The sequence below is a fragment of the Emys orbicularis genome, chromosome 1, assembly GCF_028017835.1.
Source record: "Emys orbicularis isolate rEmyOrb1 chromosome 1, rEmyOrb1.hap1, whole genome shotgun sequence".
NCBI classification, from domain to species: Eukaryota; Metazoa; Chordata; order Testudines; family Emydidae; genus Emys; species Emys orbicularis.
The window spans coordinates 179,332,639-179,404,727 of NC_088683.1; the positions used below are offsets into that span (position 1 = coordinate 179,332,639).

The 72,089-nt window shown below is 45.6% G+C and overlaps 1 protein-coding gene across 1 annotated transcript; it reads left to right on the forward strand.

Moving 5' to 3' along the window:
• Window positions 1-8,432: 8,432 nt before the first annotated feature.
• ILDR2 (immunoglobulin like domain containing receptor 2) lies at window positions 8,433-42,531 on the forward strand. The gene is made up of 10 exons (XM_065420495.1): window positions 8,433-8,565; window positions 9,588-9,920; window positions 11,268-11,387; window positions 22,949-23,005; window positions 25,708-25,854; window positions 26,642-26,818; window positions 37,621-37,734; window positions 39,784-39,991; window positions 40,760-41,432; window positions 42,496-42,531. The coding sequence occupies exons 1-10, from the start codon at window positions 8,433-8,435 to the stop codon at window positions 42,529-42,531; spliced, it is 1,998 nt and encodes a 665-aa protein (XP_065276567.1).
• Window positions 42,532-72,089: the final 29,558 nt, after the last annotated feature.

The following is a 72,089-nucleotide window of genomic DNA, read 5'->3' on the forward strand; positions in this document are numbered from 1 at the left end:
TTCAGTCTCTATGGCCTATTCAAACTTTGGTCTCTTGCTAACTAACAAGGTTGACAACACCAGTCCACTGGGGAGTGGACTGAGGCCACAGTTCATTTCCCATAAGTCACTGTTGTGGAAAAATTACCACGCGTTGTGTTTGGATCAGAACGGCCTGAGGCTCCTTTCAGTGGCGTAGCCAGCTTTTAAGAGGAAGGGGAGCAAACCTAAAAAAGGCGCCCCCCCATGGCTCCTCCTCCGGCCACGCCCCCCCCGCCCCCTTGGCTCCTTCTCCGGCTGCACCACTGACCGCCCCTCCCCCCCCGCTCCTCCGGCCACCATGCTGTGCCCCCCCCCCCCCGCTCCTCCGGCCGCGCGCCCCCCCATGGCTGCCGGCCGCGCTGTGGGCGGCCAGCCTGCGCCCCCCCTCGCTCCTCCGTTCGCGGCTGCGGGGCCGGGCCGCATGCTGCGCCCCCCCTGCTCCTTTGGCCGTGCTGCGGGCGGCCAGCCTGTGCCCCCTCTCGCTCCTCCGGCCGTGCTGCGGGCGGCCAGCCTGCGCCCCCCCTTGCTCCTCCGGCCGGCGGCCGCCTTTGGAAAGGCGCCGCTTTTGGGAAAAGGGGTGAGGGGAAGCGGCTGCTTCCCCTGCACCCCGCTAGCTACGCTACTGGCTCCTTTACAATCTAGCTGCTCTGCCCTAATACAGGAACACAGAAGCTTATATAGATTAAAACCACATTTAGTCAAGCACACTTTCTCATTAATACTTTTTCTTTATTAGGAATACAGCAAAAACAAGCTTTTCCTGTTATTCACAGGTTTTTTTGAAGCTTTTATTTCTTAAAATTTGCTGTTGCAATTGTGTCACTTGTAATTTTTTTTCCTTTCTCCTGCTGCCCTTTGACCACGGACACACAGCCTGACCAGACTTTAGCACATACACAGTTTTCTTGACCAGAGTTTAGGCCTACTCAATTTTCCTTTCCAGTCACTTACCAGCCATCAATCAGATAGTAATGACTTTTGGAAGGTACTTAATTGGACTGGATTCAAACCAGCAATCAAGAGATGAAAGTCTCTATATAACATTCCAAATCCCTTTAGTTATGTATTCACTGTCTCTCATCTTCTTTACTCATAGAATTTTAAGGCCAGAAGGGACCATTGTGCTCATCTAGTCTGACCTCCTGCACATTGCAGGCCACAGAAACTCACCCACTCACTCCTGTAACACACACCTAGCCTCTGGCTGAGTTACTGAAGCCTCAAATCATGATTTAAAGACGTCAAGTTACAGAGAGTTCACCATTTACACTAGTACAAACCAGTAGGTGACCCATGCCCCAGGCTGCAGAGGAAGGTGAAAAAAAACCCAGGGTCTTTGTCAATCTGACTTGGGGAAAAATTCTTCCTAACCCCAAATATGGCCGCAGTTTGACCCTGAACATGTGGGTGAGACCCACCAGCCAGATACCTGGAAAAAAATTCTCTGTGGTAACTCAGAGCCCTTCCCATCTAGTGTCTCATCTTCGGCCATTGAAGATATTTGCTAATAGCAGTTGCAGGCCATATGCCATTGTAAGTAATCTCATTATAATATCCCCTCCATTAACCTATCAAGCTCAGTCTTGAAACCAGTTAAGTTTTTTATCCCCACTGCTCTCCTTGCAAGGCTGTTCTAGAACTTCACTCCTCTGATGATTAGAAACTTTTATCTAATTTCAGATATAAACTTATTGATGGCCAGTTTATAGCTATTTGTTCTTGTGCCAACATTGGCCCTTAACTTAAATAATTCCTCTTCCTCCCTGGTGTTTATCCCTCTGATGTATTTCTAGAGAGCAATTATATCCCCCCTCAGCCTTCGTTCTGTTAGGCTAAATAAGCCAAACTCCTTAAGTCTCCCCTCATAAGGTAGGTTTTCCATTCCTCTGAACATCCTAGTACAGGGGTCGGCAACGTTCGGCACGCGGCTCGCCAGGGTAAGCACCCTGGCGGGCCGGGCCAGTTTTATTTACCTGCTGACGCGGCAGGTTCGGCCGATCGCGGCCCCCACTGGCCGCGATTCGCCGTCCCGGGCCAATGGGGGCGACGAGAAGCCACGGCCAGCACATCGCTCGCCCGCGCCGCTTCTCGCCGCCCCCATTGGCCCGGGACCGCGAACCGCGGCCAGTGGGGGCCGCGATCGGCCGAACCTGCTGCGTCAGCAGATAAATAAAACTGGCCCGGCCCGCCAGGGTGCTTACCCTGGCGAGCCGCGTGCCGAACGTTGCCGACCCCTGTCCTAGTAGCTCTTCTCTGTACCAGTTCCAGTTTGAATTCATCTTCCTTAAACATTATTCCAGAAGAGGTCTTATCAGTGCCTTGTATAATGGTAATAATGCTCCTCTATTTCTACTGGAAATACACCCTAATGCATTTTAGGCTTACATTAGCCTTTTTCACAGCTCAGAGTTATTCTGTGATCAACCAATACACCAAGGTCTTTCTCATCATCTGTCGCTTCAAAATGAATCGTCCCCTACTTATAGCAAAAATTCTTGTGGTTGGTCCCTAAGTGCACCATCTTGCACTTTGCACTATTAAATTTCATCCCATTTCTATTACTCGAGTTTTCAAGGTTGTTCAAATCTTCTTGTATGATATTCTGGTCCTTCTCTTTGTTGGCAATACCTCCCAACTTTATGCCATCTGCAAATTTTATTTGCACACTCCCACTTTTTGTGCCAAGGTCAGTAATGACAATGTTAAATAAAATTGGTCCCAAGACCAATGTTTGAGGAACTCCACTAGTAACCTCCCGTCAGCCTGACAGTTCAGCTTTCAGCATGACCCATTGTAGTCTCCCCTTCAACCAGTTCCTTAACCACCTTTTGATTCTCATATTCATCTGCATCTTCTCCAATGTAACTAATATTGCCCGTGTGGAGCTGTATCAAATGCTTTATTAAAATTCAGGTTATCTTCTCAAAGAAAGAGCTCAGGTTGTCTGGCACTATTTGCCTTTTGTAACACCATGTTGTATATGATCCCAATTAATGTTTACCTCTATGTCCTTAACCACTCTCTCTTTCAAAATTTGTTCTAAAACCTTGCACATCAAAGTAACTGGCCTATAATTTCCCAGTTCACTTTTTTCCCCTTTCTTAAATATAGGAATTATATTTGCAAACCTCCAGTCATAGGGTATGACAGATTCCTTAAAAATCCTTGCTATTGAGCTTGCAATTTCATGTGCCAATTCCTTTAATATTGTTGGATGGAGATTATCCAGGCCCCCAGTTTGGTCTCATTAAGCAGTCTGAGTTTGGCTTCCACCTTAGATGTGGTAATTTATACTTCCATATCCTTTTTCCCGTTAACCACCCTGCCACTGTCCACAAGCTCATTACCATTATTAAAAACGGAGGAAAAGTATTTGTTTAGGTGTTAGGACATACCTAGATTGTCTTTAATGTCCACGCCATCTTCAGTGCTTAGCGTCCTGCTTCCTCTTTCCTTGTTTTCTTTTTATTTATATGTCTAAAGAACCATTTACTATTGGTTTGCATTTCCTTTGCAAGGTCTCACTCTGCTTGGCTTTTGGCAATTCTCACATTTTCCCTATACTTTCTGACCTCCAAGAGGTAGCTTTCCTTGCTGATCCATCCCTTCTTCCATTCCTTGTAGGCTTTCTCATAACTTCTTTGAGATGCTTGTTTTATCCAGTTTGATCTGCATTCCTTCCCTACGAATTGTCTCCCTTTGCTTGGGAATGCAGGCTCCAGATAGTTTCTGCAATTTTGACTTAAAATAATTCCAAGCCTCTGCCTCCTTTGCATTCTGATCCTTAAATCCTTCAGTCCAGTCCACTTCCCTAATTCATTCCCTTAATTTTGTAAAGTTTGCCTTTTGAAATCAAGGACCATAGTTGCAGACTTACTTTTGTTTATCCTTCCATTTAGTTTAAACTGAATTAACTCATGATCACTCAAACCAAGGCTGTCCTCTACAACCAGTTCTTCTATGAGGTCCTCGCTACTTATCAACACCAAATCTAAAATGACATCACCTTTTGTTGGTTTGGTGACTATTTGGTGAAGAAATCTAACGGTTTTAACATACAGGAATACCGGGGCCTTACCATTATTAGTAGCAGTTGTCCTCTAATCTGTACTGGGAAATTAAAGTCTCCCATGCTCACACAATCCCCAGTAGTATTTATTTCATTAAAAATATTAAAGAGGTCTCTATATCCAAATCAGATCCTTGGGATTTGTAGCAGACCCCAAGGACTATCCTAGTGGAGCCTCTGTTTCCTTTCTTCCACAAAGTGATTTTGACCCAAACAGATTCCATCACTTCTAATTTCTTTATGATCTATCTTGTCATTAATATACAAGGCTACTTCACCACTGTTAGCTTTATTTCTGTCTTTCCTAAACAGCACATACCCTTCAATACCTGTATTGCAGTTATGCCTACTGTTCCACCATGTTTCTATTATCCCTATGATTTCCAGTTCCTCCATTTTGTTACCCAGGCTTCTTGCATTGGTGTACAGTCATCCTAGCTGTTTCTGCTTGGCTTCACTCAGATTCCTCGCCCAGGTACAGTCATTTTACTGCCAGTCAGAGCGGGTGCAAGGATGTTTCGCGCCCTAGGCGAAACTTCCACCTTGTGCCCCCCCGCCCAGCCCTGTGGCAGCTCCTCCCCCCCACCCCGCCCTAAGGCAGCTTCCCACCTCTGCCCTGAGGTGCCCCCCCCCCCCGTGGCAGCTTCCCCCCCTCCGCGGCAACTCCCCCCCCTCCGCCCTGAGGCGCCCCCCCTCCGTGGCAGCTCCCCCCAGCCCGGGGAGCCGTGCGGCAGCTCCCCAGCCCAGCTCACCTCTGCTCTGCCTCCTCCCCGAACACGCCGTCGCCACTCCACTTCTCCTGCCTCCCAGGCTTGTGGCGCCAATCAGCTGTTTGGCGCTGCAAGCTTGGGAGGGAGAGAAGCAGAGCGGGGCAGCGTGCTCGGGGGAGGAGGCGGAGCAGAGGTGAGCTGGGGCGGGGAGCGGTTCCCCTGCGTGCCGCCCCCCCCTTACTTGCTGCAGGCAGCCCTCCCCGCGCCCCCCTGCCCCAGCTCCCTCCGCCGAAATGACGACGACGACCGGGGCGGCCGAAGATCCGGCCGCTGCGGTCGCCGCCGAAGGACCCGAAATGCCGCCCCCCAAATGCTAGCGCCCTAGGCGACCGCCTAGGTCGCCTAATGGGTTGCACCGGCCCTGCTGCCAGTGTCACCTACCTGACAATTGCTGTCAGTGGTATTGTCACTATCTTTCCTCTTGATGTCCATTCCCCTAACCTCTGTTGTTCTTTTCTCCATTGTTGTATCCCCTCTTAATTGATTTTTCTCCTGTTCAATATTAGAATCAGGCATGGAGATTACTTGAGGGTCTCCCCCAAATTACTAGTTTAAAGCTCTTTTAATCAGTTGTGCTAACCTCCCAAAAGTCTGTTTCCCCCCCTACTCAGGCAGAGTCCATCCCATGAGAAACAGTCCTCTGTCCGTGAATGCCTCCCAGTGGTCGAACATCCCATAGCCCTCCTTATAGCACCGTTGCCTGAGCCATCTGTTGATCATAAACTTTCATCTACTCCACTTTCCTTCTCTCAAAATTCAGGTTCCTGGGCCTCCTGATTTAAATTTTTACAGAGATTTTCCTAAGCCATGTAGTTCAGAGTCCAAGGACTCCTGATTTCATACATACATAATCATCTTTCTCTCATCTACACAGAGTTATGTAAAACCAAGGAATGCTGGTTCTATGGTTTCATAGCATTAGCCATACTAGATCAGACAATTGGTGGTGTGGGCTCTATAAGTACCTAAACAGACCTCTGTGCATGATCACCTGGTGACCTTAAGAATAAAGTTCATTTTATTCTTTCATCAGTTTGGACTAATCTCCTCTCTTACAATAAATGACTGCTAAACGGACGCAGCCAGGACCCTCTTAAATTCTACTGATGTATTTGATTCAATCATTGCTTGCAAATGTAAGTGCCTCAGATTACCTTTACATTATGTAATCATCTCCTGTAAATTTTCTTTAATCACTCCTAAATTTACTGGTCATTACTTGTGTCTAATGCAGATTGCATAGTACAGGAGTGAGTAAATGCAATACATAATTTAGAACTCTAGAGGGAGCTTAGAAAGGAATCAGCAGGAAAAGAGGAATTTTATTAAGATGATGTTTAAAAAAAATAGTGAACAGAGTTTGAGCATAGAAGTTTCTGGTTATCAGGGAATAACATACAGATTATCGAGGGTGCAAAGTTTGGTTTAAGATAAGGTGGCATGAGGAATAAATTGCAAACCCCAAACATAGAAAAATTCAGTCCCTCTCTAGTCTCAGTTGTATTAAACTAGGTGAAGAGGACACAATCAGTTGCTCATGACTAAACCTTTCATCATTTTTAAAACCTCCGTCATGTTTCTTGTTGCTCTTCTCTCTAAACATCCCAGGTTTCTGTGCTTCACCCTCATATACACATAACGTCCTTTCTGTCCTCATGATTCTTTCAAGTTCAGCCACATTTCTTGGAGGTGAGGAAACTTAAACTGGTAGCTGCATCTGGATTATTGCTGCACCATTGATTTATATGAAGTCACCATCATATTTTCACTGTGTTTTAATGGAACCTAGCAATCGGATATCTTTTTTTGGTGGCTACTGCTGAAGCAGAAGCAGCATAATGAGTTAACAGATTCAGATTTTTTAGCAGAAGAAATAACAGGTTTATAATTCCCAGTTCCACACTGTGTGTGTGTGTGTGTGTGTGTGTGTGTGTGTGTGTGTATTAGGGCTTAACTAGAACTAGGGTTTCTATTGCTCCAGCTTCTCAACCTAATGCTACATTGCTCTTGCTGAACGTCATCCCTGGACACTGAATATTAAAGAATATCAAAAAGCAAGTGGATAAGAGAAGAGTTGGGATGTTGCATGGAAGATGCCAAGTTGCTCATCATATGCTTCCTATACACTGTCTGATGGAAACAGAACCCCTATACTGTATTGTCCCACACATTCCCACTCTTTTCCCCTATGTGGACCTCCAGAAGGGCATGCGGGTGGTTGGTCAGATGAGAGTTTGCTAAAGCTCTGCTAATCATTTATTAAAGCAGTCCCTGGCTTGCCCAAGCCCTTAATCTCATTAACAGGAAAGTGGGCTATGCAGGGAAGGGACTTTATCCTGTAGAATTCACTGAAAGTAACTGTGTTTGCTAAGCAAATACTTAGTTCACAAGGGAAAGATTTAAATACCCACCATGTCTGCAGAGTCACTGTTTTATCAGCTGAGCTGCAGCAACATGATGGGTCATCTGGTCAGCTAATTTCACACACTGTGCTGGGTGCAGATAGTTTTGAGTCATGCATATTACTTCCTACAGCAGTTTTGTTACAGAGCACTGGGATGGGGGAAGGTATTGAGAATGGGAAATGGTGCCTTTAATCAATAGTTGACCAGTTCAAATCCAGCCCAAAGCAGAAGTAGTTGGTATTTGTTACCAGATCTCATGGGTTTTGGTATCCAAGTGAAATAAATTGAGGGTCTCAGTCCCAGCTCCTAGTGGACAAGTATCTCTATCCCTCAAAACTGGCATTAATAGGCTTCTTTGTTGCAATCTCTTCACAATCCAGTGATTGAATTGGTTCTGTACACTGTGCCTTGCTAACTTCTTCAAAAAGAAAAGTCACAACATTAGTCCAAGACTTTCCATTCCCCAATCCCTCTGCTTCTGCTCCAAATTCTGAGATCTCTGCTTATTTTCTGCTTCTAACCTTTCAAACCGCCTCCTGTGGCCGCATCCCTTCACACCTACTATGTCCTGGCTGACTCTCCTTTATCTTTAATTGGTCTTTCCTCTGCTTCATTGTCCTCTCCCTTCAAGCACACTCTTGTTTCTCCATTTTAAAGAAACCTTCCTTCATTCTAATTTCATTCTATAACTACTACCTTAGCTCCCACCTCCAAGATCTTTAAGTACCCTTGCTGACTTCATTCTTCTCCTCCATATCTCTCCTTGATTTCTTACAGTCTGGTTTCTACCCTCTTCACACTGCTAAACATACCTTAATTGGGGTCACTAGAGACTATCTTCCAGCTACATTTAACCATTCTGTACCTTAGATCTCATTTCCTCCTACTCACCCTTACACTTCCTGTGTTCATCCCAATGTTTCTCCTCCCTTTGCCTCCTTTCCCCCCCCAATAATGGGCGGCAGGTGAACCAGCCATTGCGGGAGGCTAGCCCCCAGCCCCTCCCCTTCTGCCCTTCTCACTTTAAACCAGGGGTCCCTAACACGGTGCCCGTGGGCGCCAGGGCGCCCGCTGGGGCGTCTAAGTGCGCCGGCGTACTGGCCGGCGGACGAGCATCCGCCGAAATGCCACCGACAAGCAGCGTCATCCAGAAGCATTGCCGCCAAAATGCCGCCGATTTTTGGCGGCATTTCGGCGGCAACACCTCTGAATGACGCGGCATTTCGGTGGCGACGCCTATTGACGTTGCCGCTTGTCGGCGGCATTTTGGCGGCATTTTGGCACCTGCCAGACAAAAAAGGTTGGGGACCACTGCTTTAAACTACCAAGAAAGAAGGGTGCATCAGCAGTCACACATGTAATTCACTCCCATGTGTCTGCTGTGAGGTCCAATATGTCAGGCGGGGTCGCAGCTCTCCTGTCAGCTGGCAGATAAATCGAATGAAATGAAAAGCAAATTTCCATGAAATGCAAAAGCCTAAGAATTCTGGCCACTATCCTTTGCTCCTCTCACATGGAGAGAATTTGCTTAGTGCCGAGACTGCACTCCAGTTGCAGCAAGAGTTGTGTGATCTGGATTCATACCTATTGTGTCTCAGTATGGGTGTGGGACTGTGTTAATGCACATTACAAGGAGCCAGATTCTGCTGTGAGTTATGCTGGAGTTAAATTTGGGTAATTCCATTGAAATCAATGGAGTTACTCTGGATTTGCACTGATATGAGTGAGATCAGAATCTGGCCCACTTACTGAATATCTTTAGTGCATGGAGTATCCTTATCCATAAAGTGCCTAGTCCTTTACAAGTGCCTAATATGCCCTCCCCTCTCATCCACTTTCTTTTTTAATATCAAAACTAAACTCACATAATCCTATTGTTCTCTCGTACTTGGATCTTCCTCAATGGGTGGACAGAAACTGCTTGTAAGTTCACCTACAATAATAAAGGCAGTTGTCCAGTTCTGTTCTCATCCCAGTGCGGCCGTTGTTATTATTTGTATAAGCTGTAGTGCGTAGGGACCCCAGTCGTGGGCGAGGACCCCATTGTACTAGGCACTGTACAAATACAGAACAAAAATGTGGTTCCTGCCCCAAAGACGTTACATTTGACCCTTGAGCCAAACTTGGGGGGGTCTTATTCCTACTCCCCAAACATCCTTGTTAACATACCTTGAGGGAAATTCCACGCCAGCACCTAAAATCTGATGGTCATTATAAGTCTATGTGAGAATGACACAATTATAAAACATCTAATCCCATCTGTGCCCAGAGCATGTTGTCCGTACCACGCTGGGGGATAACACCAATGTTTTTGTTTTGTAGCACTTGCTGAGGGACTGCAGGTCACGGTGCCTGAAAAGAAGAAGGTTGCTATGCTGTTTCAGCCTGCCCTGCTTCGCTGCCACTTTTCTACTTCCTCCACCCAGCCGGCTGTGGTGCAATGGAGGTTTAAATCCTACTGCCAAGACCGCACGGGAGAAGCTTTGGGTCTGGCCACCTCAGGGATACAAGCGGTGAGCAAAAGGAACCTGGAGTGGGATCCCTACCTGGACTGCGTGGACAGCAGAAGGACGGTCCGTGTCGTAGCTTCCAAGCAGGGATCCGCGGTCACAATAGGGGACTTCTATAAGGAAAGAGATGTCACCATTGTCCATGGTAATGCCCCCCTAGCTGCTTTAGTATTGTTTAGAATCATTCTTGGCAATTATGAATACTGAAGGCTGTTGGAAATTGTTTAGTTAACTCCAACTGGGGCAGGGGTATTAATTATTATTTTTTGCATAATCCTAGTGCCTAGGGACCCCCAGTCATGTACCAGGACCCAATGGTACAAGTTCATTCTTAGACAATGGACTCTACAAACTAAATCTGACCAGAGAGGGGAGATTAAACTCATTCCTCCTGGACTTTCAACCTGCTCCACAAAGGTGCTCCAATCCTGACCGAGGGGTTACTCTCTCCTGGGTCAACAGGGGTGTTCTGTTTTCATGTTCATTTAGTTCTGGGATTCTCCACACTGATCCCACCGATGGGCCCAAACGCTGACTTGGAGGTGCCAGCTTCTCCTGTGGTAGAGAATGGGGAGTGCAGTCTCCATGGCTGGGCTTTCCCCCTCACAACTCTTCCTATCCTTTTGAACAGACCTCCTCTCCTCCTGCCCTGCCAACATGAAGGAGTAATTCTGCATCTCATGTTTATTCAACTCTGGGCTTCATCACCTACTCCAATAGGGACCTAAACCCATTCCCACTTCAGGAGGGAAAAAAGGAAGAGATTTAAGCTGTGTGAAGTCAACTGGAGGGAGCTGAGACTTCCCTCAATCTTTTGCGGGAAGAGGCCATGTGAGACTAGGACTCCTTAATACATGTCATCCTCTCTAATTCAACAAGCCAGCTAGCTGGTAGGGGTTACTAGCCCCTTGCTCCCTGGTGTGGCAAAACACACTCACCTCTTGGAGGGGAGGGAATATTTTACTTTGTTTTCTAGTGATGCCTTTGGGAGATGGTTGATGTGTTCCAGAGGAAGTAGCATCTAAACCCCGTTTGCCCAGCAGGAGTACTGTCAAGACACTGGGCCATTGCCAGTAGGGAGGGCAAAAGGAAGGGGAGTTAGTGGTTTGTCCAAGGGCTCCATCCTCTGCCTTGCACTCTCTTTGTGGGCCTCGCCTGTGTTTCTCCAACTCCCCATTCAACACCACAGCTTACCAAGCTACATCCGTTTTCAGAGTAATGGGCTTGTGTTACTCTCTTAGGGTCGAATCCCACCTCCCTCTGGAATTAATGGGGAGTTGGATCGGTCCCTTAATCTACAACTAGAGGCTTGACCTGTCACACAGCACTAGCTAGGGATGTAATCCCCGCAAACCACCAGGGAACAAAAATCTACTCCCATCAGTGACAGCTCCCAGGGGGTTGCACTTGTAGTTGGAGCCAGTGTTTTCAACCCTTCACTTCTTGAGGGGGCTGGGGGATGGCCCCACCCTCTGCATTTTTTGTTTTTCAGATGCAGACCTCCATATTGGGAAGCTGATGTGGGGAGACAGTGGGCTCTATTACTGTCTCATCATCACCCCTGACGACTTGGAGGGCAAGAATGAGGAGTCAGTGGAGCTGCTGGTTCTGGGTGAGCAATGTTTCACAATTTGCTTCTTCCTCAGTGGAAAGCTCTCATGCTCTGTCTCCCTCTGAGTATGTTTATGCAGTATATTGTGAGAGTAGCACATATATATATATATTACATTTCCTGGGTCTGATTCTCCCCTGCCCCCCAGCTTGGGCGGTCATTTGTGTCTGGGGAAAGTGGGTGTCAAACACTGCCAAACCAGAACAGGAATGTTTCACATCCACATAGCCTCACTTGGCACATGGGCAGGTGGCTACCTAAGGGGCAGGGCAGTGGAGAATCTGGCCCCCTATTTAAGATTTAAAGTGATAAAGTGCCAGCAAATAAAAAATCTGAAATTGTGTCTTTTAAAAATATACACTAAATAGATCCCAAATGCACTATTTTTTGCTGCATTGAGATCTGTAATGGGGGCGGGCAGCCCCTAACGTTCTCCCAGATCGTCTGGAGGCTCATCCCTGAAGAAGAATTGAGAGGGCACCAGTTTTTGCTATAAGGGCTTGTCTATATGGGAGATTTTTCCAGTTATACCGATATAATTATATCACTATAGTTCAACTTCTATAGTTACACTTGGTACACTTCCTCATGTGGACACACTTATTCTGGAATAAGAATGGCCTTTTCTGTTTTAACTGAAACTGCTTCCAAAGCAACATAAACTAAACTGGGAAAAGGCCCCTGTAGCTTGTCAGTCTGATAGCCAGCCAGCCTAGTGATCAGGCAGTGGCTCCGTGGTTCTTTCTGGCCTGATCGTTCTACAGCAGGCCCCAGCTAGGAAGGCCACTCGTCTGGTTTTATACTGGACAGTCCTTTTTTTGGCTGGTTTGTCCCCTGTTCAGTACTGGGACAATACCGGAGTTGTTTTTGTCTGGTATTGGACAGGGGACTCTATTTTGAAGAGCGTGCCACTCCACCCGCAGCAGCATAGGGCGCTCTTGAAAATGGTATCTCCTGTGCAGTGTGACCTCTCACGCGCCATGTGTACAAGGTCACGCAAGCAAGGGTGGACCCACACCATTCCCAGAAGCGCCAGAATGTCCGGTATTCCAGGAACATGTGAGTGCATAGGCACCGACTTCCCGTCTGCCTGGTGGGTGCTTGACCCCACCTTGCCCCTGGCCCCGACCCTGCCCCGCTTCTTCCCACCCCTGCACCGCCCTCACTCCATCCCCATTCCACCCCCTCCCCAAAGTCCCCGCCCCCCCTGCCTTTTCCCACCCTAGCCCTGCCCCCTTCCTGCCCCCATTCCACCCCCTTCCCCCAAGTCCCCGCCCCTGCCTCTTCTCTGCCTCCTCCCCTGAGCGCGCGGCGTCCCCGCTCCTCCCCCTCTCTCCCGGAAAGTCCTAAGTGCCGCCAAACAGCTGTTAGGCGGCGGGGGGGCAGGAAGCGCTGGGAGGGAGGGGGAGGAGCGGGGACGCGGCACGCTGGGGAGAAGTAGGCGAGGAAGGGGAGCTTGGCTGCTGGTGGGTACGGAGCACCCGCTAATTTTTCCCCATGGGTGCTCCAGCCCCGGAGCACCCACAGAGTCGGCACCTATGTGTGAGTGGCCACGTTAGCCCCAATTGGGTCATATGTGGCAGGTCTCAATCTCTCTCCAGAATGTCCCTTCCACTCCCCTTAGGGTTTTGTCATCTGAGAGGTGCAAAGGAGCCAGGTAAGGAGACCCGGCCCATCCACTCCACCAGGTCCTGACTCAAGAGGGGCATTACAGTGTCCAGACCACTGTTTGGTCCATGTCCAGATATACTCCCCACAGGTCACTTCTGCTTAGTCTGCCAGTGGAACATTGCCCAGTTCTTCACAGTCTCTTGTGAGTTTTCAACTCCCAAAGAGAAGGGGGATCTGGATCACTGCTTCCAGAGTGGCCTTAACAGTGCCGGAGCCATTCTTCTCATAGCTCCAGGCATCAGCCTCACTTCCTGATATCGCCTGTATCTCCTTTCTCTGGCCCACCCATGTCCTTTTAAACTATCCATCCACCTGGAGCATGCCCTACAGCTGCTGAGGAGTGGGGCCTCTCTAGCCCAGTACTGTCCTATCCCTTCCCCTGGTTTAGTAAACTCCAGCATAGCCACTCTTGTACCTTAATAAGAATGTCCACATGGGGGTTTATACCAGTATAATCAAGGAAAACAATATTTTAAACATCAGCCAAAACCAACTTTTTTCTCTTAAAGTGTGAGCCATAGTTTGCCTTAAATTAATCCCCTAGAAATCAGAAGTTAAAACCTGAAATCAGAGAAGTGGCAGGTGATGAGGGCATAGTCCCTTTGGAGAAATATTACCTTCCTTAATGTTGTATGTTGTATATTGATATATTGCTACTGTGGTGAAGGTCATGTTAAAACACATGGATAGATAACTTGTGTAGAGGCTGTACATGCACACACTGGAACATATATGTTGGCCTGCTAGGTCAGAGGAGTACTTAGATGACATCTAAACAGAGGAGTACAGTGCAGCAAGTGATAGTGCTGGAGGAAAACCACTCAACCAATATGGAAGATAAGCACAGTGATGTATTTTAATGCACTGCCAAAGCCCATCTACAGACATGAGGTGGACAGTGGGCCCTTGGACAAGGGAAATCAGCATTAACTACTGGCACATCCACGTCCAGTTCCATGGCACTATCATGCACCATGTACTTGACACAAGCCTGAACCCCTCTGAACTTTGGTTTGCTCTAAATCCAGGTCTGGATCCAGACTTTTCAGTTTAGGCCCATCTCTGCCAGATACTAGCCACGGGTCTTATTATGTGATGCCAACACGGATATTGCTACGGGGTAATGGGCTATTTAACTGTGCCTCATCCTCACACCCCAAAGGCACCTAGCTGACCACCAAATCTCAGTATTATAATAAATAATAATAATATAATTAAGAATATCTAGCTCTGATATAGCACTTTTCATCAGTAGCTCTCAAAGCACTTTGCCAAGGAGGTCAGTATCATTAGTCCCATTTTACAAATGAGGAAACTGAGGCACAGAGAGGGGAAGTGACTTGCCAAGGTCACACAGCAGGACTGTGGCAGAGTCTAGAATAAAACCCAGTTTCCTGAGTCCAAGTCCAGTGGTCTATCCACCTGGTTGCACTGCTTCTCAGAGACCATGGTGAAGCAATGTGCTACCATGGAGACAGGAGAAGCCTAAATAAATGGATGTTGTTTCAAATCTTGGGACCTGTGTATAAAAGATTATATGGGGAAGAGAGCCTTGTCCTGCTGTACTTGCTGTCGGGGGGTGCCTGTGTGCCCCAGGCTGGCAGTAGTGTCCCACAGTGAGAGTCAAGAGCTCCTCTGCCTAGTGGCTATAGTTCCCAAGGGCAAGTAGCGGAACCGTGGCCCACCCTACTCCACTGGGATCTGACCCAGTGTCTTTCAAAGCCATAGGCCATATATATGGCCTAGGGTCTGGTATTATTATGTGCTCCCTGGGTCATTTCCTACCACTGTTTCCTGAACCTCCGTCAGTGGCTTTCTCCCAGGTTCATCTCTGGGGCTCCTTCCCCTGTTGGCAACAAGTCATTGTCCTCAGTTCCTGCGGTCAATGGGCTTCCGTGGCTTGGCTAGGAGGCCCAGTCCTGGCAGTTTCTTGGCAGAATGCTGCTGCACCCAACTGCTCTCCTCCTTGGTCAGCCCAGACTGGGCTGAGCTGCTCCCTTTTGAATGCTCCTGTCAGTGGGAGCATGCCCAGAAAAGGCCAGGGGGCCTGACTTCCTGCGTCCAGACTAGCTGCTTAACCCTCAGCTCACCAGTGCGGAGTTGATACATCCCATCACACTGCCCTAGTCCTTTGTGCTTTTACTGGGAGGGAACCTGCAGCTCGTTTTCTGTCGTTGCACTTTGACTGTTTGCGGCACTTGCACATCAGGAGAGTGCACTTCAATGGGTTCTCCAATAGCATGAGAGCAGTCTTGTTCTGGGTGTACTTTGCTCTGCTTCATAGGCTGGTTGGAGCAGCTTGCATTCGCTTCCTCTCCTGGGTGTTGGTCATCAGACAGAATGATCAAGCCCATTAGTTATGTGCATCAGTGACATCCCAATTACCTTCCCTTCTCCCTGTCTCCTTGTCCTTCCTACACTTCTTATTCTTTTTCCTGCCCCCCCCCCTCTCTCTCTCTCTCTCTCTCTCTCTCTCAATGTGATGATGACTGAAAGCAAGACAATGCCCTTTGATGCAGGAGATAGCCAGCAATAAAGAAATAGCATTTTTTAATATTCTGGAACTTCCTGGGATATTCTGATTCCATCCCACTTCTCTTCTGGATATTAGTGAATTGCAAGGACAGACTGAATATAAATGTAGGTTTGAGAACTTCTGCAATCCTAGGGGATGTTCAATGAGACATTTTTGTTTGCTGTTTGCTGATCAGATGAAAGGCTGACTCCCTATTGGGAGCAGCTGAAACAGTAAAGGGATGATGTCTGAGAGAGTTTGAGTTTCCCATCATGCACAGTATCAACTCCCTATTGACATGTCCTTTTAAAATACACTGTACATTGCTTATTTTGGGGGTCACTGCATCTTTTAAAACGTTGTTTGGAGGTTGTGAGGGGAGCAGGAGTTCTACCTCTTTATCATATCAATCGATGAAAATGGAAATTGGGGAGGGCAGAATAAGAGAGGAGACCAATGACTGCTTAAGAGGAAATAGGAAACATTTTTCAGATTTGAACCTCAGAAGCATAGGAAGTTTGCAGGTTAAAGGGAGGATGCTGCTTGGCAAGATAATTTGACATCAATAACAACATGTGGAAGATTTGGGAGGTGGCAAAAATATAGTGTTATTTACATAGTTAAGGGCAGAGGGTCCCAAACTTTGCCCAACCAAGGGCTTTGTTAGGAACCTCAGGAGCTCAGGAGCTACTTCTACTATCATTTGAATAAAATGGAGTAGATTGCAGCTGCGCATGTCTTTATATGGACATACAGCCCATGGAGACTGCAGGTTGCATCAGCAATCTTCCATCTTGATCTGAGCAGCCCGGCTTTTAGTGTCCCTGGATCACACTTCCATATCAAAGATAAGGGTAGTTTCTGGTTGCACTGTAGAATTCCACTAGCTGTTCTCACTTTGATCCCAATTCAGCAAAGCATTTAAGCATGTGCTTAAATCCATCCCCTGTTCAGCAAAGCCAGTGGGATTTAAGTATGTGCCTAAAGTTCAGCAAAGCACTTATGGGCATGGACTGCTGAATCAGGGCCTTTATCTACCCCTGTCTTAGGGGATCAGTGGGGAAAAAGTGTTTTGCTATAGGGGCAAGAATGAGATTGGGAGCAAGTGAACCCACTCTAGAATAAGGACAGGATGCTATTCAAAGAGTATTAATACAAATTATTATTAAATATTTGTATTATGATAGCACCTAGAATCCCCAATCAGAGATCAGAGTCCCAATGTTCTAGGCACTGTACATACTGCAGTGTCAGGGCTAATATAGTGCCTCGCAATGACATCTTGGGGTTTTGGTGATGCTAGCTTAATTGATGTTCTTTCCTTGGAGATCAGGACCCTTTAGCTAGGCTAAGTGACTTCTGTAGCTCAAGCTCACTGTCTCTATTAAACATACAGAATGTACTACACTTGTAATAAAATTATTATTATTTATAGCCCTTTTCATCTGAGGACCTCAAAGCTCTTTATCCAGGTTATTAAATATGATCCCCATTTTACAGCTGGGGAAATTTAGGCACAGATTAAGTTAAGTTGACTAGCTCTCAGACATACAGTGAGTTTCTGGAAGAAACAGGAGTAGAGCCCAGGAATCCTAACTAACAGTCTGGTGCACTAGCTAATGGACCACACTGCTTTGCTAGACAACTGTTGACATATTTTATTCTCTGTTCCATTTGGCAGGTCAATTAACACAACATGAATTACACAATTATCAGATAGTATTTTATTAATGAATCTCCTAGAAGCCTAGACTTCTCCAGTCATTACTTTTTAAATTAAACAATTAGCATCTGAGGTTTTCTTAATCCCATGTTAGTAAGCAAACATTTAAAGTTGATAAATGAAAATTTGGTAATTTACGTTACCTGTCAAAATTCATAAAGCATAAAAATCAAATTCTTCCTAGCCTAATACACACAGAGAGGCATAGTTGTAGATATATATACTTACTTGTATACTTACACACATTGTTATAATAGCTACCTACCTGTCTAATGTATTTGTTGTGTAAATCAGTGCATGCTGCTGTGTGTGTGTGGTTGGACCTTTGTGCTATGTTCTCAGTCAATAAGGTGACTTATTTTACTTGATATAAGCAGTGCCAGCTTTAGTCTCTTCTGCCCCAAGAGAGATAGAGCCCACATCAGCTTCTATAATCCAGAGATAGGAGAGTTCATGGCGGGAAATTGCCCTGACAGGATGACAGCTGTAGCATTTCATTTTATTCCATTGAAGAGCTGCCAATAACATCCCAGCCTACTTGTCCACAGTAGTTGGCAGATGTATTAGTGTCACTGGCATACACAGGAGGCTAGAAGCCCAGAATTCAGCCCAGGAAGGCCCACAAACAGCTTTATAACCAAGACTTTCTTACCCATAGCTCTGCCTGGGCCAGAGAACCATAAAGTGGGCAGGAGCAAGGAGTAATTATTTTACAAAGGACAAGACAAACGAGACCAGTTTGTACTCGCATCTGTGAGTGCCGTGGTGCCAGGAGGGCACCAAGGGTGTCCTCTCCTGCTAAACTCCTGTGTGATGTAGCTTTTCCATAGATCCTTCTGCTGTGCACCCATGCATCTCTCTTGAAACCTTGTCCAACACCCCCTTCACCCCCCAGTTACTTATTTCATGCCATTTAGAAATGCTACTTGTTGCCAAGGATTCCCCCCCCCTTCCTTCTTATTTGCCAGCCCCAGCCACACACTGCTAACAAAGGAGAATGGCACGATTAAAAGGCCTCAGTTACTAAGGTTTCCATGACAACAGCCTCCTTGGAGGTCTTTGTTTCCTGCTAAAGCTTTGATCTCCAAGAACGGCTGCCTCTGTTTCTCCCTCCGACTGACAAACAGAGAAAAGAGGGATGGGAAAAAAGAAAAGTTTACTGCTCGCAGAGGGAGCAAGGAGGAACTCATTACAAGGCCACACTCTCCTAATAAATCTCCCAGCAGCTGCCTTGGAAGAGCCTCCGATTTATGAGAGCCACGCTTTCTCCACTCTGCTTCCTGATGCCCCTACTGGGTCAGTCTCCAAGTGCCAGGGCCCCTTAAGTGTAACACAGGTTGACAACAATAGCATGTTCATCCGCTACTAGGAAGGAAATAGCTGTCTGGGCCCCTACTGCCCTCCGCTGCTGGGGGGGACCAGAGCATCAGTCCCCCCAAAGGGAACATATTGCCACTCACTTCCATCGCTGACTCCTCCTGCTCTTCAATGTACTTAGCCCTGTGTTCCCTCATTATTTTCTCCAACTCTATTTTTTTTTTTTTTACCCTCTTCTCTATAGACCCCATTCCATTCAGTTATTTGTCTCCTCTGGCTCCAAGTCAGACCTAACTTTTTGCTCCTTTCCTTCTGGGTGTGTCGTCTACCCTGCATATTAAGTTAAGTTCTTTTGTTTTCTCTCTCCCTCCTCCCTCTGGTTTTAGGACTCCTTTTTACTTCTCCATCTTCCAGGTCTGCTCTGCTTTCTTTTGGTTTATCCCCATTTCCAATTTTCCTCTCTCTCCCCAGTCCTTCTACATCAGAGCCTGTCTATAGGGCTAAAGATCCTCCTCCCACTTGGTCTTGGGCCTTGCTGTGCTTGTGCTGCCACTCTAGTCTTTGTGCCTCTCAGCTGCAGTTGAGTGGCCATAACTTCCGCTTGTGCCTGAGAGGCAGCAGGTGCATGTTAGGGGAACAATTGAGAGGCAGCTGCTGGAGTTGCTTGTGTGGAAAGCATAATCAGCAGTGCGGCAGGAATAGAGACAGTGCCAACACGTCCCAGATTTTTATTGACACAAGGACAAACTCCTATTTTGAATAAAACCATCCGGGACAATCCTGGAAAATTGGGCCATCTAGACATAGAGGTGTCTGCTGGGATTCACTGAGGGGTGTTAGCATAAGAAGTTACAGTCCTTGTGGTTATAGAGGCATTTACAGAAGAGACATTGAAACTAGACAGCCATTTCAATCCATTTATCAAAATGTCCACAGTCCGCTTTCCGAGACAGGCCAAGCAATAATAAATAGGCAACAAAATAGGATGACCTCTTATCAGGGTATTTGAATAAACTGTTTTCTCCTTGACAGCTCTTTTCTAGACCACACTCTCCCTCTTCCAAGCTTACTTTTAAAAAAATGAGTTTGGTGCCAATGGAAGGAACTAGAGTGATATGGAGCACTGGCGTTTATTCACGGGACAGGGACGGGACATGGACAGTGAGCTTTCTCCTCATTGACCTGGGCCAGACTGACCACCTAGTCTAGGGGGGCAGAGGGGAGTACAGCTCTGTGGCCTATTCAGTCCTTGGCTTTTCTATTGAGACTTCAGAGCATGGGGGGAGCGGCAGGCAGCTAATCTCAATTGGAGTGGCCTGCTAGGGGGCCTGTTCCCTAGGAACTAGGCTGATGCCCCCCATTCCATTTCATGCATGACACTTTTTGTCAGTACCATTCTGGGCCTGAATCAAGCTAAACCTAGAGGTGAAAGAATCTTATACCTCACTCCCTTCCCCCTTGAGCCATCTAATCTCTCCCTCTTGCTGTATATTTTTGCTTCACTTGTTGCTCATCACTGTGGGAGGAAAGTCGGCCTTCAATTAGCGAGCATTCATGACAAGCCTGTGTGCTACCTCCCCCAGCCGTTGCTGTGGTAACCGCTGGTATGAACAAGAGCGGCTGGGTCAGCTGAAGTGTTTCTCTGCAGCCTAGCCTACTTAACAGCCGTTATTAAAAATGAGGAGCAGGGGGAGGGTCTGTGAAGGGGGGAAGTTACATGGCACTGAGGGGACGGGTTATCAGTGAATTAACTCAGCCCGGGGAAAGAATCAAAGTGCTGAAAGCTAGATGAGGCACAGTCACTCAGTGTATTGTTTTCTGGTAGCCGGCTGAGCTATTCACGTCAACATGTTTAGGTTCAGATGTGGCCTCTGCCCTGGGTTTCACTGAATTGGCCTCTCCTGAGAGGGCTTTGTGAATTCCTTCACAGACTGAATCCCTCACACAGACAGGGAGGAGTGGGGAGAAAGCCTTGAGTGCAGAGACAATGCAGAACCTGCTGATGCGAAGGTGGGAATTTTGCTGAATTCTCAAGATTCCAGCTTTATTTGCCCTTCTGGCATGGTGAAGAGATCCACTCTCTCTCCTCCTAAATCCAGACACATCACATTGTGCTTATTGAAGGGGACTGACTGAGTAAACTGTTGCACAGATTGCATGGAATGGTTGTCCTGCTTGTCCTCACAACAATTTAGGATTTCCAACAGCAGCATGGTTTCTGACATTTGCCTCCCCCCACATATCACATCTTACAGCTGTGGTTTTACCAGGACATTCTTGGAACCATGAAGCACCTAGCCATAAAACCCAGCACTACTGCAGGGAGCTCAGGTTTTAGGGTGGGCTTCAAATGAGAGGCACTACATTGTGAGATGGAGTTACCCAGGCCAGTGCCTGCTCCCAACTGGTGTATCGCCCTCTTATCTCTTCATATTTTACCATCCTCGTACCTCTGATGTCTCTGCAAGGGACACAGTCTGCCTGCATGCAGAGTAAACAAACAGGAGGCAGACACACTTTCTGCAGCCGTGCAATGTTAATGTGTGTTTGTACCTGCAAATACATTTTGCATGCATGTGATTCTTGTGTGTAAATAAGGCATATATTTGATGTGCATGTGGAGCAAGTATGAGTATAGCATTCTTGTGATGGGAGCCATGCATCCGGTATGCATGTGTAGAGCATGCCTGTGATATGCAAGAGTTACCTGGCAGGCATCTGACACATACGATGCATGGTCCATGTCTTGTGTACATGACACAGATATATGTGTATGCTGGCTGAGAGTAGTCTGGACATTTAGTACTTTCAGGGAATGGACTACCTGGATTCCATGAAATTCTTTGGACACACTGATGAAAATGTTGCCATAAACTGATGGATAGAACCCTATTTTAAAGTAATAAATAAAGAACACTTCATCTGAAGGATCAGTTTTACATCTTCTGCTAAGACTCTGACAGCTCATTGGGACTGATGGTTTTACAGTGAGTACCAGAACAGCTTTGATGAGTTGCAACAGGTTGCAAAGCACTGCCTGAATTTAGAATGTTCCTTGTGGCTCCAGCAACCATTTGTGTGTATTTTGATCTCTCTAGACACTCTGCTGAAGCAATGAGAAAGTGGAGAGTGAGATTCTGGTTGATTTTAACATGCTTCAGGGAGAGACTAGAAGCCAAAGATTTTGGGTCCAGTTAATCACTGTGTTTGAGCTCTGCTCAGTGCAAAACCCGGGGGCGGGGGTGTTAAAGGTGACTTTATACCACCTTTCACTGACTTACACTTGGTTGCCTGCCTTACTTTCCATCCCCCATGTGTGTCTGTTCAGATTGCGAGCTCTTCTCCTTCCTGTGTATCTGTAAATAACCTAGCAAACTGTTGGTGCTATATAAAAATACACACAGCACAGATGCACGCAGGGGCATTCTGTATATGTTCTGGCATATATATATATACCTGTAGTATACTTTACCTACATTCAGGACATATGCTGTGCATTAGCAACATTTCATACATGCAGTTCCAAAACAAATAGGTACCAAGTTGCCCTTAGGGCTTGGATTTTGTTTGTCGCATTCACTGTAAATTCAAATGGAAAAAGCAAGAGGTGCAGTGAGGTTTTACAGAAATCCTTTCCTGGTTGGTTTGCTTCACTTGGATATCGGCTCCATATCTCAAAGCATCTCCCGGTTATAGCGACATCCCGTCATACCCCCACCTCCTATAGTCATTATGGCATCTCTTGTGAACCAATCTGTGCAGCTGCAGTGTCCCATATGGAAAAACATCACATGTACATGTGCTGTATGTATGTGGCTTACTTGTAGGGGGCACTGGGGTCAACACTTTTCTAATCCAGACAGCTGCGGTCTTTTGCACGCTCTCTCTTTTTTATGCCAGTAAAATGATTCTTTAAAAATTGAATCACTCAAGCCCCCAGATGAGTGTGTTTCAGTGTGAGTGTGCATGCCTACGTGTAGTGTGCGTGCGTGTAGAACAATACCCTGCAGGCCTCACCTTGTAATCATGCTGCACGGACCCCCTTCTTGCAAGCCTCTGCCTAGATTGGAGGGGCTCCATTCCTGACTCTCTCCCTCCCCCCCAGCCCAGTTGGTCAAATCAAGGCCAGACAGATACATAGACAGCCACCATGCATTGAGCAGGGCCAATTACTATGGAGGTGATGAAATCCCTGAACCATATAGTTCACTTCACAGAGCATATGTGGATCGATCCCATGTTGAGGAAGGGGGCTGAAAGCTCAGGCAGGGGCTGGGGAGTGTGTTTTTCCTGCAGTAACCTCTCTCCCTGTTCTCCTCCTTCTGTCTTTTCTAGGCAGGACAGGGCTGCTTGCTGATCTCTTGCCCAGTTTTGCTACGGAGATTATGCCAGGTATTCAGTCATTTAATCCTTTATTGACCCACTCTCTCTCACCTTGTTTGTCCAACCCTCCGCTGCACTGCACATTAATTTCCTTCTTACTTGTGTGCGTCTCCTGTATTCTGTGATAAACTGTCGCTTGTTGGAAGTGCATATTGCACTGAGAAATATCAAACCTCATGCTGGGGATAGGGAGGGGCTGTAACACAGGGATGCAAAAGACAGAAATAGCGGAGAGAGACAGGCCCAGCACTAGAATGGAAAAGTCTATTTACAGGACGTTTTATATCAAGCTGTATGCCTGTGTGCTCACACACCACCATGATTGTGGCAACTCCGTTTTATCCATACTGTAATATCTTGGCACCCTTGTACGTCTACAAAGTACAGTGTGGATGCACCCCTGTATGCCCTCAAGAAGTACTCTTCAAAGGCCTAACTTTATATTATGGGATACTGTTATGAAAATCAGCCACCGAAGGCTGCACATATGTGGCACCCCTGCTAAAGGAGGGATACTAAGCCAAACCTGACTGTGGGAGCTGTTCTTCTGTGCAGCAACGCTACGTATCGGGGGATCTAGCTACAGCCAGATAGTTGGGGTGGGGCCTGAAGATTTTCTGGACTGCACAAATCCCTTACTATCCAAACTAATGGGATCCCACTTTTAAGCATTTCCCAACCCCATAGAGGTTCTAGTAGTCCAAGATTCTACATCAGATGGTCTTTCAGAGGGAAGAGATGAGAAAGCATTCGGCTCTGGGTACCTGTGAAATGACTGTAGCCTGAGGGCACTAAACCAAAGTGTGTCTCTCCCCACAAAATAGATTTCTCATACCCACTTTCATACACAAGAGCAGCTCTAAGTACACATGAAGGGGGAATAATCTGTCCCAGACACACACATGGAAAGGAGGGTAAAGACCCCTAATGTTAGCCATAACGTTAGAGCCAGCAGAGGATTCAGTGTAGTAGGAGGAGTCTTTTCAACAAATATACTCAACAAGGCTTGATTCTCCAATTCCTTGCACCTTTTGTCACCATTTACACCTGTGCAAAGTGGATGTAAAATGCTAGCATATTCATCAGGTAGCTTTTTATACCTGCTTTGCACAGGTTTAAGTGACAAAAACAGCTGGAAGGCAGTGGAGAAACACACACACAACTTATGGAGAGGTTTCCTGATTGTGAGGACACTAAGCAACTCAGACATGGTAACCACAGTAACCTTAATGTTTATATGAATTTGATCATATTCAGAACTGCTGTGTGAGGAAATAACAATGGCTGTATCGGGAAAAGGATTATGGAATCACACTTTTCACTGGAAAAACGCCTTGATTTGTGTCTGTAATGGATCCAGCAGCGGCTTTTGCTATTTCCTTATACTTATTACTTAAGCAAGACCCTAACTTGGTACGCAGCAAAGACCTCCCTATAACTCCAAGGCCTCTGTGACAGGAGCACTGACTCCAAACATCCACTTGCTAGGGCTGAGTTGCAACCTAAATAAAATCTAGCCTCTTTTCCTGCTCCTGGAATGTCTGCAGGCAGATCCCAGTCTTCTCCCATTGATTTGGTGAGTTTTTTCCCCACAGGCTTTTTTTTTTCTTTATGGATTGATTGTGAAACACTGAGGGCAACTGCTGTTAGAGATTTTAAATTTGAGCTGTATTGCTGAGCTGCGATTGGTTGCCTGTGTCATGTGATATTTTTCTTTTCCTTGACTGGATGAATGTCATTCCTTTAAAAAGGATGAGGACTTGAAAAAGCCCACTGTGCCTTTAAGTTTCTTAGAGAGGGATGGATAAGGGAGATTAGGGAATGTTAGCACATTTTTAGCCTTTTTCTTTCTGGGCCACATGAAGCTCTCCTGAGGCATCAATGGTAGAAAAATGTGGCTGCTGTCAGATTTCCTGGCTGGATGCAGCACTGAATGTAATATTCTCCAAGTACATTCACAATAATAATTGTGTGCGTGGGCCTAGTAGTGAAGGGGCAGGCAGAGCCTTGTTTGGTTCATTTACCGTGCTATTTATAGTGTGTTTTCTACCACCATTTGTGTAATTAAAACTAGAATGCTGGGGTAGAGCATGCACAAACAGGGCACAAACGCAGCTGGGGAAAACAAATGTTTGTGTAACATGTTTTATGATATTTGTCTAGCTCTGCCTCTAACCCTCCGAAGGGGATTCTGTCCCACAAGAGCAGAGTAGGGCTAGTGCCTCCATACTGTTCACCCCCCAGCACCTCCTCTGTCCAGCGCAGTGAGAGGGAGCCTGTCTCCATGCCTCTCACCCTATGTCTCCGAGATGTGACTGCAGGACATGTAGATGTACCCAAGCTAGCTTTGATCTAGCTAGCTTGAAGAACAGCAGTAGTGAAGCTGTGGCAGCCTGGGCTAGCCACTTGAGTACGTACCCAGGGTCCTGGTTGGGCTTGTACAGCCATGCTGCCACAGCTTCACTGCTGCTGTTCTTCGAGCTAGCTAGATGACAGCCAGCTTGAGTATATCTACACATGTTGCAATCACACCTCTGATTGCAGTGTAGAGTGTAGGAGGGACCTATTGTCTCCTTACTTCTCACCAGGAGAGATCCTGCTCCTTCTATTAGCCCTCATGCCTGTTCTCTCCCTACCCCTCCAGCTGGAGTCCTTGCCGTTGTCTTTCACAGGTGTTGTCCTTTGACCATTTGTTCTCATTTGGTTTCCAGAGTGGGTGTTTGTGGGCCTGGTGATCCTGGGGGCTTTCCTGTTTTTTCTCCTGGTTGGGATCTGCTGGTGCCAGTGCTGCCCACATAGCTGCTGCTGCTACGTCCGCTGCCCCTGCTGTCCAGATTCCTGCTGCTGTCCACGGGCATGTGAGTGATCTGGGACCAAAGTTCGAAGCTTCCTCCCACATCCCTTTTGCTATGTGTGAGGGAAATCTGCTCATACCCTTCCCCATCCTGAGTGCCCCACTTGACTAAAGATTGCCTGTTACTAAGAATGAAGCACCCAACCTATAGTTTAATGGTCAAATGCTCTGAGTTAATTAAGAATGTAATTTCCAGAAGTCTCCTGCCAGCGAGGTGCTGGCAACTGGGCCTGCTCCTCTAGTGTCACATTCCCCATCCCAAAGCTGCAGTCCTGTCAGGTGTGTTTGGTAGAAAGTGCTGTGGCTGCAGAGCAGAGAGCATTCTGGTATGTCTTTCCCATGTTGCAAAGCAGCTGCCTACTAGAGTCATGCAAAACACCTGCAACAAGGCCAGGTTCCATTGCAAACCCAAACCTCAGGCCAGGTTTGCTGAGGTTCATGAGCCTTTGGAGTAAGCTTGCCTCTTGAGAGTCCCATTCTGGTTTTCAGGATGAACTGCTACAAACCCAAACAAGAAATTGAGTGGAGCCTAGATTTATGTGCTGAATGCCCTTGACTAAGCATGCTTTTGAGGGCCTTCAGCAGAGAATAAGCTGCCCCTTACCATTTTTGGAACTCCTTTTAAGCTCAGAGAAATCCACCGGCTCTTGAGTTCCATTCATAACACACCAGACGCCTCCTGCTGGGCAGTCACCAAAATCCGAAGCAGGAGCAGCAGCAGGAGTGCTGTTTTGGAGCACCTTGGAGGGGAAGGGCTGGCACTTTGTTGCTAATTATTGCTCTCTTTTCAGTGTATGAAGCAGGCAAGGCTGCAAAAGCTGGATACCCATCTGCTGTCACCTCCATCCCAGGTCCTTACTACATCCCCACTGTTCCGGGAGCTGGCGTGCCATCTCCTGTTGTGCTGATGGAGAAGTCGCATCCCCCTCCCCTAGCACCAAGTGACTCCAGTGGAGGAAGCCAAAATGGTAATCTGCACCCAGTCTCTCCTGTCAGCTTGTCAGAGCATTCTGAGTCAGCAGAGTCCTCGAAGGGAGTGGGGTGGGAGAAGGAGGGTTAGCTCCATGGAGAGAATGGTGTGATCTAAGCACAGGACTGAGAGCCTGAATTTTAATCATGAATTTTAATTATTTTTAGCAAGTCACTTTGTACCTCAGCTTCACTATCTGTAAAATGGGAGTAATTATGATCTTCTGTGGTAGGGAGTTCTGTGGCTAGGGACCCTCCCCCTGGATGGACACGGACACACACAGAACCTGTCCCTTGCCCCAACACATCAGAACCTGGGCTCTGTCAGCCACAGCTTCCTAGAATGACATGGTAGAGAGCACAGTGACAGGCATTCTGACATAGCCAAGCCATAGTCCATTGTGGGCTTTAAAGATGTGGAACTTAACTTTGAAATTAGATCTGGGAGTGGACTGGTAGCAAGTTTACAATATCTGTGTGATGTGTCTACCCAACCTACTTCAGCCACCACTGAGAAACAGCCACCCCTGGGGAGGAACACAACATTTACTTAACAGGACACAGCCACATTACAGAACAATTTAGGGTGAGAAGTGGGGAAGAGCACTATTGCCATATGAAACTGCACAGGGAATTTGGGGAGGAGGAATGTAATCATTAATTATCAAAAGTTGAATTTTATCATAGCACCACATTGATATGACACCATTGAGAAGGCAATTAGATAACTTAAGCAGGGAATCAGACTTTTGAAATAATCTTCCACCTCCCTTATCAGCATATTCGCTTTTTTTTTGAACTACCAAAAAATTCATCAGAAGGAGGAAGCCTGCCAAACAGTCGTGGGGCCACTCGATGATCAAGGTGCTAAAGGAGCACTCAAGGAAGACAAGCCTGTGTGACAAGGTCCCTCACCAAAAGTTCTTAAGCAAAATAATCAGTCATGGGATAAGAGGGAAGGTGCTCTCATGGATCAGTAACTGGTTAAAAGATAGGAAGCAAACAGTAGGAATAAATGGTAAATTTTCACAGTGGAGAAAGGTAGATAGCAAGGTCCTGCAATGATCAATACTGGGACCAGTGCTATTAAACATATTCATAAATGGTCTGGAAAAAGGGGTAAACAGGTTACATAGTTTGCAGATGATACAAAATTACTCAAGCTAGTTAAGTCCAAAGTTGACTCAAAGAGTTACAAAGGGAATTTCACAAAATTGGGTGACTTGGCAAGAAAATGGCAGATGAAATTCAATGTTGATAAATGCAATGTAATGCACATTGGGAAATATAATCCTAACTATACAATTAACTGTTACCACTCAAGAAAGAGATCTTAGAGTCATCGTGGGTAGTTCTCTGAAAACATCTGCTCAATGTGCAGCGGCAGCGAAAAAGCTAACAGGATGTTAGGAACCATTAGGAAAGGGATAGATAATAAGACAGAAAATATCATATTGCCACTATATAAATCCATGGTACAGCCACACTGAATACAGTGTGCAGTTCGGGTCACTCCATTTTGAAAAAGATACATTAGAACTGGAAAAGATGCAAAGAAGGGCAACAAAAATGATTAGGAGTATGGAACAGCTGCCATAGGAAGAGAGATTTAAAAGACTGACTGTTCAGCTTAAAAAAGAGACAACCAAGGGGGTGGGTGGGGGAGGGCTATGACAGAAAACTATAAAATCATGAATGGTGTAGAGAAAGTGAATACGAAAGTGCTATTGACCCCTTCACATAATATAAGAACCAGGAGACATCCAATGAAATTAATAGGCAGTGCGTTTAAAACAAACATAAGGAAGTGCTTCTTCATGCAACGCACAGTGAACGTGTGGAACTTGTTGCCAGGGGATGTTGTGAAGGCCAAAGGTATAACTGGGTTCAAAAAATAATTAGATAGGTTCATGGAGGATAGGTCCATCAACGGCTATTAGCCAAGATGGTCAGGGACACAACCCCATCCTCTAGGTGTCCCTAAATCTCTGACTGCCAGAAGCTGTGACTGGACGATATGGACCATAGGTCAGACCCATTCTTATGTTCAGCTTCAACAATCTGTATATTTCTTCGCTCTTCCACTGAAATCAGAATGGGTGAACTAATGAGCTGGTGGAACAAACTTTCATCTTCGAAGGAAAGATCTGGAACAGAGTGTTTAGAAATAGGAAATAAATCAGCCATTGACCCAAAGCAGAAACATATCCAATGACAAAATCATCTTCAGAACATGTTGGACTCCAGCCCAGTGCTTAATATTATTTTTTTGTAAAATGTCACTGCACATAGAATGCAGCACTGGACGTAGGCTGTGGACTTGGGCACATCAGGGGATTGTTGAATAGTTAGGGAGCATAGCCTCCCCCCAAAAAGTCAATGCTTGCTTTCAAAAATTTCACTGCACGTCACTGTGTCAGAGCACCTGGTTTCAGGCCTTGTTCCAGGCTCTTCAAAAGAATTAGGGATATGCTGCTTGAGACCCCAGCTCATTAGCACAATACAAGTGTAAATTAAAATTTATGACTCAGGTACAATTTAAAGCTGAATGGAAAGGCTCTTTATTTGCCAAGACCCCAGTTTATATAGACTTTGCACTTATAAAATAATAAAAAGACAGTTGAGGATCTTAAAAAGCTTTCTTATTTATATTACCATAGCCCCAGTCATAGTCCAGGACACCATTGTGCTAGGTGCTGTACAAACTCAGGACAAAAAGACGGTCCCTGTCCCAAACAGCCTAGATGTTTAGAAAACATTAATCATGAGATCTCTGCAAGGTGAGTTAATATGATTATCCCCATTTTATAGATGAGAAAGCTGAGGCCTAGAGAGATTCAATGACTTACCCAGTATCACACAGTGAGCCAGTGACAGAGCCAGGAATAGAACCAAAGTCAGGATCCCCAGGTTCCCATTCTGAGTAGGGTAGCCCTAAACTCAAGGCTTGACAGGCAAGTCAACAAGAAATAGACTTTCGGCTGTTCCGTTTATATTTGTAATTTTTAAGGCAATGTGTCCATTTTAAACTGAGTTGTTACTAGTGAGGCTCTAGCATGGCTTTCCTGACCAATGAGGTCAAGGATTTTTTTGTCCAAGAGGTGTATTACAGACCTTGCGGAGCGGGAGGTGTTTGGGATGGGGGGAGGGAAGATGGGCAGTCATTTCATTTGCAAACACAGTGCTCAGGAAAAGCAATCCTCCATTCTGGTGAGGGAAACACTGCAAGCTCTTTAGGAACACAGTCTAAACTTGTAGCTAGCATGGTTCTGCTGCCAGTGTGGACATGGTCTTTTAGAAGGCTCAAAAAGCAGTGCCCCAAGGGACACAGTTAACACATAAGAACACATTAGCAGTTCATGAGGATGGAGTACAGTCTAACGATTAGGAAGGGCTCTGTTTCCACTGATTTGGCATGTGATCTTGGACAAGTTACTTAACTTCTCTGTGCCTTAGTTTCCCTATCTGTAAAACAGGAATAAAAATATTTACTCCACTGTTAAAAAGGGCCTGGCAATCTTCAGATGAAGAGAACAAGTGTGAAGTACTAGTATTTTGGGACCATACAGAGGCATAATAAAAAGGTTCAGTAAGTGGAGCATTTTGCATTGTTGTAATAAGATCTGATAAGTCAAACCACAGACACTAGGCTTCACCTGTAATAGAAAATATTTTCCATGCACTTCCCACGATCGTCTTAACAGATATAATGCCAGTATTAGTTCCTAGATGCTTCCAGAATTAACCAGGAAATTAGTTTTCCTTTTGATACACAGCAGCAATAGCAAGCCAAGCATGAAGTTTATTAAGCCTAACTAATTTTCTATCAGTTCCAGGAGCTGTAGATGTAACCCAAATAGATATCTGGCACAACCTCAAAATGAATAATGGCTCAAGGGACTGGAATGTGAGATGGAGCCTGTAAACCACCGGTTCAAATTTCACAAAGGTCGCTATGGACTCAAAGTCATTCCCACTTGATGGTTGTTCAGTGGCCTATGTAAAACAAGGTGTGGGGGTGTCACGCTGTCTGGAGTGGCTCACAACTGTGAGTGGTTCCGTGAGAGCAGACATCCCAAACTGGTGGTAAGTGCTACAATTAGATTTCACCAAACCAGTAACAAATGTGAACTTCTGGATCACTCTAACACAGCGTTTCCCAAACTGTGTTCCGCGGAACACTGGTGTTCCACAGGATGTGAATAAGTGTTCCGTGAAAGGATCGTAATTAAAAAAAAGGGTCTTTAAATTTTTTTTTCATTTTAAATTTGGCATATTTGAAGCGTAGTTTACGACTCTTTTTGAATGACTATAATTTAACATAAAACTCTTTTTCCGGTTATTGATAGATCTCGTATTGAATATCATGGCGTAAATTGAACGCGGCACACAAGCATGTTGACGTCTACCCCTTTTGGGCACATTTCAGTTAGTGACGTCATACCCCTTCCGCTCGAGGCTGTGCCAAATGCAGCGGTATGCACACATCATTCTCTTTACGCCATGTTGAATATAACATATTCACGCAACACGTTCAAACCTGTGGGTCTTTACCGTGTGTGCGATAAGCACAACTAAACTAGCTTCACTCGAAACAGTATAAATATTTGTGACAAACAAAATTTGACAAAAATCAGTATTTCTAAATATTGTTACTAAACCTAATCACAATAGATCTGTGGCTAAAAGAAGGAACTTTGAAATGAAAAGCAAGTTCTTCTGGTACTCCAACTGTGGCCGAAATAAACGAGCAAAATATTGTGACACTTCAAAGTGAGGATGAACAATCACAGTCTTTTGTTGCCGAAAAATCTGTTAGTACTAGTGAGTTATCCAAGGTGAAAGAATTTCCACCGAAGTATATCAAAAAACAAGAAGAAGCAGGTGTTAAAAGACCGAAACAAAAGTATGATGAAAATTATTTGTCTTTCGGTTTTACTTGTGTTGGAAATAAAGATGTTCCTCATGCGCAGTGCGTTGTGTGCAACAAAATACTAGCAAACAGTTCATTGGCTCCTGCTAAACTTTGTAGGCATTTGGAAACCAAGCATGCTGAATACAAAGACAAAGATATAAGTTTTTTCAAGAGGCAGCGTGACTCACTTGGAAATTGTAAACTTTCAATGATTAAAATTGCTAAAACAGACAACGAAAGTGCAACAGAGGCATCTTATCGAGTAAGTTACCATATAGCGCTTGCCAGAGAAGCTCACACTATTGGAGAAACGCTTATCAAGCCTTGCGCGAAAGATATTGTAACATGCATATTGAGTGAGCAGTCTGGTAAAAAAATTGATGCTGTACAGTTGTCAAATAATACTGTGGCACACCGTATTAAAGATCTTGCCGATGACATAGAAAAAGAGCTAGTTTGCCGACTGAAAATTTGCCATGAGTATTCATTGGAGCTAGATGAGTCCACTGACGTTTCAGGACTTGCTGTGCTATTAGTATTTGTCCGATATAGATTTAATAATATTATTGAAGAGGACCTGCTCTTATGTGAATCTCTGCAAAGCAACATGACTGGAGAAGAAATATTCAACTGCATCAACAATTTTATCAGAAAGCATGAAATTAGTTGGGGAAAATGTATTGATGTATGTACTGACGGTGCTCAGGCAATGATCGGGAAGATGAAGGGAGCTGTAACGCGAATCATAAGTGTGGCACCTGAAAGCACTAAGAGCCATTGTGTTCTACACAGACAAGCACTTGCAGTTAAAAAAATACCAGCATATCTGAAAATTGTGCTCGATGAAGCAGTACAAAGTATCAATTTTGTCAAATCTCAACCACTTCAATCCAGGTTATTTAAAATTTTGTGTGAGGAAATGGGTAGTCAGCACAAAACGCTTCTTTTACATACGGAAGTGAGGTGGCTATCCAGAGGAAAAGTGCTTGTGAGGCTTTTTGAGCTTCGTAGTGAACTACTGGTATTCTTCACTTCAGATAATTCAGGACGAAAATTTAATGACTGTCTGACAAATTCCTCGTGGCTAATGAGACTTGCGTATCTTGCAGATATTTTTGCAAAATTAAATGAAATTAATCTGTCGCTGCAAGGAAAGAATATGATCATTTTTACTACAATGGATAAAATTTTGTCATTAAAAAAGAAACTGGAATTCTGGGCATCTTCTGTTGAACAGAATAACTTCGACTGCTTCCCTACAGTACATGAATTTCTGACTGAAATAAATTCTACAGTCCATGAAAAATTTTCCAGCACCATTTTACAGCACTTACGTGACTTGCAGGCCTCTTTATTAGAATATTTTCCTACAACTACTGATGATAATGCTTGGGTTCAAAATCCGTTTGTAATTACAGCCAAACGAGTCAGCTTTACTGCGCACGATTATGAAAGCCTAATTGATTTAATTTCTGACTCTGATTTGAAACAAAAGTTTAAGGATCTTCTGCTGAATAATTTTTGGAGCAGCCTAATAGAAGAGTACCCTAATGTGGCTAAACGTACAGTTTGAGTGCTCCTTCCTTTTGCTACAACTTATTTGTGTGAGATGGGATTTTCATATTATACTGCAACAAAAACCAAATATAGGAATAGACTTGATGCTGCACCTGACATGGGGATTCAACTTTCCAGCATTATTCCTAATATTAAGCGAATTTGTGATAGAAAAACGCAGAAACACCAATCCCATTAAATCCAAATTTGTATTTCTGTTTATAAAATAGATTTTCCTAGTAAAAATCTAATTTGTTTGGTGTTTGTGTATATATAAAAACAATTTTTTTTAAGTAGAACACTGTTTTTAATTTTGACTCTTGCACTTGTTTTTTGTACTACTTTATACGCGCTTTCCAGTTAGAAATTGTTAGTTCAAGTTATTTTAAATTTGTAGTTTTGCTTTGTTTTATAAAATAAAATATATTTGAGTACAAATAACAAATTTTTTAGTTGAAAACCAAACGACTACAAAATAATATTATAAGTGTTCCGTAATAGGCTAAAAAGTGTTCCGTGGCCAAAAAAGTTTGGGAAACGCTGTTCTAACAGTCTTACACCATTGAGTCACAGACAATCCCCTTAGACTCTCCAGTCTATCTTGCCACCCAGACAAACTGGACTTAGTGATAAGTGGTCACTTAGGCCTGGTCCACACTAACCCCCCACTTCGAACTAAGGTATGCAAATTATTTGAAGTACCTTAGTTCGAACTTACCGCGGGTCCAGACGCGGCAGGCAGGCTCCCCCGTCGATGCCGCGTACTCCTCTCGCTGAACTGGAGTACCGGCGTCGACGGCGAGCACTTCCGGGATCGATTTATCGCGTCTAGACGAGACGCGATAAATCGATCCCAGAAGATCGATTGCTTACGGCCGGACCAGGAAGTAAGTGTAGACCTGCCCTTACACCAAAAGTCACACCACATTTAGGTTGCTTCCAGTCCCATGAGACCAGTCACTTACACCAGATCAATTGGTACTCTAGATCCTACACCAAAGACAATGCCTGTAGTCAATCCTCTAATAAACTATCAAAAGGTTTATTAACTAGAATAAAGGAATAAGAGAGTTATTTACAGGTTAAAGCAAGCAAACATATACACACCAATGAGTTACCATATAAATCCTAAGAATGACAGAGTTGTAGTGATCTGGGCCTGCCTGAAATGTCTTTCAGGGCAGACCCAAGGGGCAACCCCTGGGGATATCTGGCTGCAGCTTAGAATCTCTGGCCCTTCAGAGTTCAAACAGCCAACGGGTGCAGTTTCTTCCTGTCAGTGATTTTTATTCCCTTCCCCCAGAGTCAAAGTGCACATCTCCTCTTCATGGGTGGGGTGGGAGGGGGAGGAGGGCAATCAACAAAATCTTTTGTCCTCTGATGTCCCACAATGGTTTGTCTGGTGTCTATGGACCTTCTTCTGTTGAGCAGGCGATAACACCTCCTGTGGCAAACTAGTATTTCACACTTGGTAATGTTTCTCTCCTGACTCTGGGGGCTTGAAGTTTCAGAGCAAACACTTCTACAGTTACAGAGCAAACATGTAAATATCACCTTATAACATGGGATATAGCTATTATCAATTAGATTAATGCACGCAGCAACATACAAGCATTTCATAGAGTCTAAACACTAAATATCTTCCTATAAGACTAATACCTGTTTTGAGCAAAACTAACATACAGGTGACCTGGTCAGGTCTCCAGTTACAAGGTTGTCAATTCTGAGCTAATGCCTGTAGCCTGGGCAAGAGGTGATATCTGGCCTGCCAGCGTGACGGGGGTTAATCCAATTCCTAGTAGATACCGGGGTGCTGGAACAATTTTTATAATGGGGTTGCTGATGATGGAAACCATGTATTTGGTATTACTACTGCAAGCCAGGGGTGCAGCAGCATCCCCAACAACCCTAGTTCCAGCACTACCAAGTAGATATGTCAGAAAAAATATCCATAACTGGCACTTTTGTTGGCAGTGTCCAGGCTAGAGTTCAGGCACACTGGCAAGGCAGAGCGGGAAGTGCGCACTGCTGTACTTGCTCTGTCAGTGCAGTGGAAGAATTTAGTTTCCAGCTTTGTCAATCCAGCACCTTTCACTGGCACAAAAGTCACATATAGAGATATAATGTAATAAGCTTTGTAGGGTAGAGATAGTACCTCTGTGTGATCTGCACATTTGCAGGGCTTATATGCACATAATTTTAACAATAACAAAGCACAATGGAAGAACAAAATTCTAGACTTCCATCAGCTGAGCTATTTGAGTGTTTTTTTTAAGGTAGACAAACTGCAGACACTATTCTAATAGCACCACACTATATCTTACGCATCTAATTGTTTTTACTAAGTACACATACACAAGGTCATAGTGTAATAGGGTTATTTACCTTACAAATGTACAGTAACAACATACAATAAAGCCCTTTCACACCAAAGTACTTCACAAACTAATTATAGGAATTGATTTACCCATAGCTGAAATGCAGCCATCTTTGGAGTGGAGCATAGCAGCACTGCACAGCAGTTTAGGACAGAAGGTGACTCAGGACTTGTCTACACAGCAAGTTACTGTGCAGCAAGCCAGAGTATAAATCTGCAGTGCACCAGCCTGCCACATAGTAACTCACCATGTGGACATGGCTACAGTGCAGTGAAAATCTTCAAGCAGCAGTATGCTAAGCTGCACTGCAGGACTTTCATGTGCTGTAGCCATATCCATGTGGCAGGTTACTGCATGGCAAACTTGTGCGCTGTAGATTCACAACCTGACTTGCTGCGCAGTAATGTCCTGTGTAGACAAGCCCTTATAGTCCAACCAGTGCACACCATGCAACGTAACATGGAATCTATATGTTAGTCACTGCTGTATCAGGATGTGGAATAAATCGAGAATCTTCCAGCACAAAACACCAACCAACGTTATTGAAAACCACAGTATCAGATAAGTGTGCAAGCAATGTCTGGTGCATGCACAAATATGAGCAAGCATATTAAATCCAAACAAAATGGATTGGTTGGTTTCAAGTTCTAGATGATTTAAGAGTTCCCAGCCGGATTTCTTTGCTTGTTTCCCTGAGCCCCTTTCTCCTAGTGGGGTGAGTTTGGGTGTTAGATTGTTAGTCACACTTTGCAGCCAGACCAGTTCTGGAATAGCATGAGACTGGGACCTTTGCTTAACCATCTCTGGTAAATGCTTTAGTTTCTTCAAAGATCTGCGTGCTGTAATTCTCTGTTTGCAGAGTATGGGCCACATTGGCATAGGCCCTTTTGTGGGCTAGAGGGTAGGGGGAGGAAATGCACAAAGAGCCTTCCACACAATATACCCTATGCAAGAGCCCCTCATAATTACAGTCCCTGTGGCTCCAGCCACCTATAGCAAGCAGGGAGGAAGCAAAAGCATGGAGCTGTCCAGGCACACAGGTGGGGAAGTATGCCATATGCCACGAAGGGGTATAACACTCCCCTTGCAGGTGAGGTAACTTACTAGTTATGACTGAGCCCTACATTTTGTAGAAAATACGGTATGTACAGACTGCAGCGGACTGCAGTTTTGCAGGTACCTAATAGAACAGATGGGATCTCTTTTAAGATTCTGCCATTGGCTCACCAGTACATTCAGTATAAACGTCAGAATTTTATTATTTACTTTTAAGGCACTTAAAGGTCTTAAATCTGAAGACACTTAATGGGCTCCCCTCTGTATTCCCTGGAACTTCTGATACCCCATGGAATATACTCTTCACCACGTCCGAGCAGAGCTCAGGTTGAGTAGGGGAGTGGGAGAGTGCAGCAGGCCAGTTGCAGCTCCCTGATTCTCAGCCACCTGGCTTCAGTGCAAGATAGTGCTGCTCAGGAGCTTATGCCACTGGTCCTTCTGCTAGTAGAGGGCCAGGCATAGCAGGACTCCACTCTGCCATGCCTCCTCTCACCCCATTGCTGCCCTGACAAATCCTTTCCTGAGGGTCTGAAATGGGGGGTGTTCTCCTGAGGTTGACAAGGGTGTTACTTTACCCTTTGCCAGTCCGTGGGTGGGGTAGATTCACCCTGTCACAATGACACTACGTCCGTGTATTTTGTTGTATGTAGTGGTCTCTTCCAAACTCATTTTGCTATTGCTGCATACTTTATAAACAACACAGTTGTTCAACCTCATATCATGTTGCTCTTGAATTTCACCTGAAGCAAAGACAAAATGACCAATCCACAGGCTTTGGGTGTTGTAGGCCACCTGCCTGATGATGTGGGCTCAACTAGCTACAGAAGTTGTGTATACCAAAAGCCACTTCTTGGTTTGAAAGTGCTGTTCTCCGAATGTTTTCTTCTCCCAGCAGTGCGCAAGGGGTACAGGATCCAGGCCGACAAGGAGAGGGACTCCATGAAGGTGTTGTACTACGTCGAGAAAGAACTGGCACAATTTGACCCAGCCAGGAGGATGCGAGAGCGATGTGAGAAACAGGCATTTAATGACCCTTCCCAGAGGGGCCTGGACTAGATGACCTCTCGAGGTCCCTTCCAGTCCTATGATTCTATGATTAATAGTCTGGAAATTCATAGTGAAGGTTCCACAAACAAATTGAACTTAGACCCCATGGCCTAGCTTTTCAAGAATGTATGATGCCTAGAGTTAGGCTCAGAACATAAATAGGCACCAAAATATGTGGCATGATTTTCAAAGGTGTGGCTAATCTAGCAGCTCTCACTTAAGTCAGTAGGAGCCGTTGGATGTTCAACACTTTTAAAAATCAGCCCTGTTTATGTAAAAACGTAAATAAGGAGTTAGGACCCTAACTTTTGACACCCATGTTTGAAAATCTAGGCTCACATTCCTGCCTTCTCTGTCATATAGCTATGATATAACTGTGGGTGTATGAGACAGTGTGGTGTCTGTATACTTTTAGGAGGAAATGTGAGTCTGTAATAAGTCTCTTAAGGTATATGTTATGTTATTGGTATAACAGCCCCAATATTCTTTGGGGGATGGAGAGGTAGTTTGTATTGGCCACCTCAGTGAAATGGTGGATCTGAAACAGTACGGTTGTTTCTTGCATTTACCAGGAGAAGAGATGTCAGGGATTCTAGCTGTCAATGTGTGGGCAGTTACAGTGGAGGAAGGTTTGTGACACTGGGCAATATGGGATGGGTCAGAGGCACTTTGTAGATTGGTATTTACAGTCTAGTGGGTGCGGGATAGAGTTCACACAGGCAGTGTGGAAGAGGTATCATGGCATGGCAGTACACTGACTGAGGGTCAAGGGGCTGGTTGACATGTATAGAGGATATCAGTCTGTGGGGCTGGCAAACATCAAGGCAGAGTTCCTCTGAGTGGCCTCCACTGACTTCTAGGACACCTTCTCGAAGTGGTGAGGGCTGTGCAGGGTTCTCTTCTCCATGGGCCAATGAGGATTCCTCATTTTGACCCTAAAACCTGCACACCCATCCCTGTTTTTTCATTCCTTGTACCCCATAATCTGTGGGTTCTCTGGCCCCTCCCTCATCTGAAGGGCCAGGCCTTTCATTGTTTTGCTGGGCTCTACCCACCAAGCCAGGGTTCACATCGCTGATGCCTTCTGCCAGCACACTTCAAAATAAACAGACGAACAGACCTAAAAACGTTGCTGGTGAAGAAGACAAGAGAGATCAAATGCCTGAGGTAGCCTAATGACTGACTCATCCAACCCAATGATATGAGGGGTCTTGACATTCATATGTGGTGGATACAGGTCATTTTCCAAAAAAACTTGTGCCCATTATCATTAGCCTGTGCATCCAATAGGTCCAACGAGTAGGTGTCTGTATAAAGATGCCTTTAGATCCTGGCAGTCACAGATGCACGAGCTCCCTCAATCAATGACGATAAAGGTTTAGGGAATGGCATTAATCACAGTTCTGTACTGATTAGGAGAAACTAACAAATTACATGTAGTTCTAAAACAGTCATCACGGAACGCATTGCCATTTACACCCACCAGATCTACTATAAAAAGACTCTCTCCAGATTGCAACGTCTGGAATCCAGATGTCATTGTGCTTGACGGGGTAGTGATTGACAGCGATTCAGCAGACGAGAGATGGCAGGGAGCGTGCAGATCATTTTTTGAGGGGGTTGATCTTGTTTTAGCTTGGCTAGTCAGGCCAAACCCACGGCCAGCCAGTCTGACACCAGAGGAGGTACGTGTGTGCCTATGTGTTATGCCACACTTATACAAAACAGAACACCCATATAAGGCTGAAATTGGACAGGGCTGCACACCAGAGGCATTCTCCAAATCTGTTGAGAGTTGAGATCTAAAATTCACCCTCCTGGGGTAAGAGGGGCCCAGGCCAGCATTCTGAGAAGGGGTTTGGATTCTGTTTCTGATTATTTTTAATAGAGGGGGACTTGGCTTCTGTCTGAATGTATCAGAACTAGTCCCACCATGGTCTCACTGTCCCTTCTCACACACACACACACATCTCCTCTGCAGTATCTGTTTCTCTCCCCTGTGTCCTGGCAGATAACAACACCATCTCTGAACTCAGCTCCCTGCACGAGGACTCGAACTTCCGTCAGCCTTACCGGCAGGTGCGAAGAAAACCCCTCCCTCCTGCGGGGGACCTGGATGGTGATGCGGAGTACTGGGCAGGGGTGATCAGCGGAGGTGGTGCATCAAGGACACAGGCGGTTTCTGATTACAGGGAGGAGAGGGACAACTTTAAGCACAGGTGAGCGCAGTGCTCAGGAGACAGCTGTACCTGGCCAGGGAATGGTGAAGGAAGAAAGGTCTTATACATCACAGCTGTCCTCACTTTCCTGCTGATCTGTTCCCGGCTGGCAGAGCAGAGGGGGTGCAGAATGGGGGAAGATGGAAATGGGGCCTGTCTTGGACAAAAATAGAATTGATCTGATTCCCACAGCTCTCCTTAGCCCATCCACTCAGGCAAAGCCAGAGCCTCTCCCAGTCCATGTCTGATAATGTGAAATATTTGATAGTAATTTATAAGGCCAAAAAACCCACACCCCTCCCCTGTGTTCAGTGGGATTCCTGGGAATGGCACCCCAGTCTCTCTGATGCATTAAGAGATACAGTGCACTCTAGCAGGAACCACACCCCAGTCTCTCTGTGCCATGTGGTCTGCAGTGCTGGCCCAAGGGAATGGCACTCCACTCCTTAAAGCACACTAATCCACACATTCATCGCCTGGGAATCTCACCCTAGTGTCTCTGGTGGAGCAGCCTGTAGGAAGTCCAGCTCAGTCCCTTAAAGGCAATAGCAGGGATTCCCCTCCCCAGATGGTCTGTTGGTACAATGTACATTGTTCACTCAAAGCTTGCTGGTGACTGCACTATTGCAGGCTGGTTCTTAGTTTCCCCATCAGGGCATATGTGTGCCAACAGGCTTCAGTGCTAGGGAGTAGCTCTTGCTTCCTCCTCCCAGCTCCAATGGGGGGCACACACTGCATCTCACAATTCTGCCCTCCTCTCTCCTGCAGCCAGCAGAGATCGAAATCGGAAATGCTGTCAAGGAAGAACTTCTCTGTGGGCGTGCCGGCTGTCTCCATGGACGAGCTGGCGGCCTTCGCAGAGTCCTACAGCCAGCGCGCCCGCCGGACAGATGGTGGCCAGGAGCCCCGGCGTTTCGAGAGGTCGGAGTCGCGAGGGGGACGCGGCGGGGTGGTGCAGCACCAGGACAGCTCCTCGGAGGAGTACTATGGCAAGCGCAGGGGAAACCGCGAGCCGCTGACAGACTCGGATCGGGGCTGGTCATACAGCCCACCCAGGAGACGGGCCCATGATGAGAAGCACCTGCCCAGGCTGGTGAGCCGGACGCCTGGAGGGAGTCAGAAGTATGACCACTCCTACCTCAGCAGCGTTCTAGAGAGGAAGTCCCGGAGCTATGAGGAGAGTGGCGAACGGAGTGAGACACCCTCGAAGCTGAGCTCGCAGCCCAGCCAGCGAGGGGGAACGTATTACGCCTGGTCACCGCCATCCACCTACAAAGCAGGGCAGCAGCAGCAGCAGCAGCCGCCAAAGCAAGAGGAAGGAGAAGACACCCTGCCTCCATACAGCGAGAGGGAGCTGAGCCGAGGCCCTTCGTACAGGACCAGGGAGCAGACTTACCTCAACGCCCCGGACAAGAAGAGGAAAAAGGAGCCCAAGAAAACAGTGAGGCCGTGTCTGGCGCTCCTGATCCAAATGGGATGAGCGGGGAACACCAGGCAGGGGATGCTATCTAGGGTCTGGGGGGATCACCAGGCAAGAGATGGAGTTTAGGGTCTTGGTGGAGGAACCCCAGGCAAGGAGTAGAGTGTGAGGGACCTTGCCAGAGATGGTACATGTAGATTTAGGAGATCCTGAGGGTGAGGCAGCTATGGGGAATTTTAGGGGATCGTGATGGGGAGAGGCAGGGGTTGTGATCTTTGCATTTAGCCAATCATCCTGGAGTGGGTGGGGCAGGAAGGGGAGGTTATCTGGGATAGAGCAGTCAGGGTGGAGTGACTGGGGAGGGGAGGTTATATTTGGGCCTAGGCGGATCAGATGGAGTAGGTGAAGAGGGAAGGTTAGGGGCATAGGAGGATCAGGATGGAGCGAGGGAGAGGGGAGGTTATCAGGGTCAGGGGAAACATGGTAGGGATGAGACATTATCTGGGGCTTAGAGGAATTGCGGGCCATATCCATGGCAACCATGCTAGATGAGGGGCGGGGTATCCATTTTGTGGGCTGGGATGTATTTAGTGGCGAATGCTTGTGTAACAGCCCTAAGAGGAATGGTTTTGGAAAGGTGTGTCTATGTGGAGATTAACTGCTCTGTGTCTGTGTGTGCATGCATGTGCCAAATGCGCTGCTCCTCAGACTGGCTAGTGGGGAGGAGCAAATTCCTGCTCCAGTGTGGTTTATGGGGGTCACTGAATCTGTTCAAAGGCCTTGGTAGGTCAGGGTGTTGAATGTCCCTTCATGTCCCCTTAGTGGGATACATCCCTCAACTTGGGTAGTGTGATCAATACCCTCTGAGCTTAGTTAGTGTGTGTGAGAGAACGGGGGGCCCTGCAGCTTAGTGTGGAGGTGCAGGCTGCCCCCTTGGCAGCAGGTGCATTCAGCACACTCTGGTGAAGCTAATGCCATTCATTCTGTTGTGCAGGCCCCCCACCCCGCCCCCCGCCCAAGCTGCCTCTTTCTCCTGGTTCCACATGTGATTTTATGTTTACATTTCTTCTTCTCTCTCCCTCAGAATGATTTCCCAACCAGGATGTCCCTTGTGGTTTGATGTTGTCACAGAAGAGTCGTGTTGATGGGCTGGGTACCATGAGGTGGCCGTGAGGCTGAGATACAGAGCCCTGAGCAAACAGGTCCCAATGAACCTTTGCAGCCACCAGCCATGGACATTCTCTTTCAACTGTCTGTTTCACCATGGGAGTGAAGGCCATCTGTAGAGGCAGACTCCAACGAATAGCTCTCATCCCACTTGCTGTGGGAGAGTCCTCCAGGAAAATCAATGATAGGGCTCTCTTTGGAACTCTGTTCCACATTGCAAGGCAGCTGTCACCATATTCTGTGTCCCAATGGTCCCAAACTGTAAGAGAAGCTGGCTTCTTGCCTCTCACCCCAGAATGCCTCATCCCACATTAGGATAGGCCTTTCTCCATACTGCTTGCTCTCACTGTTTCCCATGGCCTAGACTTGGAAGGAAGTTGTCTTCACGCCTCTCGCACTCAGCGCCTTAGGAGCTGGGGACTGCCTCTCACACTCATCACACCGAGGTGTCTCCAAGTCCCATCTTTTCCATGCTGGGAGGAGGCCTCATTCTAAGAACTGCAGGTTTCCTCAAGATGGCAAGGCCCCCATCCCCTGAAAGTTCTGAAAGAAAATCTCTAACAAAAAACCGCTGAGTGTGTCACTATGCTAAGGGCTGAGCAGGGAGAGAAACAAGCGTGGGTTGGTCTGTTTGATATTTTTAGTCCTGTTCATTCAGTGATGGGAACTGCGAGTGAGATTTTATGTACTGTTTTAAAAGTGGATCTAAGTAGATTTTATTGTAATGAGAACATAACATGGTTCTTCTCGTTGTTTGTCTCGATATGTGTGCATTTCCTTGAGGCTGAGATATGACCATATAAAGCTTCAGATGGGTAATCTGTTTGATCATATGACAAACACAGCTCGACCTTGTCACTGTTCTGCTTGTGGTGTCATCACACTGCTCTGGACAGTGGGCTTTTTGTTTTAAAGAAACAAGAAGGAGAAAATCTTGGTGTGAGAGAGAAGCCATGGCTCTTCCTTCTGCAAGGATCAGCATTATCCCTTTCTGGTTACCAATCCAGGACATCCGATAGAGAAACAACAAAAACTGAAAAAAATAATATCTTGGCTGAAACACACGCTTAAAAATCACCTCATTCCAGTTACTTCCAGGTCGCCCACTTCCATCTTGACATGATTTTAGTGGCTGATGTCTCAGGAACAGCTGAATTTAGAAATGCGTGCTTCACACCATCTGGAAGCATGACATTTCTGCTTTCAAAGAGTATAATATAGTCATTTCTCACTCTAATTTAATTTTTAGCTGCTAAAATCATTTTGGAATTCATGTGGAGGGGGGAAAAAGTAAGATGGTGATCAGAACATGGTTTTAACTTCCACCTGCCAGGGCTAGAAATTAATGGGCACCTTATATCAGTGGGATAGCCAGCATTCCCCTGTGACATACAGCCTTTCTTTCCATTCCAAAAATTAGTAAAGTATCTGGTCTTAAATCTGTTGCTAAGTGCTCTAACAATGCTATTTTGGGCACTGGTGCAGGATTGGACCTTGCAGCAGTATGATTCTCTGTCCCTATTTATTAACATAGCTGCAGTGCTCCATGACTGTTACAAACTTCTCTTTGGATTTGCATTGAACTTGGCACTTTCCTTGCCATATACCGGTAATTACTCAGTACCCTATTTTTGCTTCAGAATGGTGGGGGACAATCCCCAAGAATCTGATGTTGTCACTTGAAGTCATAGTGGGAGATGGGGATTCTGGACCATGTGTTAGAGCAGTGGTTCACAACCAGGAGTCCGGGGCCCTCTGGGGGGCCACAAGCAGGTTTCAGGGGGGCCACCAAAATAAACCAGAGAGGAGGGCCGGCATTAGACTAACTGGGGCCCGGGGCTGAAGCCCGAGCTCTGCCACCCTGGTCTGAAGCCGAAGCCCGAGTAACTTAGCTTCGCGAGGCCCCCTGTGGCATGGAGCCACAGGCAGTTGCCCTGCTTGCTACCCCCTAATGCTGGCCCTGGCTTTTAATCTACTGGATATGCAGAAAAAGTTGTGGCACAGGCAGGGCTGTGGAGTTTTTAGGGCATGTTGGGGGGGCTCAGAAAGAAAAAGGTTGAGAACCCTTGTGTTAGAGGAAGGATCCATTCCCATTCTCCCTCACCACTCTAGTGAGTGTATCTTTGTAAATCCAAGAGAGAGAGAGAGAGAGATCACCTTGTGAGCACACACCATCCTTCTGGGTTTGTTCTGTGTTATTGTTAGACAGACAGAATAAATTTAAAGTAATTCATACTCTGCTCCTCATTAGTGTGTGATCCTGGAAAGTCCCAGCACCTGAGCCTCCCAAAGAAGAGCTAAGGAGGTTGAAGGAACTCATCCCATTGTGTCCTTTCTACGTGGCATCCAACAACCCCAGAGACCATTATATGTGGAGATCTGAAAGAGCTCTGTCAGCCAGTACCATAGCATGAGGGAGGAAAGAGAGGGATTTAAAGTTGTCTTGGAAATCTGTATTTCCCAAAGCATTCTGGAAATTGTAATAGAGTTGTGCCTCCTCCTTAAATCAGTCACTGGTTCATTTGATCAAACCCTCAGGAATCTAACCTATATATTAAAAATAACACACCTCTCACCATGTATTTGGTTCACTTTTACTCATCTGAGGCTGATGCTTTAGGACATTTGAATACTGGCTGTATAAGGTTGCCATTTAGTTAATGAGGATGAAGTCACAGTTGTGAATGGGATAAATGCAGATTTGTAGACTATTTCTTAGATTTAGGACAGGGGTCGGCAACCTTTCAGAAGTGGTGTGCCGAGTCTTCATTTATTCACTCTAATTTAAGGTTTTGTGTGCCAGTAACACATTTTAACATTTTTAGAAGGTCTCTTTCTATAAGTCTATAACATATAACTAAACTATTGTTGTATGTAAAGTCAATAAGGTTTTTAAAACGTTTAAGAAGCTTAATTTTAAATTAAATTAAAATGCAGAGTTGGTGGCCAGGACCCGGTGGCCAGGACACGGGCAGTGTGAGTGCCACTGAAAATCAGCTTGCGTGCTGCCTTCGGCACGCGTGCCATAGGTTGCCTACCCCTGATTTAGGATATCCTGGTAACATACTTACATCCTCTCTGTCTGACTCTCCACATGTCTTACATTACATTCAAACTTTAATGACTGGGAAAGAGTTGAAAGTAAAAAAAAAAAAAAAAAAGTGTTGATGTTTCTGATCAGGATAATTATACCTGGAAATGCACCAGGACTAGAGTCCAGGCACATTTTTTTCCTGGGTGACACACATAACATTCCAGTCTCAAAAAAGGACCACGCTCCCCAAAGCCACATTAGGACACTGCACAGTCCATGCTGTTCCACTCTTAATCTATAATCACCCCCCCCCCCCCCGCCTGGCTGTTTAATATTCTCTGTATGCAAATGAAGTTCTATACACTTGGTGACTGAGACAAGCTGTAGACTGGATTATTTCTCCAGTAGGGAGGGGGATCTCTGCACCAGCCCCAAATAGAACAGTTCATAGGATGGATGGGGGAAAGGGAACTGTGGTTTCTATAGCTACAAGAATCCATTGTCCCATAAACTCTGAAAAGCAGCATCAGCAGTGCTATTCTAGCCCATGGGCTGATATAGTGCTGGGAAGATTCACTTGTCATTGTTTCAGATGAGGAAAAATGGCAAGTGTTTATCCACTTAATCTGTCAGAACATCTGTAGAGTGACCAGCACTGTAAAATAAACCAACCTAAGTATTCCACTTAATCTGGGAGTGACAAGGATCTAAAATTCTAAATTCTCTACTGATCAATTTTATAGCTAGCATAAAATTAAGATCCTTTCCCTGCAGGATGTCGATATCTGAGTCACATCAAGGACACGGATATTTTATAATCACAACATGAAATGTACCCCCCCCTTCCTTTCTAGATTATTTGGGAGCAGGCAACACTCACCTGTGTGCCCAGGTGCCTGATGATGTCAACAGTAAAGGAGATCTTGAGTATCCCAGTGGTGATATTGGACAGGTGGGAATCCTCTATCCACCCCTCTGCTGCAGTCATTTTACTTGTAAAGGAAATTAATCTTGGAGGTGCCTCCACCTGGCTGGGCCCTGTACACACTCAAGGGTGTGCCTTGGGAGCTTCCAGGAGTAACCCTGAGCTAATCTATGCAAAGAGTCTAACTCAAAAGTACCAATTTTAAATAATATACACCCAATATGCACTTAGATTAGAGTTAACAAACCTTTACTCAACAATTTAGAAACTCATGATGTAACACACTGAGAATGAAAATGCCACAACCACTTTAAATCAGCAGGGGGCACTTCAATAAATCAGTTAACTGCAGTTTACAGCAGTAAATGAAACTTCACCAATTTACATTTACACTGCCACCATTTCCCCACCCCCTGAGTGTGCACTCCTCTGAATTTCAGAGTTCTAGATGCTTGCGTGGGCGTGCTTGCTGTCGAAGCTGAGGACAGCACTCTGTTGGTCCAGTAAACCAGTCCAGCCACGGCAACATGGGGAGAGCAATTCTAACTTGGGATCATTTCAAGCTGCACAACCCCTCTGAAGATCGGAGTTGTTATAGCCAGAGGTCAGTAACCCCAGATCCTGGTTAGACAATACGATCACTTCATATCTTCTCAGACTCAGGGAAACCCCTTAAGGTCTCTTTGCTATCCCCCTTCCCCTGCAAGCACTTTCCCAAACAACAAAGGTGGTGGTTACTCATACTGCCTTCACTCAAGGCCAACCTCAGTCAGTTCTGGGCACTGGACTGTTGCTGTGAAGCCCAGCAGTTGCCTCCGTGAGCCTCCCTGCTTGATCAAAGAGCCAGCAGCTCCTGGTTTGGACAGAGCTCCACAAAGCAATCTTAGCTCCCCATACCAGCATCCCAGCTCCTCACCAAAATAGAGCCCAGCGCATGCTCCCCCTGCATCCCCTGGAAATGGAAGTCTCTCTCTCTTTTCCCAATGGAAGTTGTAGTCTCCAAGGCTGGCTTGCACTACTCAGGGCCTTCCTGACTGGACCACTCCCAATTAAGCTCAGAGGCCCCTCTACAGAAGTATCACTATGTTGACTAGCTAAGACAAGAGCCACAATAAAAGAATACTTTTAAAATGTTTAAACTTTTAGAGCAGCAGCTGGATCAACTGTAGGCCGTCAATCCACTCGTTCTGACAGAGATGTGGTCTGGGCTGCTGAGGGAGACTGACGGAATGGAATGAGAAAATATACTTTAGCTAGCAATGAAAATGACTTCTCAGTGATCTTCAGCATTTCTCTGCAATACATTGTAAACCTGTCGAGGGATGATTTATGAGTAACCTCCCAGACAACTGAAATTGAAAATTAACAGATCAAGCATTTGAATATCTACAAACTTTGGGAAACAGTTGCGAGTGTCTCCTGAAAGATGGAGGGGCAGATTGTGGCAGGTCCTATGCTGGCATTGTAACTGAGAGAGAGGGACTGGCACTTTAAAATAAACCGCCTGTCCCTTGATCATCTGTGTAGAGGCCAATCATGGCCCTTAGTGCAAGGGCCAGACAATCCAGTGCCACGGCTCCACTCCCCCTTCTGTATCAGTCAGCGGAACCATGGCGCATCCTTTTAAAAGGTATCAGAGCTCTCACTCTGACCTGTGCTTTCCCAGTAACTCAAGGAATTCTGGCTGTGAATCAGCCAAATGCCTCTGGGGACACTTGCTGGCATGGGATATGTCCACAGCCCCTGCTTAATGTTCACACGTAGCCCTGGTGGTAGGGTGACCAAACAGGAAGTGTGAAAAATCGGGGTGGAGGTGGGGGGTAATAGGCTTCTATATAAGAAAAAGCCTCTAATATCGGGACTGTCCCTATAAAATCGGGACGTCTGGTCACCCTACCTGGTGGTGCTTTGTAGAGGTCTATTTTGTTTACATTTCACTTTCCTTTTCCAACCAATATATTGTAGATTTGAGAAAATCTTGATTCCCACCCCTAAAGCAACTGAAGAAATACAGACTGGATCCAACTTCTGCCCCATGCTGGACAAGGGCACCACCACAAGACCAACAGTCAGTTACATTTAAACTAGTGGAATTTCCCATTGCTTGAACTTGTAGGACAGGTAATAGCAAAGTTGAGCTGAGTTGTTCCATTTTCAAAAGCTGCATCAGCTTTATGAGTTTCCCAGACACCACAATGGGCTGGGGTTCTTTCCTTAATGGAGGTGTATTAGAACTTAAGAACTAGCCCATTAGTGCTTGTCCTGGACTACTTGAGTCAATGGAGAGGGTAGTGTGACCCTTCCTTTTATTATTTTCTACCCCTCTTCAGATATTTTCCCTAATAAGAGCCCAATCATGCTAGAGCTGAGCACTCTCAATTCCCACTGATTTCAATTGGTGTTGATGTCACTCAGTATTAGGCTGGAAGTATTTGGCACTTTGTCCCATCCATTTGGCCTTCCATGCTCAAAATTTCTACTTTTGTCAGTTGGAGTCTGGGGTACTCTCAGTAGCTCACAGGATCAAGCCCTTGATCAGTAGTAAGTCAAACCCAGCACCACAAGAAAATTTAACCCAGCCTTTCAGAGTAGCAGCCGTGTTAGTCTGTATCCGCAAAAAGAACAGGAGTACTTGTGGCACCTTAGAGACTAACAAATTTATTAGAGCATAAGCTTTTGTGGGCTACAGCCCACTTCTTCGTATGCATATAGAATGGAACATATATTGAGGAGATATATATACACACATACAGAGAGCATGAAAAGGTGGGAGTTGTCTTACCAACTCTGAGAGGCCAATTAAGTAAGTGAAAAAAAAAAACAACTTTTGAAGTGATAATCAAGATAGCCCAGTACAGACAGTTTGATAAGTTACTAAAAGAAATAGTAAAATTGGTTTCAAGATCTTTCTGGGGGAAGCAGGTGATATCAGCAGGTTGCTAAGTCACAGATAGAATGATAGAGGGATGGCAGGAGCACAAAAAGTTTACAGTCACTGCAATGGGGATCTGGACTTAACTCATCCCTTCTGAGGGGACATTTTTCAAGAACTTTGAGCAAAAGCCCTTTGGTCACTAAGGTTTAGGGGAGTTAGCTACAAACACACACATGCTTTCCCCACTGGGTACGTGATCAGACAATGAAAGTTTGTACAATATTTGATATCCTGTTGGAGAGTTTTGCTGGGTGAAGTTTCCCTGCAGCTGGAATTCTCCCTTTCTAGCTTGCTCCTGCAGTTCCAGCTGGTCCTAGACAAATTAATTTTTTGTGTGTCAAACTCAGTGGTGACTATTTTTCTAGCACCCCTTTGAACTCTAAAAACTTTTTTCTCCAAGGAGACACAGCATAGTTTCTGGGCTATCAAAATCAAACCATCTGACAAGTGGTGACCATTGATATTTTAAAATAAAATATTATCAATTTTGTTATATTATTTTTAAATCTACCAATAAAGTGTATTTTCCCTACATATGTTACGCTGAAAATTCATGAAGGGGAAAACCAAACACATAGCATGAAGATTATCTTCCTGAGAAACAGCCACCTGGATGAATATTCCTTTTTCTCCTGGGAATGCCTACAAGATTTCAAGAAATTCTGCTCTGTGCCTCTAAGAGGTGCAGCACAGAACTCATAGCTCAGGAGGAGGTGGGGGGCTAAAGTGATTTTAAGCCACTTTTGAATCCTCCCAATTCTGGATTGTTCCACGGGGTCAGAGAGGCCCCTGGCATAATTTAGACAGCCGGGGGTCTGTGGAAATTACAGCAGCCATCCTGTTGCTCCAGATTTGAGAGGTGTGTGAACTCCAGAATTCAATTAAACTAATTGCAACCATATTATGTGCATTCGGCCACCATGAATTAATAAAATAGAACACCACATAGTTAAGGGTTAATTTGAACAAGCAGGGCTTTGGGAGGCAAGGTCAAATGCTAGCTGCATGCCTGCTGTTTCTGCTAATCAGAATAGGAGGAGGGGAGAAAAGAGTCAACAAATTGAGACTGAAAGAAAATAGGTGTATTGAAACCTTGAGTTTTGGGTGCCTTTGATATAGAAGCTTATTTATGACTAAGATTGTTAGGAATGTTTGTTGCCAAGTAGTTTATTGAAGTTAGAAGAAGTGATGACCCGGTAGGGGTCACCATGAGCTATGTGTTTCATAAACGTTAGTTACAAAAGACTAGGTAATAGCGTGTACTTTGGAGCAGTTCTCTGAAGCTATCCTGAGAAACTTTTTCCTGACACCATACTCCCCGGCGGGGAAGTGACCAGCCATCATGAACCTGCTGTAAATTATTCAATACCATCTCAGATTCTAGGTAATTATATGGGATGTTCTAAACCTATTACTTATGTCTGTGTGTGCTTGAATCTAATAAATTGTAGTTTAAACTCACTTACTTGTGTTAATCTTTCATCAGAGGGAATTGCTGCATTCCCATTGATTTATTCCTGACACCACCTGGAGTGAAACAGTTAAGTTACCACTGCTTTGGGTTCTGAAAACCCTGGTTAACAATCCCAGCAGGCTACAGCATGACCCAGAATCTCTGCAGTGCTGAATCCCCACTCCTGGTAGGCCAGGACATCTGAATGGGGCTTTGAAGGACAGACTTATGGCTGACTTCTGCAGTGGGCCAGGAGAATCTTCTATCAGCTGGATATGGGGTTTTTAGGGCCCCTTACCACTGTTCTGATTCTTTTACCTTGTAGTAAACAATAGAATGGGGGTGAAGATCTCAGCCCCTGAGCCCATAAGTCTCATGCACCACTTTCTCTCAAATGTCCCTCATTCTGGAGGACAGCTCAAAGTTCCCTACATTCCACACACATCTTATATTCTCTCCCCTTTATTATTTAAAGTGACTGGCATCAGAAATAAAGGATCATGAAGTTGAGCTTATAGAAAGTGTTGCTGGCACTAAATGAATCAATCCCACATCCTTTCAAGTTTCCTGCATAAATAATTTTGTGTGACCCTCATTATAGGCCTTTGCTATGCTTGGTGGCCCATTTTGGGGCCTTGACAGGTTGAGAGGCATTCACCTACATCACTCCTCTACTGTTCTAGCCTTTTGTTCAAGCTCTTCTTTGGTTCCTGTCTTCTCTCTTCCCACTCCCCTCTTTTCTTTGCTATCCTTAGTTAAACCTTCAATCTTCCACTTAAGGGAACACTGTCATCTTAGATTTGGCCCCAAAACAATTAAAAAAAACAACCAAAATAGGAAACTTTCCATTAATACTTTAAAAATCCATGCAGAACATAGTTTTGAAACATAAGCATTCCCCAGCACCATTTGCAACCCCTGTCTTGTTGCACTAAGAACCTTGAAGTGAAAATAACTAAAAACAAAAAAGGAAATTCACTTCATAGATTTTCATCACCCACACAGAGATATATTAAAAAGAAACCCAATGACATATGCCATGGAAAACAACTAGAGTCTAAGATGTTATTAGTAACAGAGAAGGTAATGGGTTTAAAAGGATGAACTTTAAATTAACAGGTTCCTTTTAAAAGTACAGTTCTGGTCTAAAAAAGCAACTCTGCAGGGGACTTCATGTTTATTGTCTCTCAACAATTTTAGGTCAAATCTGCCCACTTTATAAGTAAAAATTTGTTTCTCCCTAGCTACCACATCTGCAAACTCTTCATGCATTCTGAAAGTCAACCATCACTCCCCTTCTCCATCATAAAGATCCTGCAGGCCAAATCAGGCCCTTAATAACAGTCAAGCTAGTGCATTATCTCCCATTTATACACTTAGTCACAGTTGTGCAATCCAATCAGCTCCAAATTATCTCCTCCCTCACACCTGTATAGCCCAACGGGCTTCAAATTGGGCCCTCAGTTACACCTGTGCAACTGCTTTGTGCTTAGGAGGGACTCACACTTCAAACAAGCCACCATAGTGCAACAGTGAATGCAGAATATAGGCTGGGGTGGGCTTTAAAGGGACGTTAGGGTGAGATTCACAAATGGACAGTGCTGAGTGTCGTGATGCCTAACTTTTAGTTTCCTAGAAAATCACAGCAACAACACTGGGATCTATAAAGCCTGAGTTAGGCACCTAGGTTCCCTGTGCAGTGAATGCAATCCACAAAGCCAGCATGCTAGGAGGGGAGCCCCCTAAGCTAGCTAATGGGAGATGCCAATGAGATAGGTGTGTGCTAAGCCCCAACCCTTCTCCTGAAGATAGGTGCCTAAGTCCTGGCTGCAGTGTGGTGCTCATGTCTGCTAAAAACCCACCAACGGGGAGAAGATAGACATTTAGCTACCTAAGGTGTATGCAGGGCCTGAAACAAAATGGCTAGGGGTGGAAAGAAAGAAGAAGGAGGAGGAGCTCCCTTATAACCTTTAGCCTCACATACTCACGCACAATGTGGGAGAGACCCAGTTCAAGACCCCCCTCCTCCTGATGGGGAGAAGGGATTTGAATAGGGATCAGCCACCTCTCAGCTCAGCACCCTAACCACTAGGATTATAGAGTTATTCTAACTTTTGCTTTGGCTCAGTTAATATTTATGTATTCTCTTGCTTAATTAACAGGGAACAACTTCAATAAGAGAGGTTGAGGAAGCCCCCATTAGAATAGTCTACAGCCTAGTGATTGGGGCACTCACCTCAGGATTGACTGAGGCCTGTTCAAACCCCTTCTCCCCCTCAGGAAGAGGGAGGGACTTGAACCGGGCTCTTCCTAACCCTGGGTGAGGCCCTCCCCTGGCTGTTTTGTGTGGATTAGCCTGAAGGGGTCAATCCAGTAGGGCATATTTAGTGGCTGCCTCCTGGATCTGCCCCCTTGCGACTTAGACAGTCGAATGCCTATCTAACATCTTTCCCAGCTTGTTAATCGCTCTGGGGCTTAGGCGGGAGATGGCGTCTGGGTGCACATGCTGAGGCAGGAGATAGGTGCCTGGAGTGATGCTGCAGTGTACACCCCCAGAGGGAAAAAAATTAGGCACCAAGTGAGATTAGGCACCTACAGGCTTAGGCAGCAGCCAGGCTGCTGTTCTGTGGATCACAGTGATCCCTAAAAATAGGCCTTCGGTGCCTAAGTACTTTTGTGGATTGCAGCCTGCGTGCCCAACTGCCATTGATTCCCATAAGCCCCTTTGAAAATCCAGTCATGGTACATAATCCCCTTGTTGTTGTATTCACGGGTTATGCATTGCTCATGTACATGGCAATCTTTTTTTCTCCCAGTATGCCAGGAGCGAGTTGTTCTGTTTAACTGCACTCAGCTTTTGTTACTGCTCCTGTGCTCTTCTCTGCACACTGAGGTTATTTTCAAAAGAAAAAAAACCTAATAATGCCAAGGATAATGGGGGAAAATAACAGAACGTTTATTTTTTTTTTAATACCTGGTGTTTTTTTCTCATACACCCTTCTCATCCAACGTTATCCATTTGTCAAAATTTTAAAGCAGGAAAAGCTAATGCCAATCTGCCCTGATTATCCTGTAGGTAAGGAATTTGTTCCCTTTCTCTCAAGAATCAAAGTAACTTTGCTTTAGTCTACCCATAGGGCATATTTGCTCATATTTTGTAGGCCTGCAGACTTCTTTTGCACTGGTTTTATTGGTGCAAATTAGGGCTGTCGATTAATCACAGTTAACTCATGCGATTAGTTAAAAAAAATTAACCGCGATTAAAAAAAGTATGGCAATTAATCACAGTTTTAATTGTACTGTTAAACAATAGAATACCAATTGAAATTATTAAATATTTTGGATGTTTTTCTACATTTTCAAATATATTGTATTCTGTGTTGTAATTGAAATCAAAGTGTATATTATTTTTGATTACAAATATTTGCACTGTAAAAATGATAAACAAAAGAAACAGTATTTTTCAATTCACCTCATACAAGTACTGTCGTGCAATCTCTTTGTCGTGAAAGTGCAACTTACAAATGTAGATTTTTTTTGTTACATAACTGCACTCAAAAAACAAAATGTAAAACTTAGAGCCTACAAGTCCACTCAGTCCTACTTCTTGTTCAGCCAATTGCTAAGACAAACAAGTTTGTTTACATTTACAGGAGATAATGCTGCCCTCTTCTTATTTACCATGTCACCAGAAAGTGAGAACAGGCATTTGCCTGGCACTTTTGTAGTTGGCGTTGCAAGGTATTTATGTGCCAGATATGCTAAACACTCATATGCCCCTTCATGCTTTGGTCACCATTCCAGAGGGCAGCATTATCTCCTGCAAAAAGTAACCAAACTTGTTTGTCTGAGCGATTGGCTGAACAAGAAGTAGGACTGAGTGGACTTGCAGCTGTTAAAATTTTACATTATTTTATTTTTGAATGCATTTTTTTTTACATAATTCTACATTTGTAAGTTCAACTTTCATGATAAAGAGATTGCACTACAGTACTTGTATTTGGGGAATTGAAAAATACTATTTCTTTTGTTTTTTTGCAGTGCAAATACTTGTAATCAAAAATAAATAAAAAGTGAGCACCGTACACTTTGTATTCTGTGTTGTAACTGAAATCAATATATTGAAAATGTAGAAAACATCCAAAAATATTTAAATAAATGGTATTCTATTATTGTTTAACAGTGCAATTAATCGCAATTAATTTTTTTAATCATGTGATTAATTGCGATTACATTTTTTAATCGCTTGACAGCCCTGGTGTAAATGCTTTTATTTTGCTTGTTTGAGCCTCTTGCACCCTCCCTTCTCCCTAACAGTCTGGATTCATTTGTTCTTTCTCATAACCAATTGTATTACTCTCTCCCCCCCCCCCCCCGCAAGTTTTAAATTAATGGTCAGAAACCACAGAATGTTCGGAACTTGATTTGACAAGCAGCTACATGTGTGGATGCATATCCACTGAGAGGCAGCATTATCCACGGATTAGATCCGGAGTCAAGAGAACTGTGTTCAGTTCACAGTTTTGCCATACATTTGCTGTGGGACCTTGGACAAGTCATATCCTCTCTCTGGCTTGGGCTACACTGGGGGGGTGGGGGTCGAACTAAGATACGCAACTGCAGCTACGCTATTCGCATAACTGAAGTCGAAGTATCTTAGTTCAACTTACCTGGCTGTCCTCACGGCGGCGAGTCAACCGCCGCGGCTCTCCCGTCGACTCCGCTTACTGCTCCTGCCAAGGTGGAGTACAGGCGTCGATTCGGGGATCGATTTATCGCGTCTAGATGAGACACGATAAATCAATCCCTGATACATCGAACACTACCCGCCGATCCGGCGGGTAGTATAGACATACCCTCTGTTTCTGTTTTCCCAATGATAAAGTGGGGATAGTATATACTGATCTGTCCCACAGGGAAATTGTAAGGCTTAGATAATGTTTGTAAAGTGCTGATGGGCCCAAACCAAAACCTCAGATTTGTCTTTCTTGGACTTTGGGGAAAGTCAAATCTTGATCCAAACTTCATTTCTGTTCCCATTTTCCATCATGAGCTGAACCAAAAGCCAGCTCTAAACTTTTGAAAAGTTGTATCCAGATCCAGATTTTGTGATTGGGGACCATCTGTATGCTTTGAGTCTATTGGATCTCCAAACATAGGGTGGAAATCTCATGAGAACAAGCTCACCCTTCTGAGCTATACGCTGCTTCCTATTGTTGGTCAGACCTTCTCCTGGAGATTTTCAGCACTCCTATTTCCATTCCCAGCCTAACCCAGCAAGCACAAAGGCAGCAGCAAAAAAATAAAAATAATTAAAAAAAAAAAGCCTGGATGTTTTAAACGTGAAAAAATGTTTGAGGTTTTTCATGATTTAGGCAAAGGATCTCCTTGATTTAAACAGGTTTGCCTGACTCTGCTTTATATGCTTCACACAAGCTGGCGTCACAGCATTTCCAGACATGGTATAGGAGAAGAGATCATGAAATTTCTTTTCTCTCTGTGTGACCTTGAACATCCCATGTTTCTGTAATCTAGTATTGGGATGAAGCGCCATCTGGTGGCTCTCATAGACCTTTGCATTAACCTCTTCCTAGGTAAGTTTACAACCAAGCACCACTTTAGCCCCTCAGTATCTTGGCTTGAAAACTGCCACATTTACTCTGAAGGCAAAGAAGAAAGTTTCTGCAGAGTCTGAACACAATTAATAGGTAATTAAAAATGCTGTGATTTGAAATTCTGACTTTTGTCTGTTTCTTCGACTTCCATTATCTTGAAAAGAAAAATCCTCATGTTTTCAAAGTAGTACCACGTCTCATTGCCCATTAGACTGTTTGATGAAAAGTTTAATTACACTGAGTATCTTTTGTGATTACCAGATTTAAATTAGCTCCATTTGAAAATATTTGCAAAGTGTTTAATGTACCCTTTTTTCTCCAGCAAAACCACGCACCACCAAAGTCTGATGAGGGGTTTTTCAAGAGTAGAAGTAGTAAAAGATTACACTACTGCTCAGGCAATTCATTTCAGAGGGTAAAGGTTTAGACTATTATGAATTAAAGTAGAAATGGGATTTACACCCGGATTTCAAAGCCTTCAAAGTACAGGCATGTTCAGATGATCTAAGGTTTTGGTTCAGGCCATTGTAAAGATGAGGGTTATTTGCAAAATTCAGATCCAGATCTCATTTTGGATTCAGAGTTCTTGGATATTCAGGTACAGGCTTTTGGTTCAAGCTCATCTCTAAATTGGAAAAATAAAAATGTCTCCCAAAAAATGTTGTCAGGGAACGTTAAGTCTTAGTCATTAGCTTAACTCTTTTTTTTTTTTTTTTTTTTTTTTTAAGTTACATGCCAGACTTGTTTTCATCACCCCTGCCCTGTAGCAGGTGTCAGTTATTTGCATTTTCTAACTATAACATATTAGCTGCAAGCAGTAGATTATTCAGTGGTTTTCTCACTGAATACATACTGCAGGGTAAAGGTAGCACTAATCAGATGTGTAGTTTTACTAAAGATCTAGCTAAACATTTCATTTATTTGACTCCTTGAAGTTCAATGTTTCTTGACAAAACCCCAGGTTGCCATTTTACCTGCATCCAATCCAGCAGAAGGGCCTGATCCTGCTTTTACTGAAGTCAGCATTTTTATCAAGGATTTAGAGTAGGATTGGGCCGAAAATCTGGGATCTTTTGGCATACCCCTTGAGGACTCGTCACTTGGGGTGAGATACCATTCAAAGATGCTAGCACTGGATAGCCATCAGTATGGAGATGCAGTAGCCTGTCCAGTGTGCTAAAAAAGGTGAGACTTGTTTTCTGTTGGAATACTAGTTTTGCACACCTCCCCTCCAATTCTCAATGTTGTTTCCGCTTCAAATGGAGCATGTTTGGCTGTTGCTAGGGGACAATATATAGTCCACATTGGGGGGGGGAGGGGCGTGGAAGAGGGAAAATCATTTCTGAGCTATGGGACTCAAAGAACCTCTTTGCCTTGGATTTGCAAGAGGCTAAGGGGGTTAGGTGTTCAGGTGCCAGTGAATTTCAGTGGGATTTGAGCCCCTAGTCCCTTAGTGTCTAATGAAAATCCCAGCCTTTGTGCTTATTTTATCTGGGATATCACACCAAAGGTCTCAACCATTTATCACCAATGCTTTGTACTTCTATACAAGGATCACAAAGTATTATTGTTAATAAATGTATCCTTATTAATTACAAATAAGACGTTGTTCTCTGTATGTATCCTGACATTTCAAAAAACAATATCTTTCTCAGAGCAGAGAGGAAGTTTAACCCCTTCTTCTTCCCCCCCCCCCAAGTTTTCCAAGAGGAATAAGAGGCAGTTTGGAGGGACAGTTAGAAGTTGTCCCTTCTCTCCAGACCTCCAAGAATCAGTGACTAGGGCCTGGTCTACACTAGGAGTTTATGTCGAATTTAGCGCCGTTACATCGAATTAACTATGCACCCGTCCACACCACGAAGCTATTTAGTTTGACATAGAGGTCTCTTAAATTCGACTTCTGTACTCCTCCCCAACGAGGGGAGTAGCGCTAAATTCGACATGGCCATGTCGAATTAGGCTAGGTGTGGATGGAAATCGACGGTAATAGCTCCGGGAGCTATCCCACAGTGCACCACTCTGTTGACGCTCTGGACAGCAGTCCGAGCTCGGATGCTCTGACCAGCCACACAGGAAAAGCCCCGGGAAAATTTGAATTCCTTTTCCTGTCTGGCCAGTTTGAATCTCATCGTGGCGAGCTCAGCAGCACTGGCAACGATGCAGAGCTCTCCAGCAGAGATGGCCATGCAATCTCAGAATAAAAAGAGGGCCCCAGCATGGACTGATCGGGAAGTCTTGGATCTGATCGCTGTGTGGGGCGATGAGTCCGTGCTTTCCGAGCTGCGATCGAAAAGACGGAATGCAAAGATCTACGAGAAGATCTCTAAAGCCATGGCAGAGAGAGGATACAGCCGGGCTGCAACGCAGTGCCATGTGAAAATCAAGGAGCTGAGACAAGGCTACCAGAAGACCAAAGAGGCAAACGGACGCTCCGGATCCCAGCCCCAGACATCCCGTTTCTACGAGGCACTGCATTCCATCCTAGGTGCGGCCGCCACCACTACCCCACCACTGACCGTGGACTCTGAGGATGGGATATTGTCGACGGCCGGTTCCTCAGAGATGTTAGCGGACGGGGAAGATGAGGAAGGAGATGAGGAGGACGAGGCAGTCGACAGCGCTTACAACGCTGATTTCCCCGACAGCCAGGATCTCTTCATCACCCTTACAGAGATCCCCTACCAACCGTCCCCAGGCGTTAATCCGGACACAGAATCAGGGGAAGGATCAGTCAGTAAGTGTTTTAAACATGTAAACATTTATTTTTAACAGAACAGGAATATTAACAATATTAACAATGGGTTTTGCATGATTACTTTGCCCTAGGCGCTTAACGTCTCAGTCCTTGGCAGTGCAACTACTGAAAAAAAATCTAACAATGTCCGGTTTAGCATGATTGTTCTGCCCAAGCCGCTCTACTGTTTAGTCCCTGCCAGTGCAGCTACAGTAAAATGCGGTCTATATGTCCGGGGATAGAGCTGAAATCCTCCAGGGACATCTCCACGAAGCTCTCCTGGAGGTAATTGGAAAGCCTTTGCATCAGGTTCCTGGGGAGAGCGGCCCTTATTGGGTCCTCCGTAGTAGGAAACGTTTCCGCGCCAGGAGACAAGCAAGTATTCCGGGATCATTGCCCTGCAGAGCATGGCAGCATACGGCCCTGGTCTTTGCAGGCTTTCCCGAAGCATCCTTTCTTTCTCCGTCTCTGAAATCCTCATCAGAGTGATGTCGCTCATGGTGACCTGCTTTGAATTAGGTAGGGGAATGTTAGTATTGGGACTGCTTGCCTGTTCCTTTACAGAACTGTAACCGGCGGTTTACAGCCACGCGGTGGAGGCGGGAGAGGGGCAGCATACAGGGATCTTTCCCTGGGACAGCCGCGAGGGGGTGGGACAGGGGCAGAGTTCATGCTTGCCGGATTGCTGGCAGCAGGGACTGGCATTGCTTTCAACGTGAAAGGAGGCCAGTGCTATTATTAAAGTTTTAAGCAGCCACAAGTCTACGGCTTACCATGTCGGCCTGCTACACAAATTCCGGTGTCCTGCCCCGCTTCTCTGATCTGCACTGCAAGACCCCAGGCACTGAATGCGAAGGCCGAAAATTCGACCTTGTCCTGAGTGCGCATGTGATAGGTGCTGTGCATGGTCTTGTTCACTGAGAAAGACTATGTTCTTTGTTCACAACTAAATTTATCTTTCTGAGGAATTCACTCCCTTTTTCCCATCCCACAGCTGCGACTGTCTCCCGACCTAGCCTGGCATCACACTCCCAGAGGCTAACGCAGATTAGGCGTAGGAAGAAGAGGACACGGGAGGACATGTTCTCGGAACTTATGGGCTGCTCCCGAGCCCAGGCAGCCCAGCAGACCCAGTGGAGGGAGAACTTGTCCCAAATGCACCGATCACACATGGAACGGGAGGAGAGGTGGCGGCAGGAAGACCAGCAAGCGACTCAAACGCTGCTTGGACTAATGAGGGAGCAAACGGACACGCTCCGGCGCCTTGTGGATGTTCTGCAGGACCGGAGGCAGGAGGACAGAGCCCCACTGCAGTCTATCTGTAACCGCCCTCCCCCGCCACCAAGTCCCATACCCCCCTCACCCAAAGTCCAAAGAAGGAGGGGTGGCAGAGTCCGTGAAAACTCTCACTCCACCCCTGCAGACTGCTCAAGTACCAGAAGGCTCTCATTCCCCAAAATTTGATAAGTCCTTTCCTTCCCGCCTCACCCAAGCCCCCGTCCAAGTTTCATCCCCCAGTTTCATGTGTAGTTGCTAATAAAAAATACGTTTCTGTTAATTACTGTTTCCATCATGTTCTTTTAGAGGAGAGTCTGTCTGAAGGGGGGAAAGGGGGTTGGTAATTGGACAGGACAGTCACCTTTACCAGGGTACAGAGACGGGGGCAGGTTCAGCAGCAGGGCACACACACATTGCAGTCACTAGTTACCCTGGTCAGTCTGGGAGGTGGTTTTCATGTTCTGTGGGGGCGGGGGAGGCTCTGTGACTTTGTGGCGGGGGAGGGCAGTTAGAGATCTTATGCAGCGGTCCTTATCCTGGATCACAGAGCCACGCAGCAGGGGATCTGTAACCCTCCTCCCCCTGCCACAAAGTCACATAGCCCCCACACACAGAGTCCCGAACAGGAGGGGTGGCAGGCTCCGTTGAAACAACCAGTCCACCACTGCGGAGCCTGTCATTCCTGGAGTTTAGAAGCGTCCTTTGCATCACTACACTACACCCGCTCCCCACCACAGTCTGCGTCCCAGGTTCAACACTTTACCGAGAAAACAGTAATAAAGAAAACGGTGTTCATTAACAAAATTCAAGCGATTTTATTTTTAAACGTGTGTTGGAAGGGGGGGAACAGAGTGAACGGGGTATGTAACTGGAGAGGACAGTGAACATTTACTGGGTAAAGAAACGGGGGCAGGTTCAGCTTCTCTGTAAACAAACTTAAAAGTCACAGGTTACCCTGCTCACTCAGGAACCTAGCTTTCAAAGCCTCCCGGAGGCACAGCGCGTCCCGCTGGGCTCTTCTAATCGCCCGGCTGTCTGGCTGGGCGTAATCAGCAGCCAGGCTATTTGCCTCAACCTCCCACCCCGCCATAAAGGTCTCCCCCTTGCTCTCACAGAGATTGTGGAGCACACAGCAAGCTGCAATAACAATGGGGATATTGGTTTCGCTGAGATCACAGCGAGTCAGTAAGCTTCTCCATCTCCCCTTGAGACGGCCAAAAGCACACTCCACCACCATTCTGCACTTGCTCAGCCGGTAGTTGAAGAGTTCTTTTTCAGTGTCCAGGGCGCCAGTATAGGGCTTCATGAGCCAGGGCATTAGCGGGTAGGCTGGGTCCCCGAGGATGACTATAGGCATCTCCACATCCCCAAGAGTTATTTTGTGGTCCGGGAAGTAAATACCTTCCTGCAGCCGTCTAAACAGACCAGAGTTCCTGAAAACACGAGCGTCATGAACCTTGCCCGGCCATCCGACGTTGATGTTTGTAAAACGTCCCCTATGGTCCACCAGTGCTTGCAGCACCATTGAAAAGTAGCCCTTTCGGTTGATGTACTGGCTGGCCTGGTGGTCCGGTCCCAGGATAGGGATGTGAGTTCCATCTATAGCCCCACCGCAGTTTGGGAATCCCATCGCGGCGAAGCCATCTATGATGACCTGCGCGTTTCCCAGGGTCACTACCTTTGAGAGCAGTAGCTCAACGATTGCGTTGGCTACTTGCATGACAACAACCCCCACAGTAGATTTGCCCACGCCAAAGTGGTTCGCGACTGACCGGTAGCTGTCTGGCGTTGCAAGCTTCCAGAGGGCTATGGCCACTCGCTTCTGTACAGTCAGGGCTGCTCGCATCCGGGTGTCATTGCGCTTCAGGGCAGGGGACAGCAACTCACAAAGTTCCATGAAAGTCCCCTTCCGCATGCGAAAGTTTCGCAGCCACTGTGATTCATCCCAGACCTGCAGCACTATGCGGTCCCACCAGTCCGTGCTTGTTTCCCGGGCCCAGAATCGCCGTTCCACAACATCAACATGACCCATTGCCACCATGATGTCCTCGGCGCGGGGTCCCGTGCTTTGTGACAGGTCTGTGCCACTCTCAGACTTCAGGTCCTCACCGCGCTGCCGTAGCCTCCTCGCCCCATTTCTCAGCATCTGCCTCTGGGAAAGGTGGATGATAAGCTGCGAGGTGTTGACAACGGCCATAACTGCAGCGATGGTTGCAGCGGGCTCCATGCTCGCAGTGCTGTGGCGTCCGCGCTGTCACTGACCAGAAAAGTGTGCGAACTGATTTCCCGCCGGCGCTTTCAGGGAGGGAGGGCGGGAGTGACGGTCGGATGACGACAGTTACCCAAAAGAACCCTCGACACATTTTTTTACCCAGAAGGCATTGGCGGCTCGACCCAGAATTCCAATGGGCAGCGGGGACTGCGGGAACTGTGGGATAGCTGCCCACAGTGCACCGCTTCCAATGTCGACGCTTTCCCCATTAGTGTGGACTCACAAAGTCGAATTACTGTTCTTAGTGTGGACACACACATTCGACTTTGTAATATCGATTCCACATATTTGATTTAAGTAAAATCGAACTACTCTTGTAGTGTAGACATACCCTAGGAATGCTGTTTCTTGAAAGAGAAAGGTCTTTGCTGTCCAGATTGCTATGATGCTCTTTATGGTCTTGTGTTTCTAGCTTCTAACAACCTTAGTCTAAGTACATGAGTGTAAACAATGGAGGATTTGAGTGGGGGGGGGGGCTTTAGTCTCCCAATAACAAATAAATAAGTTATGGATTGCATTCATAAACACTGAGTTTGGAACAGAAGCTTGTTTATTTCACTTAATTAAAAGTGGACAAACCATCATTGTACAAAACTGCTCATTAAACCTATAGTCAACAGCTGTTATTTTATTATTGTTTAACTCTACCTCCCTAAATTAAAAAAATGGTCTATGCTCTTGTAGGAAGATTTAGGCCGGAGTAATTAGGTTCTAGGAATACATTCTTATGCCCAGATCCTCCAGTAATTTATGCATGTGCTTAACTTGACTCCTGGGACTACTCACAGTAGTCAATTGAAAACCTGCATAAATGTTTGCAGGATTGAGGCCCTGGGCTTGATGTTTTTGAAGTGCCAAACACCCACGGTTCCAGATGAAACCACTGGCAGCTCTGGGTGCTCAAAACCACTGAAAATTTAGCCCTACTTACATATAAATATATTTATTTTCACCATTTTTGATGTTATGACCTTGTAAACAGCTGTAAAATAAATGCTCGTGCAGCAGAATCTTTATAATCCAGAAGCTCCAGACAGCCTATCATCCTGATTTAGTACAGCTTCCTAATCAAGAGAGAGTACCATTTTGTACTTGCAGTGATTGTCCAGCTTGTGTCAAACCTGTTGGCTTACTCAAGAATTAGGAGTTACGTTGAGCTGCCAATGCCAAGTGGCATAAGAGGAGTTAAATTGCAACTGAGCTAGAGAAGCGTAAGGCCACAACCTTTCTATCAGAAGCCTGAAGAGAACTAACTTTGAAGAATGTTTGAAAAGGCCAGGGCAGGGACGGCTGTTAAGGCAGTTTGTGTTGTTAAACCAACAGCAGAGGTCTTTGGAGGGGAAACACAGTCCAGCCCCTGAGCATCAGAGGAACATGAAATCCTTAAACTCTAGAAGAATCACTTCATCATCTGCAGGCAGCCAATTAAGCAGCAGTCACTGCCAGCTCAGTTTAATTGGGTTCCCTGTTAAACATCCCAATTAAGATGAATTCAAGATTAGGACTGTCCCAATTAATGGGAGTAACAAAAAGAAACGTGGACAAAATATTGGGTACACTCTGTGTCCCTTAATGAGAGAGGGCAGCTGTTAATGAGAGAGTGAAGGAGAATGGGAAAAAAAACAACACTGCTGTTTATTAAGAGCTAAATTCAATTCAAATTGCTGGCTTTTTCCAGGACTCCACCCATAGAGCTCTGTACCAGGACACTGAGCACAACACACACATCCGAGGAAACACAAGATAGCAGCATTGCATCATGAGAACTGGCATCAGCTCATTAATCTCAAGAGAAGAATGTTGTCATAATAAACATGTGACACACCACACCATGTGTGGTAAGAGATTGCAATTTCTTTCCTGGCTCCACTCACTTTACCCGGGCCAGCATTACAATGAGTATATTCATATCAGGAGTTAGTATCCACTGTCTCCAAGTACTTACTGTTACAGCTGTAGCCAGCTCTCAGGAATGGTTAATCTTTTGGTGTGCATCATATATTGTACATCATACTCCTTCCCCTCCTCTGAAATTGCAGGTTTCACTAAAGATTAAAAAAAAAAAAGTACCATAAACAATAAAATAAAATATGGCCACAGTTTTTCTTCTATAAATGTAGTCTGGCTGGAGGCTGATGTGCTGAGTTCTGGTCATTAACACAGTAAGGGCTTGATTCACAAAGTACTTCAGTTTCAGAGGGGTAGCTGTGTTAGTCTGTAGCAGCAAAAACAACGAGGAGTCCTTGTGGCACCTTTTTTTTTTTTTTTTTTTTTTACAAAGTACTTAGGTGCCTAACTGCTTCTTTAGGCACCTAAGGCCAACATTAAGGCATTAGTAGCACCCTCAGCACTGCCATTGAACTACCACCCTATCCTTTAGGCACCTATGTTTGGGCCAGCGGCATGTGCAAAGCCACCTAAGTCCTGATGCTGCTCCATAGCTCATGAGCTGCTTGCAGCTGTAGCTCAGGATTCTCAGACGAGGCATTCCCCTACCTGTTTTACCACTGGGGCTGACCCAGGAGGCTTTCTTAGAGCTCACCTACTGCATTGGGCCTCACACAAAAGACAGCCAGGAGTGAGAGACAGAGAGAGATGGTGTGTGTGTCTAGAATAGGCAGTGGTTAGGGCATGTAGCTGAGGAGCTGTATTCAAATCCTGGCTCTGCCTGATTTGGAGCAGGGACTTGAACACAGCTCTCCCAGGTCAGTAATCTAATCACTAGGGTAGTAGGTACTTTAGACTGGGTATAAATAAGGAATGTCGGAAACCTGGGTTCAAGTCCCTGCTCCACATCCACTTTAATCCCATCATTGCACCAGCCCTTCAGTCACCATAGAAACTTGCAGGGTAGACATGAATTTCTAATGTAAAAATGCTTTTGTGGGGGGCTCCTTCCTCCACCATATAGAAGCAAAAGAAGGCACAAGCCCAATTATTTTCCTTTGCAGGTCACCTGTAGAGGAGTTTCCCTAAATGCCTCACCTTGGGGGTCCCAATCCTGGCTGCAGAAGCAAGAGGAAGAGAGTCATGTGTAGCTCACCAAAAATGGAGCAACAGGGTCTGACGTATACTCAAATGCACACACTACTTGTCATTTGCACTTCTACTCTCCCCTGCCCTGCCTTTACCCATACTGTTCCCTCTGCCCATGGAGACTGACTTCTGGCATAGAGCAAAGTTCTTTACTTTTATTTTTTTAATGAAAGCCTATCAGCCCTGAGGGGACTGCAGGGCTAATCAGCAGTGCCTTCCACACAGGATGCAAATGAGTGTCCATAATAATACCTTATTTGTCCACAGCACCTTCCGTCTGAGGAGCTCAAAAGTGCTTTACAAAAAAATGAATTAATCTGCACAACACACTGAGAAGTAGGTCAATATTAACCCCGTTTAACAGATGGGGAAACTGAGAGCCAGAGTTGAAGTGAGCTTCCCAAGGCCACATAGTGTCAGACCCTAGCTCCCAAGTCTGTGTTTTAACCACTGGGCCATGCTGTATCTCTAGGGAGGTCTAGAAAGACTATACTTAAATGCAGCTTCTGTAAAGCAAGGACTGGCTGGGTAAATGGTCATTTAAGGAAAAGACTTCAGTGGGAGTTTGTGCTCAATATAAAGCTTCCAACAGTTTCCCTGGAGGGTTCTTTCATGTGGTGGCGTCTTGAACCATGCTCTGAAATTGGCTTGCTAACACAGCAATCACAAAGAAGTGGATGGGGATGAGAAACAGTGCGCAATGAGATCTTGGGTGTGTGCAGGACTCTTTGGACAGGTAAGGGGCTTCAGGGAGCTTGACCTGATCCAGCAGAGTACAGGAACTAGGCTGAACAGGCTGCCTGATCAATGACTGGTGCAGCGTGAGAGAGGAGCAGAGGGCAATGTACACTGTGGAGGCTATTACACTGGTGCTTGCTGCCGACACTTGCACTGTATTGATGGAGACTGGCACAGTGGCAGATGCCATGGCATTAGCCTTGCTCAGGCCAAGTGCAATCCAAATGTCTGCGTGAATTGTTGGGAGCAATTTTGTTTGTGAAGGCATGGTGTGCTACAGGAGCGCTGGGGGATTCAAAGGGGGGCAAGGATGCCAAATTTCTATAGGGTAGACAAAGCTTGAGCAGGCAGGATCTTCTGATAAACCCAGAGTCCTCCTTTGAAAGCTTGGTGTTAAGTCTTGGGTAAAGTGCAGGGAACACATTTCTATGTCAGGTTAACCACTGAGACTTGGAAGCACATTTATCAAAGCAGACATTTTCAAAAGCGTTCTCTTCTAATACTGGATGCCTAACCTGTGACACCCAGTGCCTGAGTTTCAGAGGTGCTGAGCTCCTCCATTGACTTGCAGTTGTTAGAGTCCAGCACCTCTGAAAATCATCTTCTGGGTGTCTTGAGCTGGGCACTCAAAATCCAAGGTAATTTTGGGAAATCTGGGTCTACACATCTCAGCTGCATGATGTGACTCGGTTTAATCTCATCCCTCCCCACAGCCTCCAAATGATCACTCCCACCATTGCCTGCCTCCCACCCACCAGCTCATTGATTCCTGACTAGTTCATCTCCTTTTCACACACACCCTTACTTCACTGCCCAGCCCTGCTCCCCCACCCCCAGTCCCACAAGGCCCTGTGTCCAGCAGCTGGTTGCTATGTGGCATGCAGTCTCTGGTGCTGTCTGAACTGTGGCTGGTATCGGAAGCTCTCCCTGCACTTGGTGCACCGGAAGGGTTTCTCTCCCCGGTGGATGCTTTGGTGGCTGCGAAGGGTGACGTTCCGACTGAATGCCTTCCCACACTCGGCACAGCTGTAGTGCTTCTCCCCAGCTTGGCTCCTCTGGTGACTGTGGAGGTTGGAGTGCTGGATGAAGTGCTGCCCGCAGTGAGCGCACTGCTAGGGTCTCTCCCCAGTATGGGTTCTCCGATGCTTGACGAGGTGCGAGCTCATCCCAAAGTTCTTCCCGCAGACGGTGCAGGGGTAGGATCTCTCCCCTGTGTGGGTCCTGCGGTGCTGGAGGAGGTTGGAGCTGTGGCGGAAGTCCTTCCTGCAGTCTGGACATTTGTAGGGTCTCTCTCCCGTGTGGGTGATCTGGTGTCTAACCAGGGTCAAGGTCTGAGTGAAGGTTTCCCCGCACTCGGCAGACTGGTAGGGCATCTTCTCTGCCCTGTGGCCAATCAGTCCAGAGTGCTCGCTGATGCTTTTCCTGTAGCTGTTGCATTGGTAGGGTCTCTCTCTGGTGTGCAGTCACTGGTGGGTGATGAGGATGGAGCTGATGATGAACCCTTTGGTAGGGCTTATCTCCCGTGTGAGTCCTCTGGTGTTTGACCAGGTCCGAGCTCTGCCGGAAACATTTCACACACTCAGCACACTGATAGGGCTTCTCTCCTGTGTGGATCCGCTGATGTTTCACCAGGTCTGAGCTCTGGTTGAAGCTCTTCCTGCAATGAGTGCATTTATAGGGCCTCTCCCCAGTGTGGGTCCTCTAATATTTAATAAGGTCTGCGCTCCGGCCAAAGCTCTTCCCACACTCCGTACAGCTATAGGGTCTCTCCCCCACATGGATTCTCTGGTGGTTAATAAGGTTGGAGTGGACGCTGAAGCTCTTCCCGCACTCCAGGCATTTGTAGGGGCTCTCACCCATGTGAGTTCTCTGATGCAGAACGAGCTCAGCACTCCGGAGGAAGCTCTTCCCACTCTCTGCACATTTGTAAGGTCCGTCCCCTGTGTGGGTTCTCTGATGCTGGATAAGTTGTGAGCCCCAAGTGAAGCTTTTCCTGCACTCAGTACATGTGTTTGATTTCTCTCTCACCTGGGTTCTGCCCTGGACAGTGAAACCTTTGGGTCTCCTGCAGTGTTTTGGAGATATTGTGTCTTGTCTCTTCTCTCCAGAGTTTTTCTGACCTGTGCTGACCCAGACAATTTCTTCCCGGGTCAGAACTCAGGGAATCATTCCTGTTAGAGCTTCCCAATAACAGCCCAAGTGATCTCTCAGAGGCTTCCTGCTGAGGATTTTGCACCTCATTTCCACTCATCATCCCATCATCTGCTGGAAAGAAGGAAAATTCAGACATGATTCATGTCCTTTATTTGACAGAATGAAAACTTTGGGAAGGGAAATTGCAAAGGGCTCAGGGTTGTTGGTTTTTTTATTTGTAAAAAGTGTTGATAAGCTTGAAAATCAGGATATGAATCCCACAAAACTCTTTCCCAGAGGCAGAAACAAGGACTTGGTGGGTGCATTTTCCAAAGATCTGCTCTGCCTTTGCTAATTCACTCCCCATATGAAATGAACAGGATCACTCATAGAGCAGTAGCACTAACTCATTAGATATGTTAAATTCACTTCATCCTCTCACAGCACAGCACTAGGGTTTGATGATAGATCAAATGGGAGCTGACTAAAGAGGTTGGGGTAAAGGAGGAAAATGTGGGAAGATGAAAGGGAGGCAACCTGTGAGTAGGAGAGGAGAGAGTGGGGAGCAAGAAAGCAGCAAATGAACAAAAGAAAAAAGGGGACACCACGTGGGGAGGTGGGAGAGAAATTTAAGTAATTGCACACAGATCAGAAAAAGACAGACAGGACAGGGTAGGGTCAAGAAAAAGGACCAAAAAAGGAGGGGATAAGAGAAAATTGAAAATTTGGGAAAAAGAGAAGAGACAAAAGAGAAAATAAAAAGGAGAGAAATTCAGGGATGTACTGGAGGAGAAGTTGGGGGACCAGTGATTGTACAAGGGGAGGGAGGATCAGACAGTGTGCATGGGAGGGAAAGGACCATGTGCCAGGCATAGCAGACATTATGCACAAGAGGAGTGGACAGTTTCTCTGTGTTCCCTGTCCCCACATTCAGACACCTGGATCAGTTCTATCCTCAGATTATTTACTGGGAGTTGTGCCCATGTATCCGAGGGTAGATTAAGGCACTAGGAGTTTGAAGCCTTTTTAATTTCAACTTTCTTTTACTGAACATTTTAAAGGAATGGGTAAAAGAAACAATTTAGGGTGGGATTTTCAGAAGCACTTATAGCTACCTAACTCTGCTCCCACTGAATCCAATGGACATTTTACCAGTGACTACAATGCTAAGCACTTTTGAAAAATCCTTAAATGGTTACTAAATACAAATGCTAAATGCAATGCATTATTAAAGACTACTGTTAGTGCAACATTAAGGTTAGAATTTAAACGCAGACGTCAGGAAATATAAATGCCGAGGTTCTCATAGCTATCTCTAACTCATGCACGCTGCATGTACTGTATGTTAAGGTTATATTTAACCATCTAACATTTAACCATCTAACTAGAAATCAAAAATATTGTGTCAATCAGCCTTGCAAAACTGTCATGAAAATGTTATCAGGCCATGCACAAAATCTTGCCCTTCATAGAATCATAGAATATCAGGGTTGGAAGGGACCTCAGGAGGTTATCTAGTCCAACCCCCTGCTCAAAGCAGGACCAATTCCCAACTAAATCATCCCAGCCAGGGCTTTGTCAAGCCTGACCTTAAAAACCTCTAAGGAAGGAGATTCCACCACCTCCCTAGGCAGTGGTTCCCAAACTTTAACAACCTGTGAACCCCTTTCACTAAAATGTCAAGTCTCGCGAACTCCCTCCTAAAAATGAATATTTCCAGGGATTTTCTCCTTTACCTGAGTATAAATTATAAAAGCAGTGATCTTGGAAATATAAAATTTGTTTTTATGACATGCTTATTACACACTATTTATTATTAATTATTATTTATGATTACATTATTTTTATTACATTATGAAAACGGCAACACCCTTCCAAGATCTCACTTCCGTAGCTTGTATCACTTTGAATAAGCCTGTTATAAGACAAGGCTCCTATGTTTAATCAAGGAGTATCAGATTTGAAACAGCATGAAGGTATTTAAGAAGCCAACTCAAAGAGTTCCTCCTACATATGCATTCAGGTCTTGAGTAGTCCAGGCAAACAACGCACGTTACAACAAAGCTTAAACTTGTTCTTCATAATAATTTTAAAAACAATACTACCTGCCTATTTAATTTTTAAAACAGCAAAAAATATCCACCTCCCTTTCCATTTCTTATAAGGAGTCTTGAAGTTTAAATCTCCTCAGTATGATAGATATGCTTGCTTTGATCTGCTTAGCTCTTGGAAGTCCAGGGGCTCCAGGCTGCTGGCCCCATGCTGTCCGGGGTCCCTAGGGACAGCTCTGTCCGCCATTAGGGAATTTTTCCCCGAGAACCCCCTGTAACATTTCGTGAACCCCCAGGGGTTCACGAACCCCAGTTTGGGAACCACTGTCCCTAGGTAACCCATTCCAGTGCTTCACCACCCTCCTAGTAAAAAAGTTTTTCCTAATATCCAACCTAAACCTCCCCCACTGCAACTTGAGACCATTACTCCTTGTTCTGTCATCAGGTACCACTGAGAACAGTCTAGATCCATCCTCTTTGGAACCCCCTTTCAGGTAGTTGAAAGCAGCTATCAAATCCCCCCTCATTCTTCTCTTCTGCAGACTAAACAATCCCAGTTCCCTCAGCCTCTCTTCACAAGTCATGTGCTCCAGCCCCCTAATCATTTTTGTTGCCCTCCGCTGGACTCTTTCTAATTTTTCCACATCCTTCTTGTAGTGTGGGGCCCAAAACTGGGCACAGTACTCCAGATGAGGCCTCTCCAATGTCGAATAGAGGGGAATGATCACGTTCCTCAATCTGCTGGCAATGCCCCTACTTATACAGCCCAAAATGCCGTTAGCCTTCTTGGCAACAAGGGCACACTGTTGACTCATATCCAGCTTCTCGTCCACTGTAACCCCTAGGTCCTTTTCTTCTTTTATCATGAGGATGAAATAAATAAACGTATTTGACTTGACCATCAAAACATTAAAAAATACAATGACTCATCTTAGCTGAACAGAATTTTGCAAAGCTGACTTGCAAAGTGGCAGGGCTGGTATATGAAAAGAATGTGAGATAGCTGGGGCACAGATTGTCTTTTTTTTTATTACGTGTAGAACAGATTACCAAGAGATGTGGTGAATTCTCTATTACTTAGATTCTTTAAATTGAGGTTGGAAATCTTTCTAAGAGAGATGCTTCAATTAAATCACAAGTCACTGGGCTAGATGCAAAAACAGGGTGAAATTCTATTGCCTGCTTTATACAGGATCAGACTACAGGATCATAACGGCCCCTGTTAGCCTTACAATTGAGGAATCTAGGTGAGATGTAAATGTTTAACTTATTCCTTACCTGTGCATGAGGGTTGGCTATTTGGGACA

Coding starts and splice junctions, on each gene's coding strand:
- ILDR2 (XM_065420495.1), top strand. CDS start 8,433: ATGCCGCCGATTTTTGGCGGCATTTCGGCGGCAACACCTCTGAATGAC. Junction 9,921..11,267: donor AGATGTCACCATTGTCCATG/GTAATGCCCCCC, acceptor TTTGTTTTTCAG/ATGCAGACCTCCATATTGGG. Junction 25,855..26,641: donor CTGCTGCTGTCCACGGGCAT/GTGAGTGATCTG, acceptor CTCTCTTTTCAG/TGTATGAAGCAGGCAAGGCT.